The sequence below is a fragment of the Pezoporus occidentalis genome, unplaced genomic scaffold (genome assembly GCF_034315485.1).
Source record: "Pezoporus occidentalis ecotype Australia unplaced genomic scaffold, CSIRO_AGI_Poc_V1 ctg89, whole genome shotgun sequence".
Classification (NCBI taxonomy): Eukaryota; Metazoa; Chordata; class Aves; order Psittaciformes; family Psittacidae; genus Pezoporus; species Pezoporus occidentalis.
Genome location: NW_026916253.1, coordinates 1,777,483 through 1,849,571, shown reverse-complemented (window position 1 = coordinate 1,849,571; position 72,089 = coordinate 1,777,483).

The following is a 72,089-nucleotide window of genomic DNA, read 5'->3' as shown; positions in this document are numbered from 1 at the left end:
GCAGATTTTGTAACAGAAAGAGTCCACTGGAGATGTGAAACAAAGATACAGGAATATCTGACATCAGTTTTGGCCAGAGCATCCAGTTCTGTTTTTAACTGCACTAGGCTGTTGCTAGTTACAGCAAAATCTATCAGTACAAAATTATATGCTACATAGTAGGATGCAAAGCTCTCATCTGGGCAGTGCTGGTACATGGTTCTTGCCACCATACTCCAGGTGCATCCTTAGCTAACATCCCTGTGCTGATCTCAATGCCTTGGCTTGCTTTTCTTTCTAGTGGTACTTTGAGGACTATTGGTGGAATGCAAGGAAGAGGAGGCATCACACACATTCGTCTCTACTTCTCATGTCAGAATAACTGATTTTATCATTGGGTGTCTTGGTTTACTGCTGAAGCTAATAGCACTGATACGAATCCCCTGCAGCTCTCTTCAGTGATTACATCTGCCTGGCACCCAGGGGTCTTTGAAAGTCTTTTTGTGCTGCTTTCCAACAGAGGAAATGTGTGAAAGGAAAAACTTCCTGCTGCCAAGGGGCGGCAGGGCAAATTTAGCTTCGCAGCATACCTTAATTGAGTCTGCTGGTGCCTGCCATACATTAAAACTTCAAATTTGGTCTGGTCAGCATGTCTATGTGCTGCACAGGTGTTTTGAGTTTGGGTTTATCCTGTCACAGGAACTGTCTCCACCAACAAAAGAAACAGCCTATGAGCCTAGTGGTCTGTGACAGCCTGGAACTCCAAATTGAAATGGGTGTGCTAGCAAGCAGAGAGCAGCTGAATCCTCAGGGCAGCTAAATCTGCTTCTGCTGCCTCTCTTTCTCCACACTGTTGTTTCATTGGTTGTGTACAAGTCTATACAGGGAGTAGAAAGTGATCTAGGTCTCTCTATCTCCCCTCTACATTTATTTTTGTCTTACCTAATAAGCCACACTACCCTCTTTTATTTTTGTGGTCAACTTCCAAAGTTGATCACCAGCCATTCTCACTGGCTGTACAAGCAAGATGTGAATTTTTGAAGTTCAATGCTGTGATGTGATTTAACTGTACCTGTCTAAACCACTCATGCCAGTATCAGAATATGACATATCCTCATCAGGATGATGTGTGAAGCCTGGGAAACTTCAAGAGTGCTGTTTAACCAGACTAGAACATTTAGTCTTAAAATGTTACTTGAATTTTTTTTTGTTTTGGTACCTTGGTCTAGTCTAAGACCAGCATGTAGCTTTTTACCTTAGGTGATGGTGTCCAGAAACAGGTGGGATTGGTGTATGAATATTTTAAAGCAGGAAGGAACGACCCCTGAGATGGGTAGGTTTGAACATGTTCACCCGTTCTCTGGATGCTCAGGTTTGATGGGCAAATGTTAGTGTGCAGTTCGCTTGTCAGTCCCATGTGGAAAGGCCTAGAAGTCTGAATCTAAAGACCAATGTTCTCTAATGTCCTCCCCGCCCCCTTTCCCCTTTTAAACAGTTCTTTTCAAGCAAAGGGAAGAAACCTGTCTTTTCCCTTGTTTTCATCTCTGTGAAAATAATCTTAAGCAATCAAGCCATGCCAGTGGTGTAGGATATTATATGATAATATGTGGTACCGTAGGCTAGCAATGGCCTTTTCCTTAGATGTCCAGTCTTGCTGGGAATAGTTTCACATAGGAACTGCAGAAATGAGTCTGTCATCAGGAGATGTTTGCAGCCAGATTTTATTGCCCAAAACCGAGATGTTTAATTTCTGAACCGATTTGTCTTTTGCTTCACCCTAAACATTTTAAGACCTTTCTGCAGGACTTGAAGCCCAATCTCATGCCAAACAAGGGGGCATCTTCATTTGTTTCTATTCTCCCCTAAGGTCTCCTTCATTAACTTCAGCTGCCTGGGAGAATTGCTTTTGTGTTGGGGCTAGAAAATGATAATTTTTCAAGACTGTTTTAAAACATCAGATGGGAACAGAAGTTCACAAAAAGTATTTCTGCTTTTTTTTTTTTCTTTTTAACAAACTGTTTCATAGCATATGCACCACTTAATATGGCATATGTTAACTTCAGTGTTTTAATTGATTAACAAAGTAAATAGACATATATAATGGGAATAATCTGTCAGTGGCATCACGAGGCTCTACCAAGGTGCATTCTTTCTTAAGCATGTACTTGTTTAGTAGTTTGGTTTTTTTTTGTTGTGTGTGATTTTAAGGAAGTTGATACATTATCTACTGTACATTTTGTTTTCACCCTTCAAGATGTACTGTCTGGCAGCATGCAAATGAAAGATGGCTTTGCATACAGTGGGGGAGAGGAAGGAATTAGGTGGAGTACTGAATACACAGTGTGGAATATTGTCAATGTTCTCTAGTGACCTCGGGAACAGACTTTACCAAGAAGAAAATAGATTATAATTAATAACTAAAAAAAACCCAGTCAACTGGGCTAGATTGCAAAAGGCATGGGATGGTGAGGAGCAGTCGCCAGGCTTATGTTGCTGTGAAGCAGAGTTTGGATTTATATCAATCTTTGTGTGTATATTAGCCCTTGTTTTTCCAAGTAAGAGAAGGAAATTCTTGCTACTAAACAGAATTTTTTTCAGTTTTCTTAAGGGGTGTGTTGCAAAAGCTGACTTCTATGAACTCTTCTGTAAACTGTCATCTGCTTCTTTGTCTTAGTAGAAATTTTGGTCTTTGATAGGCTCATGGTGAGCAAAGGTATGAAAGCACTAAGGTTAAAGCAAGGATTGAGAACTGTTACTTGCCCACTTGCATAAGCTGAATTTCAGGTTATTAAATGTCTTTGTCATGTGGACTATTGAGTAGTCAAAAACAGGCTATAGCATGAGAACATTTCTTGCAGGACTTGAATTGCTCCTGTTAACATTCTTATTAACTCTAACTTCATACTGAATTTTCTAAGTTCATCGGGTTTGAACAACTTGCTTTACTGTGGGGTTTGCTTTACTGTAACTGATTTTTATGAAAAATCTCAGCTCAGACAGCAATGTCAAATTCTCCTTTCCAGCTCTAAGCAATCCCATTTTCTGTAGGTGAGCTTGAGGACTTTGAGAGGCTCTGCAGGTGGGCCTCTCAAATCTGGGCATAACTCTTAAAACACAACTGTTATTCTTAGTTGCTGCTTTATGGACAGCTTTCCTGAGAGACACAGTCTAAACAACTTCTCTAAAATCAATCATTCCATCTAAAGTATTGCAAAAACATCTGTGACAGCCTTAGATTATTTTAGATGCAGTAGATAAGCACAGTTGTTTTTTAACTTGTACATAGGATGTAGTTTTTTCCACAGTTTTGATAACCTTCATGCACATAGCAGTTAACAGCTGAAAAACATTTTTTTCATTAAAGCATATCAGCAAAATACAAAAGCGTACATCCAGTAGGACAAAGGCTTTGGGGACCAGGACTCCTTGTTGCTACTCTCTGCATGAAGCTGACCTTGTCTGTATTCTATAATGGAAGTTACTTCATCATCCAGCCTTGGGCCTCTCCTGAACAAATACTGTCAATCACACGGAACTGTGCCAAAAGGCATAGCAGCCCTGTCATGCAGATAACTGTCCACTGTAGACTCAAATGAGACCACCAACCTTTAACCCTAACAGAAGTGAGAATTTGTTTTGTTTCAAAGTAGAGACAAGTACATAAGTCTACAGAATGCTTTTGTTTTTCACTTTAGCTGTTGGCATGTTTTCTAGGGATTACATACACTACTAAAAACAAAGGGAAAAACGGAGGTTTTATTGGTTCTCTCTGTATTATGCAAGCCCCAGTCACACTCAAGACTTGATATTTAACTGACATATAATACAAGTGTCAAAAAAATTGCCTGTTATTTTTGCTTAGTTATTCTGACGTCATATGTAGTTTCATTTTGCATGCTGTACTTAAAAATATGAGGGATATTTGTTACAGAAGTGAGATACCCCAAAGGCTATATGAGATACAAAGCTCTTCAGAGTTCAAGTTGCAGAGTAGGTATTGTCCCCAGATTAATGTGGGAAGTTTGCAAAGACCTTGTTGCATAATGGTTTAGGATTTTGTTAATTTTTGCAGCAATTGTTTAGACTCAAATTGCCATTTTAATGTTTTCCCTTAACTACCTTCATCAGCCACAGATCATAGGACACTGAAAATCCTGGCTAACAAAGCTAGGAAAAAAGTATTTAGCAGACAATGATTATAAGCAAATTTCAAAGACCCAGGCCAATTACAAGTCATATTCTCCCTCATTCAAAAATCAAAGCAGTATTTTACCTCTTCCAGGGCCTTCCTGAGCCTCCATTAGCATTCTAGATTTGCTGCAGCAAAAAAGCTCGTTTGAACCCACAGGAAAAATACAGATTGATTTCTCAAAGTATGGTCCATTATCTTCCTTGTGCCCTCAAAGCCACATTTGGACAACAATTAGAGAGCTCTGCTGAGCTAGCTGAGCTTTTGTCCTGACCATTAATCCTTGGTTGTTGTATGGTATAAACAGTAGGTTTACTCATTACTAGAAATCATCCTTAGCCTGTGCATCATCTGACTCGGCCTGGTGAAGGATTTCATGCCCTCTGTATACTGACACTGTTGCCAAATAGAAGGCCCAGCTGGGGGATTGGACTAGATGATCTTTCGAGGTCCCTTCCAATCTCTAGCATACTGTGATACTGTGACTTTCAATATTGAAAGTTTATACAAAAAATTAGGGAGATCTAAGCGCAGGTATTTTATGGGGCCAGATTGTACTCCTTAAATTCCAGAGAAACCTCAGTCTTTTATCCTAAGGTATAATTTCATATGATGATTTTTCTTGTCAAAATTGAGTTCACTTTACTGCAGTGAAACGTAAAATACAAATGACTATTTTAAGAAAGTCATAACAAAAATGTTCCAAAAACCTCCTATATTGTACTTCTAATGGTGGATTAAGAGCGTTTCTCATCAGAATCTCTGGCTCCTTTCAAAAGCCATGTTTCATAAAACTTATTTTTTAAATGTACTGGTTATGAGAATGGATGACAGTGACATGTCGCAAAGGCCAAATACAATGTAGGGCAGTGGGGCCACAATAGAACGGTGTCAGTGTATACTGGTGAAGATGTCAATTTATTGTACCACTGTAACAGCTAATAAATACTCTTCATTTTGATAGTTTCTCAACTTGTGAATGTTTTTCCAGTTTTCATATATCACACCCGAGTCCCTTTTCTAAAAGGCTTTTACTGCGTAGAACTGTATTTTGCTATTGAAAGATTTCAATGTAATTGAACTGATTGCTGAAAAAGGCATAATTCTTCTTTTAATAAGGCAATTTACATATTCAATAACTTTAGGCTTGTTTGCTAAAAGACAGTTTTAAAGTTTATTTATATGTTCTTTCCCTCACGTTTTGAGATTCTCTCATCTTGTTTCCATTAACAATCCAATAAACTGAACCAAAAGATAAGGCAATTTCTGTATTTTTCTTATTTAGCAGATAGATTATGGTAAAGACCTTTATTTAAACTTCAGGACCTTAAAGGTATTTTGTCATTGATTTTTGATGGGTTTTGGTCCTAAGAAAGCATTATGTGATTTGCCCTCCCAGAAATCTAGAGTGAATGTGCAGCAAGAGTAATCAAGAAAGTGTAGTTTAATAATTGGTAAGAGTAAACAATACTCAAAGAAATATTAAATTTTAACAATCATCACTTGGACTTGCACCTCAAGTTTAATTTCAAAACATAGACTTTAACTTGATTTCTTGTAAACATTTTAATTAAATGTTAGCAGGTATATTTCCTATCACCAATAAACTTTGACTTCTAGTTGTTTGCAATACATAAAAGTACCATAATGAGATATCCTTTTATCTTTTTATGCAGTTCTGCAGATCTTCTGATCATTTTTGTGAGTATTATGCACAATTTAGTTCAAACTTGGTTTGCAAATGAGCCACAAAGAAAGATTGATTTTTACAGATGTTTGCTATTCAATATTGGTTGATAAATGTTTTAGATGTCGTGAAGAGCTCATAATTAAGGCTTTACATTCCACAGACCAAAACTTCTTCACATTAAATATTTATTAGCTAATACATACCACAGTTGATGGCAGGTGTACTGCTATTGGTAACTTCCTATGTATGTGTTGATCACTGAGATCAAGTTACTGTTTCTGCTTCCCTAGATCCTTGAATAAAAGGCTTGTGTGCAGGAGGAAGGTCTGTGTAAACTATTTGCTTGTTACAGGAGATTGAACTTTAGTACAAATTCTCTATTGTATATGGATGGCTTGCAGGAGAACTGACATGGCTATGGCCTTTGGTTTTTCATTTTGATTGTTCCTGCTAGTTTCCTCCTTTTGTATAGAGCTAACAGAAGGCTCATGCTTCAGCTCATGAGATTAAAAGAGATTTAAGTGGAGTAAAGGCTTCATAGCCCTTGGCTAAGTGACCACTTAGAAATACTTCCTAAATGCAAGATGAAATCATACAAAATCAGTCATGTGAAATCTTCTTTCAGTGAAATCATATCAGCTTAAAAATCAGATGCTAATAAATTTTAACAGAAAAAGGATGAAAGAAGTTCTATCTGATGAACTGAATGCACGCTATGAAGCCATTTTTAAAGATATTGCAATAAAAAGAGAAGACAAAAATGATAGAGTTCTATTTTCCTCCCTGTTTTACTTGCCTGACCCCTAGTTAGCTATGTCTTCATTAAAAGAACAAAACTCAGAATTTCACACTCATTTAGCACCAAGTTAAGTATCACTTAACCCCTTGGTACTGACCAAATATATCCCCATTAAGCAGAGTTTTTGTTAGTACCATCCCAATTAAACAGCAGTCACAGCTATTCACTAACATTATACCAAATTAGTTTCCTGGGAGGTATCTTAATAAAGCAACCATCCCAATTAAGCCTGTCCTCATTAGATAGAGGATACTGTATAACTATTTTATTGTAATTGAAGAAAGGCTCATGGTCCCATTTCATATAGTTTAGCTACAGAATTATTAATAAACAACAGTCCCGACTAATATATTAGTGCTAACTCAGAATATAATAACATTGACCTATTAAATATGGCATTAGCATGTAGTCAGTGGCTTCTTGCTATAGTTCTCAGAGCCACTGGAAAACAGAAGGATTTTGTCTTCTTGTGATGTCCTTGTTCTTCTTTGTTGACATCATCACATTTCGTCTGTACAAAAGAAGTGTTGAAAAACATCGAAATTGCTGACTTAGGCTCCTTGGAGCTTTTGGAGGTGATGACTGTGATAAGCTGGAAATCTTCTGAGCTTACGGTGTTTGCAGTTTCCCAAATGTAATTCAGATACTTTGCTAGCTCAAATTTTTAGCTTTAGCTCCAGTTGGTTTCTAATACAATCCTGAAAGGGTGAATTTGGACAACCTCATCTTGGCCATTTTGAGCACATATGCTAGAACTAAGTCTTTTTGGCTCAGCTGTAGCTTGAATCTAATGAAAATGACAGATAATGCAGAGCGCTGTTTGCCTGCCAAAAAAGAGGATATTTCCCATGAGATAGCACCTGGTGATGCAGAAATAGACACTATAGATTTGTGATTGGCTGGTACTTACCAGTATTCATATCTAGTCAGTATTATCAACCACACAAGATCACATCTAGGATAATAACAGCAACAATGGCATGCATAAAAAATTACTGCAGCAAAAAAGGGAAAAAATAGATCAATTATGTCAATTATATGGTAGCATTTTTTTTCCCCTCACAGTTTCAACACTGAGAAAAGGTGGCATCTCTCTCTGATCTAATTATTCACATGCTTATTCATTTTTTTATTTTACTTTTCTCCTTTTTTACACATATAAAGGATCTTCCCTTTAAAAAACACAGTGTAGAATCAAACGCACACATTCTGTATGTGACTTACATTTTAGCAGCTGAATAGTTGGCTTCTTGAAAATAAAAAAGCATAAAAAGATTCTTGTGTTTGCTTTCTCTAAAGGGATATATATTGAGATGACCTTACCTGAGAGCAAAAATGCCATCAGCCAGAAAACTGCCATAAATTAAACTGCTATTTAAGCCCTGTTTCTAGTAAAAGGGTCCAAATTTCCAAGGTGCTCCTAATGTGTCTCTGTTTGATGATAATGGAGCTTTTCTCTGAGGGAGTATATTCACAGAAAAAAAAAAAAATCACAAACACAATGTTAGAGGAAAAATGAACCTCCTTTTATAAGGAACTGTTATATACAAACACGAATGGTTATGGAAACTACAGCTCTGTTGAATTTAGCTTACCTAAGGTGTGATAATGAACAAGGTGATTCTGAAAAAGAAATACAGAATCATTAAGCAGATCTGTAAATTTTATAATGAATCATTTCAATTAGATTCAGGCAGCAGCAGATGTTAACTCATTTTGGCACGCCCAAGCTTTGAGGTTCTTAGGCTGCATTACATTTCTTTCTTTTTTTTTTTTGTGGAAACTTGATAAATCTCACATTTAGAACAGTGCATGAAAAAAATATGTTATGTAAAAACAGAGCAAATGGTCCCTTCAATTGCTGATTAATGGGTCAAGCCCCTCTTCTTATACCACAAGGGGGTTTTAATGTGAGAAAATGATAATAGGTTCACAGAGACAACAAGCTGGGGCTTAATGCTGCTGGTGAACCCAACAGAAGTTCTCTGTTTTTTCTTGAGATTTCCTTACAGTAGCTCAGCTGTGCCATGGAGAAGAAGGCATTCCCATGTGTGGCACAGTCTTAGTATTTTTGCAAGAGTGGTACAGCATGTACTGCTTTCCATGGATGCAGTTGCTGGACAGTTGCATTCATGCGGTATGCTGAGAAGTTTTTTCTGTTAATGGAAAAGAGGGATCATGTGCAATGTCCATCCACATGAGCACAGAATTTTTAGTGTTACTATTTTAAAAGTCCTTGTATTAACCTAAACAGAGACTGTGTCACTAAATAGGATTTAACAGTCTTCTCTCGTACCACTTTGCTTTCTGCCTAGACCACCTGAATGGTCTAAGCTGTCTGATTTCTGTCTTGCCCGCTTTTCACCTTGTCTGCTATCATGAGAAGGGTGGTGTTTGGTTTACACTGAGCAGCTAAGCAGATGTCTCTGTGATGGCACTGTCTGCCTTTGTACTGGAAGGGAATTTCTGCTGGCTCATAGCGCGTCTTGAAAGAGCTGTCTCTTTAAGGAGTTATCTCATATTTTCAGAAATTGACTGTGAAAATTCTAAGTAATGGTGTGACATGATCACACTCACTTTCCGTAGTTAATCCTTCACTAGGGGTCAGGCGCTTTCCCTGCTCAATGAGTCATTTGATTGTCATCTACCTTGCACAAAAAACCTACGAACCCCCAAGCACTGTCTGGTAAGGATGACAGGCAGTCACAGTGCTGAGCTCTGTGCAGGAATAACTGAGTTAGAAAAAAGCTGCTGGCACTGTAATAAAGCGTTTAATGGACAGACAGCCTCTTTTACCTTCCTTGGGGTAACACTAAATCCCTTTTTATTGTAGTTTGCACAGATGTTAGTGAGTTATCCATTTCTCTAATCATACTAGAAGTTGGCACATCCATCTTAAGTAAGAAGACCAGCCCACTCTGTTTTTGAGAGTCCTTTTTCTAATAAACTTGTGTCAGTTTCAGGTCAGTTTCACCAATACAAATAAAATTCAAACAAATAAAAAGTATATTGTCTCATGATGAGATGTATGTAATTATGTCCCTTAGGTCAGTTTAAATTTACAGAGGGAGTTGCACTGTGTATAACCCTTACTGCAATCTAGATTTTCCTCCTGCTTTAAAAAGTAAACCAAAACCACTGCAATATTTAGCCAATATATTGCAGTTGAATGTTCCATATGATTCATTTTACTTTGCAATTATTTGTGCATAAATGCATCATTTTATTCCATGAACAATATCTCCCCTCCTCTCTCTGATAAATTTGTGAATTGAATCCACTTGTTTTGTTTATTTCCTCTACAAAGTGATACTAACTGGTTCTGCAAATGCAGAGTATTTGTATTCTTTCTATCCTTTTGCATGGTGCAAAAGCAACTGCCTTCTCTCTTGAAGACTTTATTTCCCTTCAAGTGAACGTTCCTAAATGCAACACTTTTATTAATGAAAAGGAATAAAAGGTTTGGTTTGGGGCTGAGTGGAGAGAGAGAAAACCCCACAGCCTAGATCATACACGACAAGGTGCTACATGCTTCAACTGCTAGCGTGCTTACAAAGGTCAGCTAAAGTTCAGGAAGGGATAAATGATTGCTACTTTGAGGGGGTCCGTGGTAAGCCTTGTTCTTTTTTGCGCTGAGTTGATGGGTTCACAGCGGTAGCTGAATTTTGATAGATTGGCAGACACTGAAAGGAAATGCTAAATCTACCACAGGGACTCTGACTAACTTCATTTTCTGGGGGCAAAGGGTAAAAGACAAGGGGTACTGTTCAAGGGCAGGACATCATATGACCTGGTCAACAAAGCTACCAGTGTTGTTTGTTTGGATCCCTGCCTTGTTGTACCTGGCTTCGTAACAAAAGGCCCTACCAGCAGGGTGGGCTATCAAAATAAACATTAAAGGTTCAGGAGTTGATGCTGATCCTTTGTGTATGTAAATTTACTGCTCTCTAGGGTCTCACTGTAAATGAGAAGGCCTGTCTCTGTTGTGTTTTCTGGTAAAATACTTTTAATAAATAAATCAAAGACTATGGAATATTAACTATTTCTAACCAAAATGGAAAAAGTATGCAGTTATTTCTTTTTAAAGCAGCTCCCATACTTGACTATGAAAAAGAAACCCTCTCTCAGCTTCCAAGTACATAGGGCAAGTTATACTGTAACTAAAACAAAAACAAAAACTGAACCTCCCAGGCTGGCTGTTGAATTTTGCAACAAGCTGATGCGCTGAATATATGTGTCTTTATACATGCCTCAACACAGATAAAGTAATTGAGTAAGTTGAAGACCACATATAAGTGAGGTCAGTTTTAGGATGGGGTATGAACAATCTAGGCACATTTGACATCTGGATAATACACACAATTGTAAAGACTTTATTCACGAACTGGGTAATTGTGCACACAAATGCTTAATTAAGTGCATTTGTCTGGGTCATTAAGCTGCTTGTATACACAGTTGTGAAAACTGTATGTTTCTATTTTTTTTTAATTCTTTTTCGTCATTGTGTTGATGTAACAGTCTAGAATGAATGAAAGAATTTCATTGCTTTAAGAGAATAGGGACTTTGAAATGTTTGCAGGGGAATCTGAGACCATGTGAAACCAGCTAACATTTCAGATTTCGTCAGAAACTCTAAACGCATCAATGATCCCCCAGGTTTGCAAACCATATGGTGAACCTGAACCTAACTTTTAATGACCACAATCTGATTTATAGTTTTCCACGCATTCAGTCAAAACTGTTATTTCCCCCCCCCCCTCCCCCCCCAGCCCAGGCTTCAAAGGATACTAGACAACCCTAAGTGATTTGACTGAGAGTTGGGTTTAGTCTGAAGTCACAACTCAGAAGTTGATGAAGGCTGATATTTCCATAGCTTCTAAACTGCCCAACCATGGCACCAATACACTAACATTAAAATGGGCTGATTTACTGGCCAAATATGATTAAAACCATGGGCTTCATCTTTATTTATCTTCTAAGACCACTTGGGGAAGACTAGACTAATTTTTATTTTCTTCTTGTTGGTTAACAAAAGCAGAACTCACAAGACCTCCAGGAATTTATTTCTGGACCAGTGTGGGTTAATTAATTTTTTCTCAATTCCTGGGAACTGGATATCATGCATTGCAGGGATATCTTTTTTTTTTTCCTTTTTCTAACAAGAAGCAGGTCCCAAAGCACTTTATCTCACCCGAAACAGATCTGAGAGAGCTTTCTTCAAATACCACACCCATTTGGAGTTAAGCAACCCATGTCAGGACACACAAGAGGCAGTATCTGTTTATTGGGGTAAATGAGAGCTGGAAAAGATTAGTGGTGAGTCAGACTGAGTTCTACAAGAAGGACATAAATGACTCCATGAGGCTTGAAAGCAGGTTGCTTTTTCCTATTTCTTTCCAAGAGAAGAGCAAGAAGGGTTTTTTAGTTGTTTCTTGTTAGCTTGCTTGTTTGCTTGTTCTGTTGTGTTTTTGTTGTTTTTTTTTTTAACCTTTTTGAGATTTTATATATAACACTGGAGTAAAATACCAAACCTAAATGAAACAAGGAAAGTGACTTTACTCATCTGTATATCATCATACGCTGCAGGTTGAATTTCTGCTCCAAGCTAGTGATTGTAATGAATTTTAGATGGAAATTTTAAATAAATTATATAGGTGGAATTTCAGAGGTTATTCTAATTTGGCATATTTTGGTTTGTATTAATTTAAAATTAGAAACTGGGATGGAGTTGAATTGAACAAGCCTTTTGTACTGCCAGTTCAGCTGTTGTATTTATTAAGGTTGTTGACATGTGTGTGTTTGATTTCTGTACTATGGTAATGTACTATGATCTCCCATCTCAGTTTTATTTTTTTATCAAGAAGGCACATCAAGATTGACATATTTAATTGAAAGATGCTATACAGGATATAAACCCTGTCTTGTGCAATGTAATCAGATGTTAAAATCTCCCATCATTACAAAATCAGCTTTCTTTAGTGAAAAGTGTGATAAATAAATGATAGGTAGCACTGGATTCATCAAAGGCAATGGGTATTCTTGTCCAACTGAGTTCTTCACAGTCTTGTAGCTTAAGATGTGGTCTTGAATGATCGCTGGTTTGCTGCAGCATCCTGGAATGCATTTTCACAGCTGTTTCTACCCCAGATAAGCACATCTTTCTTTTGATAAATACATCAGTCATTAATTGCATGCCTTTGTGGAGGTGTATGTGATCTTTCCACAGGCAGTTGTGAGGAAGGTCTGTCTGCACTGTGAGCTAAGAACAGTGAATGTGAGTAGCATTGAGGTCAGGTTGAGGTGTCTTGTTCAGTATTGTTGTTGTGCCTGACTCCTTGCAGCCTCTGGGCAAGGAGAGGTGAATGGGAGCTGACTGGGGGCTTGCAAAACACCATGCAGACCTATCTTCAAAGAAGGGGTTGAACCTCTAATTCTTTAATGGCCAAAAGCATTAATTCAATAGATGTAAGGGCAAACATCACTATCAGAGCAACACAGGGATGGCTGTGACCTTCAAAGCCTGTTGGAAAAATTATGCAAGTGGTCAACCCTTAGGACCCAAGAATAGATATTTCTGTGTCTCAAGATGAGCCACAGAGGAATGCAAGAGGAGCATGCAGGTTTCAGACCACACAGTATACACACAAAATGACAGAGGTGCTGCTGTTTTCTCCTCAAGATGTACTCAGTGGCACTGAATGTCTTTTTCCTCATACTCTCCACTTCCACTCCTCCTGAGATTTTCCTTCAAATTCCTTTTCTCTGAAGGCCAAAGAGGAAAGGAGCTGATGCTTGGTATCATGGCAGTCTTTTAGTTTATTTAAAATAGCTCATCTTTTAAACTATCATTCAGCACCTCCCAATAAACATCACTTGCAAAGCAGTGAATTTTGTCTTGTCCTCAGAATTTTATAGAAAGTCACAAAGCACTGAGCTTGATATTGCAAAAAGCAGCAACATTTTTAACATAAAGAAACAGATGTTTGGCTTCAGAACATGGGCACCACCTTCTAACAAAGGTACTTCTCTAACCACAGGTCCAAAGGTCAGGGTGTCTCCTTGCTTCCGATGCACTGATGGACAAGCATATCCTGACGTAGTCATGTTTTCAGGCTCTATTATACCCAGAGTATTTGTTCATTTCAAGAAGATTCAATACCGAATTGTGTGACTTCGGTAAGCTTGAAAAAAAGAAAGGTCTTGTGTTTGCTGGAAGAACAAATAGCAAGACTTTCATAGCAATATGAATCCAAGCAGAAGAAAAAGACACCGTCAATTATGTTTGAGACTATTCAGAGACAGGAATGTAACATCTCCCACCATTGTTACAGTGCAGCCACTATAAACTTGAGGGGGCTTCCCAAGAGCACCCACAGGCATGTGGGACTCCAAAATGTGTGTGTCAGTTATCCATGCTTAAGTCAAGCAAGTAGCTTGGCCCCGGTACTTTCAGCTGACCTTCCTTAGAAACAAATCTGCAAAACAGGAAAGTTTTTGCAAATGGATATATTCTTCATAGTCTTCACCTTCCTGCTATCTCCACTGCATTTTTCATGGGTATAAGAGTGTGCATCTGCCTTGACTCTTTTTTTTTTTCTTTTCCTTTCTCTTTATTTGAAGAGAGGAACACTTTGAAAATAGAGACCCTCATAGCTTGTCATGGTGTAGGACTCTATGAAATCTTTAATTAGTCTTGAATCTATCTTTTAAAATGTGGTCTTATCAGAGAGAAAGAACAGCCTGGGCCAATGGATCAGGCTGCCATCGCACTATCCCTGTAGTTTTTCAGGTACAGTGTTGGAAGAAACTGTAAATCAAGAAGTCAGCTGAAAATAGATATGGCATACTCCTACTGAGCTCTAATTCTCTGTGTGACAGACATTTTGAGTAATAACTGAGGAACATCTCCACATTCCCAATCAGGAAACCTAGTCTAAAATTACTGACTATTTGGTTGCCCAGGTTTGTTCATTGCAATGAGAGCAAAATGTAAAAAATGCAGTGTTGAAACAGATGAATTGATTGAGCAGATTGAACCATTATTTCATTGTTGCTTACTTAATAAGTGGTTCTTTTGGATGATTTAATATTAAAATGTATTACAATTACAATTTCCCTGGGTACTCTCAGTCTTTTGAGTCAAACTGATATCCCTATTTATTGTTCTATTAAAAACACTAGAAACATCTTCTTTACAAAAGGCTGTTGACTCTAGTCTAGATTTTGTCTAGGATATTGATGGTCTCAAGACATTCAAATGCACTCAGAAGCTGATGTTCAAATAGGTTTTGAGCATCATTTTCCAGCTCATCATAAGCTGTATTTTTATTCTCTGCCTACAGTATTTTCTGTAATTCAACAAAGGCCTTTATGGAAGGTTTGGAAATAGCTTAGGCAATCTTGAGGTCCATTGTTTGAGGACTCTGACCTCAATTTTTAACCTAATGGGCCCAGTGCTATCGCTACTAAATCCTGTTCTCCTCTCGAACAGAAAAAAAAAATTAAAGCTGAGAATTCCTTCCCTGCCTTACTGCCAGAGGAGACTTCTGTAGCAAATTGACTTGTATCCACAAAAACAGTGTGGCAAGATATCGTATGTGGTAATTGTATGCACTGTTCAAAATATTTTAAATGAACTTGTTCTTACAAAGAAATAAGTTATGAAGTTAACTTTTATGTGTGTGTGAATAATTAAACTATTGTCACTACTCTAAATTATCATCTATTGTTAACTTACATCATTAAATCTTGCTTCTTTACTAAAGAATAATGAAAAATACACTTAATTAACAGTTATTGCAAGCTTGAGGCCATTGATAACACAGTTCTCAAACTGAATTTCACAAGTGTGTTTTGTACTTGACTTGAAATTGCTGCTTTATTCTAAAGCCCTGCACAGTGATGTGGGCATAACAAATTTTGTATCACAAGAACGAACTCCCTTAGTAAATTATGTCACTACTGGTTAAGATTAGGTTGCTACAAGCAAACAACTCAAGTGTTATTTATTTTCTTTCCAGTGCGGAAGGCGGAGTTATGGTTTGAGCCTGCTGGTTTAGTTGCTTTTAACAAATTTATGAAAGGCTTTTGCTGTGTGCCAAATCTGACAAAATCCCACCCCGTTTTCCTTGCAGCCTCCCTGTGCCAATCAATCAGGAGATTTGGGGGCTCTGTAACCATTCCCCAAGGAAAGTGACTCTGGTTAATTTCCTTGTTGTTTCGATTACAGAGGTGATCGGGCTTTTTTTCCTTGGATATTGTTAAAGAGGCTTGCCAGCCCTGTAAAGAATGTGCTGCATTCTTCAGATGAAATAAGGCCAATCAGTGGAATAATGAGGAAAGTAATATCTCCCTAGAGAGTCTGATTGGGTTTTCATCAAATCAGCCAACCTTTTCCAGTCATTTACACCAACGTTCCCTCCATGCAGGGTGTTATGCTGTCTCAGATTCCTTCCTCTTTTAAAATCCCTTGTGATTATTACTGATAACTAAATAATTGGGATGAGGCAAATTTATGTATATTGTATATATTCTCCTTTTGAAAATTAATTATTTTGCTCTTCTTTTTTTCACATATATATATTAAATGAGACTCCCACCCTGGAAGCTATTCCAAAGAAGAGAGGGATATGCAAGAGCTGGAAGATTTATTCCTTTGTGACACTGAATGTCCTTTTATTTTTAATATGTGGGGTAGTCTGTCCTGAATGGAAGGTTACCTACTGCTAAGACTACAATTCCATGACAAGATGCCCAATTCTTGTTGTTAATTAGAGCTTGACACATTTATTTTTATTTATTCATTAATTTGCCTTTCCAAGATAAACCTCTAAAATGAGCCATTTAATTTATTGGGGAGAGAAGAGAACAATAGTTACCATGATTTCCCCTTATTTCATGCTCTTTTCTCTGTCAAAAACACAACATTAAATGCACGAAGAACATTGAATTGCTGAAACAGGAACATGCTCTTTCTTTCATTTGCCTAGAATTCAAACTAAGAAAATGGTCATTTCAGGTTTGCCAGTAGCTTATGCAGGTGTTTTTTTGCCTTACCTATGTACCTCAATAATCTGTTCTAAAAAAATTTAAGTATTGCATTGTTGGGACAGATCTTCCCATGGTGTAAACCAGCTTGGTTCTGCTGACACCAGTAGCTGTGCTGACTTAAGCTTTCTGAGCATTTCACCCAGCGTGAGTCCCTTCAGGTACACAGGAACACTGGGCAAATTATTGGCTCACTGAGGCCACTGTTCATACATCACTAACTAGCCCTTTCCTATAAATCCAGGACCTCTTGGTCATTGAATGAGAAATAAGCAGGAGCACAAAAGCTGCAAGATACTGCAGAGCTGTGCTATTTAAGTGCATTTGCAGACTAAACGTTGCAGTCAGCCTGTGGCTGGCAGCTGCCTACATGGCTATGCAGTACCTAACATAAGGGGGATATTTGTTTTCCTTCTGTGCTGGGTGGTGCTCTGTTTTGGAGCACAGACTAAAAGAAAGCTGGTATCCTACCCAAGTCATCTTCCTTCTATGGCTGGGAGAAGCTTCGTTACACACAAACACATTTATGGCATCTTTGACAAGCTCCTGGACCACATCAGGCATGATCTGATTACATCACTAAAATTAATGTGGTCTTTGGATGTTTTACACAGCAAGCTGGGAGGCATTTATTTCCTGCAGCTGGGGGGGTGGGGGGGACATGTTTAGCATGTGAAAGTTTTCAAAATTAACTGAGTTCCATTCACACCAGTCCTCCCACACTGCTCAGCAAATGATTCAAAGCCTTCAGCGTGATTTCATCTGTGCAGACTCTAATCCACTTACTTAATGAAATACATAATTAACATATTATAATTGCAGTAAAGATGGTTTTGACAGAAATCATTTCCCGTATCTAATACCGTGGTAATTTAATCTGTTCCCCACTCCCTAACACGACCCTCCGTGATTAAGTTTCATAAGAATTTTTTTGATTGATTGATTCATCTGACGTGCCTGGGCCCTGCTAAAGGAGTGTCTGTCAGTTTACAGAGCTACGTGATGATGTGGCAGATGGTTGTGAAGAGGCTCTTTGCGTTGTCTCCCTGTGTGGTCTTTTTTTTTCTCTTTTTTTCCCCTAAATGCCCTGATAATCCAAATGCAGCAACCCTGATCCACTAAATCGCTACATGTTTTTATGTGCTGTCTTTTAGTTGTGTGTACAGTTATTAAACCAGGGAAGCCAGGATGTGTTGAACTAGGAGGTCTAAATCCTAATGCTGTCATTCTCTTCCACAATAAAACAACCCACACAGATACTTTTTATTTGATTTTTCTTTCTGTTTGTTTTCAACACAATCTCTCTAGTCTGTCATTCACTCTCAGGCAGCTACTTGAGTTAAAAGGGCCGGTAAGCGAAGTTATACAGACCTTCTCATCTAAATATCACTTGTTACCTGCAGGAATATATGGGGAACACTGTCAACCACTGGCTTTTCAAGTCAGACTCGAACGGCTGCTCTCTTGATATGGGTCATGACTCATGAGATAATATCCAGCAAAAGGTCTGTGGCAACTGATTACTTCCTTTTCATAGACTGAACCCCCACCCACACTTTTTTTTTCTTTTCTTTTCCAGTGCTGTCAGTCTCCAGGAAACAGTCCCAGTGACATTGCCAGATCCCAAAGTGGAGTGATTCTGGATGTCTTCTACCTAGACAAATCAAACCATTTGGCAACATAAAGCATCCTTCTCTTACATTCATTCCTGTCCCTTAAACTATGCTGTGCTCTAATATACCTTTATCTATTTCTGGTTTCCTTCTCTTATTGTAGGAGTTCAACAAATACTGCTCATCTCTGCTCTGCATTTTCCTCTTGGACAGTGGCTTGTATGCAGCTAGCCAGTTCCCCAGCAGATCTGCTAAAAAGCAGGTAACTGTCTGTTTGGGATAGATGACATAAAGTCAAAGATTTCATAGAATGATAGGATGGTTTGGGTTGGAAGGGACCTTAAAACTCACCCAGTTTCAACTGCCTGCCATGGGCAGGGACACCATCCACTAGACCAGGTTGCTCCAAGCCCTATCCAAGCTAGCCTTGATTTGCCACTGTCAAGGCAGCCAGCCACTGTCAGAGCTGAGATTAGAGCTGATTGCTCAGCTTGCTAAAACAGACCATCCTGTTACAGGCTTGGGTATTGGTGCATGCAAATTTTGCTATACACAGTTAGGAGGTTCAAGTCTATCTCATGATGTGAGGCATGAGATAATGGCAGTGGAAATTCAAGCTTCTCTTCATAGAACAAGGTGCACCAATACTGCCATCCAAGCTGCGGGGCTATCCTTTGGGGTCACATTTTGCTTTGCAGTGATACCAGTTTTGACACGAGTTGGTGCCAGACAATGTGGCACTAAGAGCAGCATTGCAGGTCAATTCCCTGGCAGTGTCTGGCAGCGTGTGGGATGCTGACATTCATGGTTTATAGCTTGTAAGAGCTGAGGTACACTGCAGGCACAGAGACCATGGTCAGCTTCTGTGTGCTGTCATGCCCCAGCTGCTGCAAATGTTTTGAGTAGCAGTCCCTTGGCTCTGTTAGTCAAAAGGTGGATAAAGGTGGTGAAGTTGTGAACAGTGAGCAAATCCTCACTTCCTGTCATCCTGAGTCTTAATTTTCTGCTTTCCCATAACTGAAAATAGTCTCAGAGGGTCTGGTGGACAATGTTGCTCATGTGTCACAGGGCAGAGACCTTGGTCTTAAAAAACTGCTGGACACAGTTGCAAATTGCAGCATTCATTCTGTTTTACACCTGGAATGTCCAAGTGGGTGTATTCACTGCCAAGGAGGGTAGAGACAGTAAAAAAATAACAGAAGATAATTTATTGCCTGTCTTTGCTTTTTGTTGTTGCACTTGATAATAAGTCAAAGGTGACTCAGGCTCCAGCCTCTGTGATGGTCGTAATGCACCAAAGGGACTAGAGGTAGAGCTGACCCACCTGTCCCGCTGCCCCACATCCTTCTGAACATTAGATCTTGGGCAAGTGCTTCTGACAGAAGCCTCCATTCTCGAAAGGCTTAGTTATCTTCCTAGTAGGAGGGTACATGAATCATTTTTGATGATGTAAAGTTGCATTTAATTGTGTCGTCTTTCATAAACTGAGTACCAGTACTTGGCAATGTACTAGGTTTGTGGGGTTTTGTTAGATGATGTAAAATGCAGCATATTCCCTCATTTCAGAGGTGTTTTTAATGCTAATAAGGATTTAGATGCCTAATTTTTGTTGGTGAGCTGATGCATTAATTATGGTTTATTTGTCTACCAGTTGTCACTGATCAATATAGTACTAGTGTGTTTGCATAAAAACTTATACCAAGATTATCTTGTAGTAAGTGAAGGCTTCCTGTGGTGCACCTAAGTCTGCCTCCCCTGCCACTGACAGACTGTAAGTGCACTGATCAACAAAAGCTCTGCTTTTCACTTCGAACTGTGATACACTTACCTGGGAACAGCTTGAGTACAAAATGTGAGATGAATTCAGAGGCTTTTATGTAAAAGAAAACCAGAGATTTTGAAACAAACGAACAAACAAACAAACCCCAATACAAATAGTCAGTTTGTTAACACCCTGGCAAAAACCCAGAAGTGTGGATGATATATCCACCCACCCCAGCCCCATAGCCAAACCTATACTGAGTTCAAGGAAGCCACGCAAAATGATGCACACCAGCTCCTACATCCCAGTCAGTGAACTCATTGAACTTGACTGAAATTCCTGTCAGAGCATTTTCTTTTTCCTATGAGTGTGAAGGGAGGGGGAGGCTCCTTTGTGAGTGGCAAGTGTACATGAACACCACCACATCAACTGCCAATATGTTATGAGGCCTTGGTAACAATCTGGAGTCTCTGGGGAGCTCTGCTGCAGTTCAAGTGAGTATCAGACAGAGAGAAAACAATTTCTGGTGCCAATAATGCAGCACAGATGAAAAATGTTTTAATATTTGAAGCTGCTTTATGGCAGAAGCAATGACAGTGATGGAGTCAATGTCAGCTTTTTTCCTTTAAATGTCATCTTTCGTCTATGAGTTTTTTCTGCTCTGGAGGCATGCAAGCCTGATGCTGACTGTTTGCAACCATTGATCATTGATTTTATTCTAAATGGAAAGCTTGCCAGAAGACTAGAAATTCTGGAATTTATTAGGATTTCTTTAAGAGGCACTTTAGCTCAACAGTTCTCATTACTGTCTTTACAATGTTACTTATTTTTCTTTTTATGTCATATGATTTGTAAAGGGTTAGTACTCAGAGAACAATATATGATTAAACCATTGTGCATGCTGGAGTTGCAAGCTTAGAGGGAAAAAAAGGATTCTAAGGAGGGCTAAGCACATAGCTGAGTGTTAAACAACTAATGCCTCTTCAGAACTAAAAGCTCTATTTTGAAAACTGTGGACATGATTTTTATTAAACAGCAGTTTTGATTAAATAAGGTCACTCTTAAATTAATAACTCTTAAATATATAAATAAAAGGGCTAAACCATCTTTATATTCTGACATTTAGTGCATAAACAACGTACTGTATGCACCAAATGTCAGAATATAATGAAAGTTTGTCTGGTTAAACTAATACTACTGATGGCAAAAATGCCTTGGACTCTAATAGCTCTTCAATGTATTTATTTACAGTGACATTACTCTGAACATGCCAACCACGAGTGGTTTAAGGCTTTATTACACATTAACATTTAGCATATTTGTGTGTTTGTGTATAAGTGATTATTCTTCATTTGGTTAAAAAGAATCCATTTATGATTATACAGTGGGTTAAACGTTTTCAGTTTGTTATATGTTTCCATTGGCACAAGACTAGTTCAAACAGGTATGTTAACTCTTGGCTGACATGCCTGACATTCAAGCTTTATTACAGAGCAGTGTACCTAGGGAATGTGAATTATAGTGAGTATCAGCCGAGGCCTGCTGAAAGCATCATTCAGCCTAGTTGATTATGGAATTTACTCTGAAGTTTCGGTCTGAAGATCCATCTACTGAAGTAATGCTGTTTATTTGTTTAGCCACAAATATGTTGCAGACCAGACAAAAGGAAAATCACAGTGGAAAACTGACTGGTGGAATAGCAATGACCAGCGAAAAGCAAAATCTTTCAGGGTAAAGAGCCAGTAGTAAAGTTTATTACCACTGTTTAGACAAAACTTATTCTGGCAAACCCTTTAATAAGACATTGAGTGCAGCACTTGACATGGAAAAGAAAACTTTACAGAAAATAAAATTACCATCTGCAATGTTACCTTAGATGCTGTACATGGAGTTTCTGGTGGTAGTGGGGTCTATTGTACCCCATTGATCAAGTTGCTTTTAATGTTCATAGTAATGAAATGTCTTGATTTACAATGTCACATATAATACAACAGTTGTATGGCAACTGGGGTGGAGGGACAGGAGAATATTGTCTGCTTACATCAACACAGTCTATTACACAGTATCACAGTATCACAGTATGCTAGAGATTGGAAGGGACCTCGAAAGATCATCTAGTCCAATCCCCCTGCCGGAACAGGAACACCTAGATAATGTTACACAGGAATGTGACCAGGCGGGTTTTGAATGTCTCCAGGGAAGGAGACTCCACAACCTCCCTGGGCAGCCTGTTCCAGTGTTCCGTCACCCTCACTGAGAAGAAGTTTCTGCACAGTCCGTATCCCCACATACTCATTCTCATGTTTGTTACAGGTGTGTTTCTGTGTTTGCAGCAGTGAAGCTCAGGTAATAAAAATGACATATTTTCTCTTTAGTGCTGGATAACCTGTGTTTACTTCTACATAGATTGCCACCAAAAGGGCTTGTTTAGAGTTGTTCTACATCCAATAATCTGTTATTTCTGGCAAGGTTTTAAGCATTCTCTGATGAGATCAGACTCTTTGGCTAAGCACAATAATTGGGACATACTGAATACTATCCAGCAGCCATTTCTTGGGAATACCACTTAAAAGTCTGCTACTAGGAGTATCTATATCCATAAAGTGAATCACCATTTCCATGAACCATTTGTGTGCTTCTGGAAGGCGAATCTTCAGCAATGTTCCATCAAGTCTCCTTACAGCTTAAAATCCTAATGAATATTTGCAAAATAACCATGAATTTGACCTAACAGGAACAGCTGGAAGCTCATCTGACAGTTTTAGTATCTCTTTGTGAATCCTAAAAATAATATTTAAATAAGAAGTTGTGCTCCCATGGCATAGAGATCCTCCTTATCATTATTAATCTGTGTTGCAGCAGAATCTTAAGGCTGCGTTGTATTTAAGGGTTCCATTGTGTTAGTAGTACACATATATATTACAGATATTTCTTGCACTTAGGAAACTCAGTTTCAAAAGAAAAAGTGGATTGCTGGTAAGTGGCAGTGGCAAGGGTGTTGAAAACACTGATATTAAGAAGCAAAGAATTCTGAGGGAACCCTGAAATTTTCTAGAGACAATAATTTCAACTGAAAATCATTAAGTAGCTGTAGTAAGGATGTTATTCACTTAACACTGGGAATCAGTGACTTTAGCATTCCTGTGCTCAGCAACCCACAGCTTTGTGAATTTGTCCATTTTTCTTTACAAATATCCACCTACCATCAGTGAAATTAATTGGTTCCTTCACTGTGAAGATCTTAGCCTTGCAAGAACCATCCTCCTGACAATCCCTGTTCAGGGAGCCCTAAGGGTACTTTCAAGACTATTTTGAGGGTAAATCACCCATGCAGGAAAGGATTACAGGATCCTGGACCTGCTCAAAATCCTCAGGTAGATTAACACATCAGTGTTTGGCAATAGTGTGTTCAATGCGCTGATGCTGTCAGGACCATTCCTTAGAGCCCTTTTTGCTGAGATACTGAAGAGCAGAGACTGTATTTTGACGTCAGAGAGCAAAATGGTCATTGGTGACTTCCAATAGGGTAGCATCAAGTCTCCATCACTTTTTTGAGTGACCACATTAGCAGAAATAGAGGGCAGTAGATAAGGGTATGTGCACAAGTTTGCTCCATGAGGTCAGTCAAGATGCTGGTACTATGCCGTACATCATCTTTCTTGTCTTCCAGACGATGAAGAGATAGCTGGGGGTGCTGCCAGGCTTTTCATTTCTGATGGCACCAGGCTAAGACACAGCTTGTGATCACCCTGTCGCATTCTGCATCTATGTGACTAAAGTTCAACTGCCAAGATATTAGATATGGAACTCCTCATTAAAAAAAAAAAAGAAAAAGAAAAAGGAAAAAGAAAGAGCCATTAGACATTACATTTTTAATAAATGGCCTATATATTATAACATAATTTAATGCTCAACATGTATTATGGCTGCTATAAGTTTTACATTTATAGGTTTTATAGTTTTGCTTCTATAAGATAGCTAGAATCTGTACCCTTTCCAGATAATTACAATAAAATGCTTCCTTTCACATTTACAAGGTAAACTAAGGGTAGAGGCAAGTGAATTCTGACTCAGGTTTACAGCTTCACAGGCTGCTGAGATATTGTTTAATTTTAGCATCCCATGATTAAGGTGTCTTATGGGGTTGTCCATTGCTAGGAGATCCAAGGGATTGCTGTTGAGGGATCATGTGTATGGGGATGGTTGAAGGGATAGTGAGAAAATGGAAGTTTTGAGAGTAAATATTCCTTTAGGCTGACCTGTATAAAAAAGAGTACCAACCTGAGTATGACAGAACTTGTTGGAAAACAGGAGAGGAAATCAACTGTAAGGGATACAGATTGAGTGAGCAGGATCCAGCGAAATGCAGCTTTGCAACTTAAATGACAGGTTCAAAAAGCGCGTGTATGTCTGAGAAAATGCAAAATAAGGTGAGAGAACAACAGACATGTTAGAATGGGATTCATTTTCCTGTTGTTGTAACATATTTATTCAAAAGCTGTTTGTGTGCAAAAGTCCTGGTAGAAGCAATGCTTATTTTATTTTTTTAAATTAAATCATAAACACAAAGGTCCCCAGTGCCTGTGGGAAAAGTTAACAAAGTCTTGTCTCATTTCAATATCCTGAAACTTAAAACAACCTTGTGACAGTAAAAGCAAGTTTCCCGTTTTAACAGAAATGGAACAGGATGCTTAATGGACTTTCTCTGCATATTAATTAACAAATTTCCCATATCTGCACAAATCAGTTAAAAATGAACTACCATCTACCTTTGATACAATGTTTGTTTAAAGTTTCCCCAACATGTATATAAACTTGGATTGTAAGATTTTGAGGAGAGGCCAACAGCAAGTACTTGTGTTCCAGTAGAAATCCTTACTCTGGAACCCGCATTCATAATGACTACACTGGAGAGGAGTCATTCCTGATTTTCAGTCAACCCCAAGTGCAACAAAAAGTAATCTTTATTGAGCTTATAGTCCTTCTTACACAGTAATCAAAAATGCCTTAAAGAGCACAGATGTTTTCTGGGGTGCAGCTTGGTCAAATATTTTTATGATCCCTTCCTAAATTTTCTGATTTTGTGAGGGTCTCTTTTTTTTGAGGAGAGAAAATGTTACCTTTGCATGGATCAGACGTGACCAGTCCTTGTAGCAGCACCGCCACTGTGGTTCCAAAGAGGCAAACATACATGTGAGTTTCTATGTGCACATACAATAAAACTGGGTCTGATTCCACATCCACATGGCAGCCAAAGTATATCTGACAACCTGATTTTCAATGCCTTACAATGTGGTCCCAGGTCTGATAACCTTCTTCTGCAGATGCTGTCTTTGGATGTTTTTAATCGCAAATCATTCCTTCTCTATTAACCAATCATATTTGCTAACTGGATTGCTTATGAAGACCTCTTATTGTAATTAGCATGCTTCAGCTGAAGAGTAAACAAATATTCTAACAAACTACTACAGCATAAGTTGATTTTCTATTCTCAATCACTACCATTGTGGATACAGCAAATTTTGAATTAAACATCTCTCCAAGATTTAATAATCTCAGTCAAGAACATTCTAATTAAATTAAGGGATTGAAACTTTTATTTTTTGACAGAGAATGAATAAATCAATGAAAGGTGAATCTGGTTCAATGGAAAACTTTATCTAGAGAAATAGTCTGGGAAATAATTAAAATTGCGTTGACTAACTGTGCTCAAAATGAAGAGTAAATATTTTGTCAAGAGATACTAAGCCATAATGTACTACACTACATTCAAACTATTGGAATAGGAAGATGTACCTTTCACCAGCACCAGACCTCTGTTCTGTCATTCCAGTGTTGAGCTGACAGATGTGAACATTGGGTTATTTCAGGAACTACATTAGCAGCATTTTGGGAGGTCTAGATATTCTGGGGGATCTGGCTGCTGTGACCAGTGTACTGAGTTGGTGGTCTGCAGTTTTCTGACTCTCCTATTAGTTACTCATCCACAATTACTGAAGCTGCAGTATACTACATTTACTATTGCCTTTTGTTTTACTAGCAGAATAAATAGAACTGAACATGAATCCAGAGTGACAGATTTATGCGCATAAAAACTGTATGACTAACATACTCAGATTACCTAAACAACATCTGTCTGGCTCCTTTATTTTAAATTTATACCATGTTTTGAAACACACATGCACACACATGTATCTCTGTATATCTAATTAATCAAACTATCTGGGAAGTAGGTTTTGTGTCGTGAATATATTATAAAGAAATGTAAGTTTATTGAAAATATCTATGTGACATCTGTAAAAACATTTCTAGGTTAAAGTGGCTCAATAATCCAATCTGCAGAAACTCACTCATACACTAGACAATATCTCTTTTCATATTCTTTAATCCACTGCATGCAGGTCTCCTAACCTTGATAGTGCTCTGGAGAGTGTGGAATGGCCAAAACATGGAACAGAATAAACCAAATATACAGGAAATTGTTGGATTTCCATTGCAAAACACTGTTTTGTATTTGAAAATAATGGAATGATAGTTTGTCCTCTAAACAATGTCCAGCCTCCTTAACCTTTAAGTGTCATCTGCCTATGATGAAAATTTGGTCCATAGGACTTAGGATACATCAGGTAACTGCACTTGTTCCCAAAAGAGTAGATTAAAAAAAAAAACCCTAAACCAAAATAAAAGAGGTCTGATTTAGAAATGATTTTATTTGGCTACAATGAAACATGAATGATACAGGAAGGAGAGAAAAAAGAGTATAACCTGAGGGATGGAACAAAAGGCTAACAAAGATGAGCACTTGCCTGAAGCATGCTATGGAAATCTTTTCTTGGTCATGTCTAGGTGGAGGTAAATGGGAGAATGTTCTTCCAAACTCCATTCACATTCATTTTACCTCTGTGTCTATCACTGGTAAGATCTGCAGAATATGTGAAAACTTTCATATCTCCTTATCTTTTCCTGGCCTGCTTTCTCTTCCTCCAGGAAAGCAGTCAGCTATGTGATAACTGCTTTCAGACATCCACCTTTCAGATTGAATGCAGCATGAGAAATGCAGAATTCTTAATTTTTCCTCATTTTAGTAAGAGGAAACTTTTTTTTTTTCATAGAATCATAGAATAGTTAGTGTTGGAAAGGACCTTAAGATCATCTAGTTCCAACCCCCTGCCGTGGGCAGGGACAGCTTACGCTAAACCATATCACCCAAGGCCTTGTCCAACCTGGCCTTGAACACTGCCAGGGATGGGGCATTCACAACCTGCCTGGGCAACCCATTACAGTGCCTCACCACCCTAACAGGAAAGAATTTCCTTCTTATATCCAATCTAAACTTCCCCTGTTTCAGTTTTAACCCGTTACCCCCTGTCCTATCACTACAGTCTCTAATGAAGAGTCCCTCCCCAGCATCCCTATAGGCCCCCTTCAGATACTGGAAGGCTGCTATGACGTCTCCACACAGCCTTCTGTTCTCCGGGCTGAACAGCCCCAACTTTCTCAGCCTGCCTTCATATGAGAGGTGCTCCAGTCCCCTGATCATCCTCGTGGCCCTCCTCTGGACTTGTTCCAACAGTTCCATGTCCTTTTTATGTTGAGGACACCAGAACTGCACACAATACTCCAGGTGAGGTCTCACGAGAGCAGAGTAAAGGGGCAGGATCACCTCCTTCGACCTCCTGGTCACGCTCCTTTTAATGCAGCCCAGGATACGGTTGGCTTTCTGGGCTGCAAGTGCACACTGAAGCTGGCTCATGTTCATTATGTTCATTTCCTCATCAACCAACACCCCCAAGTCCTTCTCCTCAGGGCTGCTCTGAATCTCTTCTTTGCCCAACCTGTAGCTGTGCCTGGGATTGCTCCAACCCAGGTGTAGGACCTTGCACTTGGCATGGTTAAACTTCATAAGGTTGGCATCAGCCCACCTCACAAACGTGTCGAGGTCCCTCTGGATGGCATTCCTTCCCTCCAGCGTATCAACCGAACCACACAGCTCGGTGTCATCGGCAAACTTGCTGAGGGCGCATTCAATCCCACTGTCCATGTCAGCGACAAAGATGTTAAACAGGACCGGTCCCAACACCGATCCCTGAGGGACACCACTCCTTACTGGTCTCCAGCCGGACATTGAGCCATTGACCGCAACTCTTTGCGTGCGGCCATCCAGCCAGTTCTTTATGCACTGAGTGGTCCATCCATCAAATTGATGTCTCTCCAATTTAGAGACAAGGATGTTGTGTGGGACCGTGCCGAATGCTTTACACAAGTCCAGGTAGATGACATCAACTGCTCTGCCCCTGTCCATCAGTTCTGTAGCCGCATCATAGAAGGCCACCAAATTGGTCAGGCAGGATTTCCCCTTAGTGAAGCCATGCTGGCTGTCACCAAGCACCTTGTTGTTTTTCATGTGCCTTAGCATGCCTTCCAGGAGAATCTGCTCCAAGATTTTGCCAGGCACAGAGGTGAGACTGACTGGTATATAATTCCCTGGGTCATCCATTTTCCCCTTCTTGAAAATGGGGGTTATATTTCCCTTTTTCCAGTCATCGGGAACTTCACCTGACTACCATGATTTCTCAAATATGATGGCCAGCGACTTTGCAACTTCATTTGCCAGCTCCTTCAGGACCCATGGATGGATTTCATCAGGACCCATGGACTTGTGCACCTTCAGATTTTTAAGATGGTCTCGTACCAGATCCTCTCCTACAGTGGGCGCAAGGTCTTCATTCTCACAGTCCCTGCGTCTGCCTTCCAAGACTTAGGTGGTGTGGTCAGAACCTTTGCCAGTGAAGACTGAAGCAAAGAAGTCATTCAGAACCTCAGCCTTCTCCAAATCCTGTGTAGCCAGTTCTCCCGAGAGCTTCCTGAGGGGTCCTACGTTCTCCGTAGTCTGGTTTTTATTTGCTATGTACCTGTAGAATCGCTTCCTGTTATCTTTAATATCCCTAGCTAAGTTTAATTCTAACTGAGCCTTAGTTTTCCTAACCTGGTCCCTAGCTTCTCGGTCAACATCCCTGTACTCTTCCCATGCCACCTGTCCTTGCTTCCACTTATTATAAGCCTCTTTTTTTAATTGAATTTTCCTCAGGAGCTCCTTATCCATCCAAGGAGGTCTCCTGGCCCTCCTGCTGCACTTCCTTCTGGTTGGGTTTGGATTTCTTCTCACTATGACTCCACTTACAGGTCAGATTTAATTTCTGATGTTTATTGCCTCAGCCTCTTTTAAGTCCAAGATTTAATTTTAATTCTTGCAGCTAAATCTCTTTGTGAAGCCATCACAGTTTTATGTCACAAGTGCTGCAAGCTCCTCTGTAGCCCATTTAACTCCCTTCACCCTCCAAGAAATCAAATGACACCAAAAGGAAGGTCTAAACAGGGGTTTCGAGATGTCATGTCATAAAAAGTGTCAATTTTAGTTTATAAAATGACACTATAGTGAAAGGAGAGGTTATTCTTATGGTCTTTGTCCAAGGTTTTTTCAATGGTCAGCATTGTCCATGGAAATAATTTTGCATCTTCATGGCAGAAAGATGTCTTTGTTTTCTTGATAAAATCTGTGAAAAATTCAGCTTTCTCTCCTAGAACTGGTTTCACTGGCTTTGATTTCTCTGCTCATAGGATGGAAGGAAAATTACAACAGGAAACAGAGACAATAATATTCAGTGTGCAAAGGAAAAAATGCTATAAATATTTTGGTTGAAACAGCGGAGACATTAAAGATAAAAGTTAAATGGAAATAAAGGCAGTCAGATGGTTATTATATGTTGCTATAAAATTCAAGTGCTGTTAGAAAAGGTAGATCAGGATTTGCTTTTAAAAAAATGACAGGCCTGTAAGAAGGCAATATCTTTGATTGATAGAGATTTTAATTGCTCTGATATTTATTGGAATGACAGCTATTAGGAACTGAAGCAGTGATAAGGGATTCTCTGAAGCTTGAGGGTATTTGTATAAACACCTCAAATTTGAATGCATATCGGAAACTTATTAAAATTATTAAAACCTTGAATTTTTCATTTGGGCTCAAAGTCTTTGAGAAAAGGCTTGCTTGGAGAATTTCTTATGAAATGCTATAGATTCTGTTAGTGCCTACTTTTTCTTTCCTCTTGAGAAGTATATGCAAGTTAGAATAGGCAGGAACTGCTAACATGTATATCTGCAGACATTATAGTGTTAAGGACAAAATTCATGTGGGTAAAACATGTTCCAGAAAAATGTGTAGCGTTGGAATTAACAAATGGTGTTACTTCCCCTAGCAATTCAGGTTTTATTTTTAAGAGATCTAATCTGCACATGTGTTATTTTCCATCTATGGCAACTCTAGTTTTCATAAAGTTAATTACTTGCTTTGGATATGTAATTGGAAAATTTAGTCCTGAATTATTAACAGTTCTGTTATGGATTCCTGACTTTTCTGTGGTCCAAAATGATTTTCAGAACTGCTGAGCATCGGCAAGCTGAACTGAAGAAAAGTCTGTTTCAGAGACTGGGGGATGTGAATGCTCCAAGTGTGGTCATCACATTACAGCTTTGCAGATCTATGTGTCTTTTATTACCCTACTGAAATGAAACACAAATGGCAAAGTTAGTAAAATAGCCATTCATTATCTTCTATGCATATTTCCTCTTTTTTAATGTTTTATTTAGTAATTTCCTCATTAAAAAGCAAGACGGTAGATATCTAGTACTACTTAACCTCATAACACTGGTCATACAAAGGTAGGATTTTTCTTTCTTTCTCTCCCCCTGCAAATGCTATCCCAGTTATGGGATAGTCATGACCATTTGTTATCATTAACTGAACCAGTTCCCTGGGAGATGTGCTAATAAAATGCCTAAGTTATACATTGATTAAGTGCATATGTTATATACTGATGGTTAGATATAAAGTCTAAGTACAGGTACATTTGGCAAGAAACGTTTATATGAGTGCTTTTGAATTAGTGGGATGGTGTAACTTGAACTGTTTTTTCCAAGAGTACTGGAAAAGTGTGATGTGAGGAAGCTGTGTCTGGAGTGATATGGTCTAGGATTGGATCAGATCACAAATGAAATGCAACTGTACAAAAGCAACACCCTGCTGCTTTGTGGAACAGAGTTTACATGGCTAAGGATTTTTGAGAAGATGTGGTGAAATCCTTGGGGGTGGATCCTTCCATCGTATGTATGGGTTGTGAATCAACAGTGCCATAAACTCACAGAAAAAAAAGCATAAGAATCAAGGAAGTAGGACAGGTGGCTGTTGCTTGAGTTTTGGAAGGAAATTGAGATTTTGGGGGAAAGAAAGGTGTGCACTATATTCTAGGTGTAGATAGAAACATGATGGAATTAGCTGGGAGGTACTGAGAAGGGTAGATTGAAAAAGTAAGCATTGACAAAAAGGCAGATTCCACAGAGTTTCAAATATGCATATCTGCTTTGGAGATATTTGCAACATGCTTCAATTCTTTCACATGTTGTTTTCTCTTTGTCAGTTTTTATCCAGTCAGCTCTCTTCTCTACTGTACCCCCTGATGATTTCTCAGTATCTTTTCCTCATTCCCAATCTTTTCTTCTTCCTGTCCTCTTCCATTTAGTCCTTTCCTGTGGCACTCAATTCGTTAATGCTTGCAGTGAAATGTTTCTGAAATGCTGCAGTAGAATATCAGAGTATGTCTACTAAACACTGTGGTACAGAGCAGATGTCACCCAATGTATTGCATATATATTATACTATTTCAGTCTCCTTGATATTTGGGAAATTATGTTATTTGGATTTTAATGCTAAACTCAGAACTGTAGCAGGCACCACAAGGATATATCAGCCAATAATTAAGAATAAGAAAACAAGCTGCAGTGGAGAGTCAGTCTAAATGCTTCTGTATATCACACATCCTCTGGATTGTTAGCAAATTTCCCTTTGATAACAACATGCTTTGCTTCCCACTGGCAATATTTTATGACATTTAAGGAGAATCTTTGCGGGGGGGAGAGTTGCCTTTTCTTTGTTTTTTTTTTTTTCAGACGGATTAGTTCAGGTAAGCAAATTTGATTCAAATATTTAACAGATTGCCCATAAATCTGATATTCATGGGAAGTTGCTAATTCTGAAGCTATCATAAACACTTCACAAATTCAGAGACTTCAGTTAGTGCGTAACTCACTGAAGAGTAGAAAGTGAGACAGTTGCTTCTGACAAATCTTTCATTGATGTGTGTTTAACCATCAAAAGACGAACAAAGAGTCAGCATATTTCATATAATACTATCCTTATTTATTTTAATTCTTCTGGAAAAGTACTTGACATCTTTTTAGATTATTTCTTGGATTTACTTTTTGTTGCAATCAATCTTTATTCAACAAAATGTTCTCACCAAAACATTTTTAATAATGAAACAATTACAGCAGTAAATTTACATAACCAATGAATTTTTTCATTGTTTCTTTTTACTTTAGTATTCTTCTTTATTTCAGAGTAGCAACTGCTACTCAGTGTGGACCAAAGAAAACAGTTTAGTTGAAACTGACTGAATTTCTTCATTAAGGCTTAAAGTTGAAACAGTTTATTGGATAATTCTTCATAATTGCAGTGACTGTAGTTCTGGGTTAAAGCACTGCACTAGTTAGACTGTTCCATCAAAAATTCCACACCAGCTTTGGAGGAGTAAAAGTCAGGCTGTCTGCACAATAGTCATCGTTCTTACCAACCACAAATGTGGTGCACCGCTTGATTTTTCAGGCCTATGTGACCATCCTAGAAGGAACAGGGGGCACTTAGTGTCAAATGTCTCTGTGAGGATGGACCTCCTTGGTAATCCTTGCTGTGTCCACTGAGAAAATTCTCTTTATTGGAGTAAATAAAGGACCAAAGCTCCCAAAGATGAGCTATATTTTGTTCTGAGATTTAACTGCAGAGAACAGGACATGGGTGCTCTGACAGCAAAAAGAGCTTTTTCAAATACATGGCAGACAAAACTAACACCAGAGGCAATGTAGGCCCACTGATGAACGGGATGGGTACCCTGGTGACAGAAGATGCAGAGATGGCAGAGTTACTGAATGCCTTCTTTGTCTCTGTCTACTCTGCTGCAGGCAGTCCTGAAGAGCCCTGTACCCCTGAGACCTTAGATGAAGTCAGGTCGACGGAGCGGTTTGCCTTAGTCGATGAGGAATGGGTTAGAGATCAGTTGAGCAATCTGGACATCCATAAATCCATGGGTCCAGATGGGATGCACCCGCGGGTGCTGAGGGAACTGGCGGAAGTCATTGCTAGACCACTCTCCATCATCTTTACCAAGTCTTGGGAAACGGGAGAGGTGCCTGAGGACTGGAGGAAAGCAAATGTCACTCCAGTCTTCAAAAAGGGCAAGAAGGAGGACCCGGGTAGCTATAGACCGGTCAGCCTCACCTCCATCCCTGGGAAAGTGATGGAACACCTTGCCCTTGGTGCCATCTTAAGGCATATTAAGGATAAGAGGGTTATGAGGGGCAGTCAACAGGGCTTCACCAAGGGGAAATCATGTTTGACCAATCTCTTAGCCTTTTATGAGGAAATAACACGGTGGATGGATGATGGCAGAGCGGTGGATGTGGTCTACCTTGACTTCAGCAAAGCATTTGACACAGTCTCCCACAGCATCCTCACGGCTAAATTGAGGAAGTGTGGACTGGATGACCAGGTAGTGAGGTGGACTGCGAACTGGCTGAAGGAGAGAAGCCAGAGAGTTGTAGTCTATGGGGCTGAGTCTAGTTGGAGGCCTGGAACTAGTGGAGTGCCTCAAGGGTCAGTACTGGGACCGGTATTATTTAATATATTCATCAACGATTTAGATGAGGGAATCGAGTGTACTATCAGCAAGTTTGCTGATGACACTAAGCTGGGAGGAGTGGCTGACACGCCAGAAGGCTGTGCTGCCATCCAGCGAGACCTGGACAGGCTGGAGAGTTGGGCAGGGAATAACTTGGTGAAATATAACAAGGGAAAGTGTAGAGTCCTGCATCTGGGCAGGAACAACCCCAGGTTCCAGTATAGGTTGGGAAATGGCCTGTTAGAGAGCAGTGTAGGGGAGAGGGACCTGGGGGTCCTAGTGGACAACAGGATGACCATGAGCCAACACTGTGCCCTTGCGGCTAAGAAGGCCAATGGCATCCTGGGGTGTATTAGAAGGGGGGTGGTTAGTAGGTCGAGAGAGGTCCTCCTTCCCCTCTACTCTGCCCTGGTGAGACCCCATCTGGAATATTGTGTCCAGTTCTGGGCCCCTCAGTTCAAGAAGGACAGGGAGCTGGTGGACAGAGTCCAGCGAAAGGCAACGAAGATGATTAAGGGAGTGGAGCATCTCCCTTATGAGGAAAGACTGAGGGAGCTGGGTCTCTATAGTTTGGAGAAGAGGAGACTGAGGGGTGACCTTATAAACGTCTATAAATATATAAAGGGGGAGTGTCACGAGGATGGAGCCAGGCTCTACTCAGTGGCAAACAATGATAGGACAAGGGGTAATGGGTACAAACTGGAACACAAGAGGTTCCACTTAAACTTGAGAAGAAACTTCTTCTCAGTGAGGGTGACGGAACACTGGAACAGGCTGCCCAGGAAGGTTGTGGAGTCTCCTTCCCTGGAGACATTCAAAACCCACCTGGACACATTCCTGTGTAAACTTATCTAGGTGTTCCTGCTCCGGCAGGGGGATTGGACTAGATGATCTTTCGAGGTCCCTTCCAATCTCTAGCATACTGTGATACTGTGATACTGTGATACTGTGACCAAAGCCCATCTCTGGGGCTGTTGTGCAGGCTGGCCCCTTGTGCTTGTGCTGTCCAAAACACTTTGCATCTCAGTGAACTCTAGGTAGCCATGAAGGATCTCTGGAAAGCATAGAGAACACCATGTTGGGCCATGTAAACATGACCTCCGATGAAAGCCTAAATAAGGCCTCCTTGCTGGGTAGGTGGACCTTTAGCTTGTGAGCTCTACCCAGATGGGTGTATTAAATCATTCTGGTATTGCTTTTCTGCATTGTTTGGGGACCTAACCTAGTCTCCTTCCAAATGAGTGGCACTTGTTTGTGATGCCAACAAGATTAAACAACTCTTGTAACAAATTGCAGACACAAGGGCTATGTTTGGTGGTGTTCGCCAGCTTTCCTAACTCCTATTTCAAACATACTAAATGGTTACAATAGATTTTCCCCAAACTTTCTCATCTTTATTCTAATCAGAAGACCTGAAAGGAGGCTGGTCGTGCACAGGTGTGGGCTGCCCCACATATTTTGCAGCTGTCAGGATAAATTCCTGCTCATATTCTTTTAGATAGTTTTAGCTCTGATTCTTCTATTGAAGTGACTAGCAGCTTCCTTCATGTTGTCCAAAATACTGGCATTTTGAAATAATCCAGATATGTGGGTGCAACTAATGAGGAGAGTAAAACAGAAAAGGCAAACTTCAGAGCAAGATTAGAAATATACTATGGAAATAACCTGTCTAGGTTTTGACAGGTGAAATTTGAAGACAAATGATTTGTCTTTCAAGCAAAGGCATTTTTAAAAGAAAATTTAAATTTAATGCAGGAGGAAGAATTGTGCTGATCTGAAAGGAGGATTAACTGGTATGATCTTGATTGTAGGGTCATTATATTGCTACCTTGGAAAAAATAAAACAAAAAACGCTAGGAGGAGGTCGGGGCAGTGGTTTTTAGCAGCTTAGCCCATGGAGGTAAAATGCGTAATACAGAGAACTGCAGAATGTAGGAATCACCTGTTTGTGGGAGACTTATGGGCTCTGTGGGGAACAGACAGCCATGTTGTGTTTCCACCACAGCCCTGCCATCCACAGGCCTGGGGAACGGAGAGCAGCCAGAAGCAGCATTCCCCCGAACTGTTTCCTGAAACGAGGGCTGCAGTGAAAACTATGTGGTCTCTGGTTTGACTTAGCAATCAGGTCATGCTGGGGCTGTGACATTCCAGTCACTTCTGTAGCAAAAATCTATGTATGGAGAAAAAAAAGAAAAATGGAAGTGTTGCTAGATTGATAAAATGTGCTCATCACATAATCTTGTAGCGCTGCTCCGACAGAAAAATGTATAACAATATGTGCAATTTATTGATAAATGTCAGCCTAAATAGTCTGCTAGAGAAGGAGGGGAGAAGAAAGCTATACATTTCCCACAAGCACCCCCTCAGGCAACAGCTTGAGCAAATACAATACATGCGATGCAATAAACTAAGATTATGGGACTTCACTGCAGACAAGTGTGGCCTTCACCGTAGGCTAAGTAGGCAGTCACCTCAGCACTATATTTAAAGGGGCACTGGAATAACAGAGATAACATGGTCATTCTCCAGCATTTCAGTTCAGACCAACTCTTCTATGACTGTTTCAGTAACACTTGTCTTTTTGTCTGATAGGATCTGTCATTTTTATGTAGAAACTAAGGACTTGCACATCTTTGGCATTGCTCACGTGCATGATTTTCATCAATGCAAGGGTAAGCGCTAGTGTAAGCTTGATTTACAGTAGAGCTGCTTCCTCTACTTTCAAGCCCCTTCAGGTCTGGTGGCCTGCTCTGGACTCTTCCTGTGGGGCTTGACCCTGGGCAGACACAAAGTTGGCTGCAGTTTTATGTACCCAAATCAAGATGTGTGGATGGACTCATGGACAGCCCCACTAGAGTCAGTGTGGACCATTTTCATTATAAGGGTGTTGAAGCCCTGGTACATGTTGCCCAGAGAAGCTGTGGTTGCTCCATCCCTTGCAGTGTTCAAGGCCAGGTTGGATGGGTCTTGGAGCAAACTGGTCTAGTGGAAGGTGTCCCTGCCCATGTCAAGGGCCTGGAACTGGATGAACTTTAAAGTCCCTTCCAACCTAAAATATTAATTCTTTCTGTGATTTTGTCACAATGCTGCAGACCAAAGAGATTCACTACAGGGAATGGAACATTAAGAAATCTTTCTGTCTTTCAGCAATGACAGAAGAAAACATATGACAGAAGATGGGCTGAGGGAGTTTTCAGACAAAGAAAACAGCTGCAGTCTGAGGGTACAAATACCATTTTTATGGTGGGGATGACAGAGTTTATGCTATTATCTCAGACCAGTTCAATTCTTTCCTGTTGCAAACTCTATTTCAGTAAGTAACAAAGTGACTGTGATCAGACTCTCCTTTCTGCAAGAAAACGTAATTTTAAGGTGACAAAATGACGACATCTGGCCTGAATAGCAATTTGAAGAGGATACTCTAAGCTTACATTGTCAATATAGTCTGAAATAGAGACTTGCATACTGGTGGCACACATAAGCAACCAAATACTAAACAAATATTTTCTTCTGTGTACATGAGAATTCTTGTCCTGTAAGTGAAAGACCCTTCCAAACACTGCGTGAAATGGAGACCCGTCAAAGAGTTAAAAAAACATGTAGTTATTGTTATTTACAAGGCAGATTAGATTTGGAAAATAATCAGAACATTTAGTCTTCATTAATCTTAACATTTTATTTTCAAATAAATACTCTTACCTGTTCATGTGAGATTTGGGGTGATCTGTAATAAGACAGGCAATAAATCCCTGAAATAATGAAAAAAATATGAATAAGTTTTTCTCCCATACTACCAGAACCTAAGGAGACTTTATCCATGGAGGTCTGCTAAAATACATATAAGCTGAGGTACTGTTTTTGATACTAAGCTGAGTAAACAGAGAAGCATAAATCACTTTTTTCCTCTTCACTGCTGTTTTCCTCAGTCAGTTTCCCCATAATGCCTCCACAGAAGCTGACAGTTGGATGCAGCACAAGACCCTGCTGGACAACTGTCAGGTTTGTTGAAGGATATTAAAGAGAACTTGATCATGTGTCAGCTCTCTTCAAAATACACTCACACTGGAAAAGTGATATATCTGTCAAAGCAAGGACTTCAGCATTTGGCAGAACAGGCCATTTTCACAAACAAAACTGTCCAATTACATTAGGGGGCATGAACTTCAGGTGTGTATGCCAGGGACAGAAAGATCTGCAGCCACACATCACACAGACTGTCTCCTTAAGCCATATGGTTTGATGTGGGCTGCATCTCAAGCATAGTTTCTTCATGCTTCATAGATTAGGAATTAATTTAAAATTATCAGAAACATAAATTGCTGCTTTGAACTTCTACATGAACTTTTTTTTTTTTATATGTACTTCACTGAAGGCTGCCAAGAATTCATTTTAGCAGAGAAGGAGAGAGAGTGGAAAATTTATCAAGTTTGATTAGAAGATTAAGAACTAAGCTACAGAACAGAAATGTATCTTTCTTGTTTTGTTTTTTAAATGCTTTTAGGAAGACTAGTGTGAGTTTTGATTAAACAGCTTCATTGGTTAGGAAACAAATTGTGCCTGAGAGAATAACAGGAAAGCTTTTTTCTTGGAAATATGTTATAGTTGAGTTTAGGTCTTTCTTGGCTCTCACAAAAAAATGCAGACATTTGGTGGGAGTGAGCTTTCAAGTTAAAACTGCTTGTATCACACACAATATCCTGTGTGTGGGGAACTGTTATATCTAAGTTCAAGAAAACCATCAAGATTCAGTGATGAGGATGGAAACTGTCTTGATCACATCATTTATGCCAAAATGCTCATTTTTGTGTACAAGAAATTGCAGACTTCATCTGTGCATGGAGGTAAAACATTGCAGTAGAGCACAGTCAGAGAGAGTCTTTGACAGGCATAGTTTATGAAAGATGAGCTCAGTTTTAGGAGTAGTATTAGGGGTCATAAGGTGAATTTAGCTTTTTCAGGTTGCTTACAATTCTCTTACACAACTGTAAACGTTTATACAACCTTTTCATGTAATTAATATTCAGATTTCAGAATGGAAGAGTGAAAAACGTGACACAGTTTCTTGCTCCAATGAAACATCTGGGCTAAATTTGATGCTGACTTTTACCTTGTGCAATCCCACAAAAGGCTGTTAATTAAAGTGACAGCTCTCAATATATTTTTTTTTCTTTCCCAATTCACAGAAGTACAATCCCACTTTGATTAGGTAACTGGTTTCTTTTGAATGAAAAGGGCAATTCTTCTTTCTTCTCTGGGATAGAGAATTCCAAATATACGTTCTCAGTTCCAGGAGAGGAGGATACATCTTTGCCCCCTGATTATTTTCTGCTTGCTTAGCCAAGTCCACACTCAGGAACAGGAAAACTGATAGATAATTATAGTTCCTTATGTTGTCAAATAGTGAGATTTATGTGTACATACACAGGCAAACACACACATATATATTTATGCATCTACATGCACCTGTGACAGGGGGATAGGAACTTTAAGGAGTAGGAATGTTTAAGGTCCCTTCCAACCCAAACTATTCTGTGATTTTTTATGATTCTGTGTTCTCCCAGCTTACTTCAAGCTGGTAGGTCTTTCTCTATTAGGAAAAAATATCCTTTTATTTCACTTTGCTTTCTCTTGCAAAAAAGATGTATTTTTACAGCAAGGTAATACACAGCTATGAATCTGTCTGCCTTTAAATCTTTGCGGAGACAAGTCTCAGACAGGATTTCCATGAGTCATTTGGGCAAGATTGACGGTGTGCCTTTAACAGCTGAGGGTTTGGGCTTACCAGCTACCTTGTAGTAACTACTAGAGGTTGTGAATTAGCCATGCTGTGTGCTTACAGTGTATGAGCCATAGAAGTTTTTTGGTATCCTGGGCCATGCACGCTGAGCTAGATGAATGGCTCTATACCTTCTTTTTGAGTTTCTCTGCAAACTCATATATTTCTGCCTTTGCAGGATTAATTCTGCATTTTCAAAAGATTGTTTTTATTCACAGCTAGATTTGCCTTTTTTTTTTTTTTTTTGTGAGATCTCTGGCAAACAATAGAAGGAGCCCTCCCTTGTCTCCACCTATTCTTTTGTGTCATTGCCCTGATGAATGTAAGCCACATTGTGAGAAATAAGCACTATTCTGTGTTATTACATTTGTTTCAAAATCCTCATCTAAAAGTAGCTTAATTTCTGTAGAGTTGACATTATGATTGATAGGAATTTCCACATCACAGTCAGTAATCCTTAAGAAACTAAGTACCTAAGTGAAAACAGTTGTAGCTAGGTCTTTTAACTGTATGTCCATGATAGTTGCACAGTAATGTGGTGACATGTCACCATGACAATGATGTGACATGTCACCTCATACAATGACATGTGACAGCCACAGAGCAACTCTGGCAGTACAGGATAAATCATACTTTGTGCGTAACTGTGATCAGCTCTCTAGCTCCTGATCCAATTTTGGTACAGATATAACACTTCAGATTTCTAATTAGCTCCAAATCTCACTGTAAGGAACAGTCTTCATGGACAAACACAAGCAGTCATGTTCAGCTGTAAGCCAGAATTACAGCAGAATTTATTACAGTGTATTCAGTGTCCAAGTAAACACATTGTGAGTCTCAGCTGCAAGTGTGGGTGTAACAGTGGGCCAATTCAGCTTTTTGAATTTTAGGGAGGCACTGGCTTTTGCCTGCCTGGCTTGTAGAGTGGGTGAAGCCATTTTGTGGCTATTAGCACTCATCTCTACAGTAACATGGTGTTCATGAAAATGGGTTTAAAGGTTGCTGATCCACTGTAGGAAAGGGATTCCACTCTACAGGAGATGGAAAGCCAACCTGAATATGCCCATATCTGAAATGAGAAAAGAAGAACAACTCTTCATTCTGATGTAAAAAACTCACTTATATGCTATCAATGTAGGTCATACTGCATGTATGAATAGCCCTATCAAGCTCTGGCATGCACATTTTGTTGGCATTAATGATACCATTTGCTATTCATAAATAGCAGAGCATACTTAAACTTGGCTGGTAAACTTTTATGCCTCTTTTACATTTTTCCTCCTCATCTTTCTATCAGTATAGGAATCCTGACAATAGAGAACTCCACTGCCAGTACAATTTCAACTTCACAGTAACCTCAATTGACATAACGATTTGAGATATTCACCGGTTATAGCTATGTCAGGCTCTTCACAAGCTTCAGTTAGTGGAGTAACTCCTCCAGTTGACAGGTGACTTCTGTAAAACACAAGGGGATCTTAAATTTTAGTTCTCCCTCTACTTTGTTCCATAATTTAATCTCCTAATTGGCATGCAGATTATGTCCCCTTATTTAATGAGATGTGTGGTGACCTACACTGGGTTTTAGGGAAGAGCTTAACAGATGTGATGTTCAGCTTCCAGCTCTAAAGGCTCACTGGAAGGGAGCTCAAGTGCTGAGAAAAGACAAAAAAAATTAAAGTTAAAAGCAGTATGATGTCGTTAACAAACCTGTGGTATAGACTTGCTTTCTTAGTCATGTAAAAAGCCTTAAAGACCTTTAAGTATACCCAGCCTTATACCCTAGCTGGGGTGGGCTGAGAGGATAAGCTGGTCTGTCATCTGCAAAAGCTGAAAGTTCAAATCTTTCTGTTTCTTTCCACTGCATTCTGGGATTGCTTCCCAATAGAGCTGGTACGAATTTCCTTCAGACTGGTATCTCCACTAGAACTGGAATTTTATTTTTAAAGCAGTGCCTAGGAATATCAGAACATGGGAGTCATTTTGGTCTCCTGGTTGAAAATTGGCCACTGGATTCAAAGTGGAAGGTGAGGGGATGTCTGCAAACAGCTATGATGGTCCCATGCTAAGGGGAAAAGGGCTTTCATGCTTCATGCTCTCTCCAGACCCAAGGGATCCCAATAAGGGTGTGGAATCCATGTATTATGTGCAAACTCTGTATTTGAAAACAAAGGGGTAACCTGAACATCCAGGTGTGAACCTACAAAGCCAGGAACTAACTACCTCCTAAAATATAGGTAATGATCACTGCTGTGGAAGCTGAGAAAAATCTGCTTGGTAAGCAAGTGCTCTAAAAAAGTCAAAGCATTAAGATGGTTTAATTGGCTTAATTTATTTTCTGTTACTTTAAAATATGCCTGTTTGAGCCTTGACATTACAGCACTTCAGGATGTTCCCTCTCTGATACTGCATCAAAGCAGTGTTGAAGCAGTAGTTTAAAGTGGCAGCTCTGAAAATTACGGTTCTCCTCTTGCCCTCCTTAACTCCCAGCAACGAAGTCCCAGCCCGATTAGCAGACTGATTTATTTTACATAAAAATAGTAATCTCCCTTTTTGTTCATCTCCTCCCAGTTAGAGAATTCCATTACTGACATCTGCAATTACATCTGGATACTGTTCTATTTTCTCTCCGTACCCCACCTTTAATGTGTAGCGAATTGCTGGGCGCCATTAAGTATCTGTTGCATTTCACTTCAGAAGTGGGATGATGAATATTTCCTATATATGAATAATATTCAATATCCTGCTTATATCCTTTGGGGTAAAACACATTATGGGTCACATTTTAAAAATATTTATGTGCTTTTCTCAAAACAGGCATTTAAATAACTTCAAAAATCTCTTCTTCTGATATTGACTTTTATTTATTATTACATTGTCAGTTTCTAATTAGATTAATTTTTTTTATTCAGCAGAATAAAAATTCAGAGACCCAATTTGAACGAAGCCTTCTACCCCTCAGTACATCCAAGATGAAGGCCATCTCAGGCATGTTGGCATGACTAAGGAAGTGTAGATCCAGCCCTGATGGCAGCAATCAGAAGAACAGCATACTGTGGGATATCACTGAAATGGTAGGAGGTCAATAATTTCCTCTTTGCATTCCTGTGGTTTTATTGAGTGAAGGAAATTGCTTTGCCATGCTTCCCATCTTCCAAAGCTCATGAAAAAACTTAGACATTTCAAAATTATTTTGCAAAACCCTCCAATTTTTGGCTTTTTAATGAAATGAGGGAATTTGCTTGCTGCTGTCTTCACGAGCTCTTGATCATCAGTACATCCTTGTGTCTGTAACTGGGCCCTCTGTGTATCTAGTCTGTGATGGCAGGGGCAGAGGTCTGCCACCCCACAGGAGTACATAGGGAGAGGACAGGGACAAGACCAGCCCTGGTTTTGTGCTAGGTGCTGACTGAGAGACTGAGGCCTGAATGTGTCTTATGAAGAGAACATGCGTTGCCAGGACAATGTTTTCTTGTTCTCCTCCCATAAAGTCCAAGTAGTTTCCCACCTTTGTTTATATTAAAGCATAGCTGGACCTTAGACTAAAGCAGGGGTGAAACCTTTTTTCTTGTCGTGGTTTCTAATAAGCTCAGGTCAGCTTGAGAAAAACTCCCTTGAAGACCCTATAGACTAGAAAAACATCACATTTCATGTTTGCTGAAAAACTCTGTCACACCCTTATGATCAAAACGACATTGAAGATATGAATGGGATCATCCAACTTGCCAAATATTTTGGAAGACAGAGTGAAAAAGCCTTTCCTTTCAGAGGATACTTAGAGGTGAAAAGGTAGAGAGCAGCAACTTCTGGAATCACTTTAGTGTGGAGGTGGTGTTTTAGGAACATGAGATGAGGGATCCAGAGCTGCAGAAATACTGGTTGAAATGATTTTGCATCCCCAGAGAGAGAGGAGGGATAGAGGGAGAGAGAGAGAAAGGGAAAGAGTCATTATATCAAAACCATGTGATCTTTGTGTAGTACTGCTGAAAGTTTTGCTCAGCATTAATCATACTAGAAACAGATTTTAATCCCCTTGTATTGCAGATTTCAGGAAAAAGGGCATTGGAAAAGAAGAAAAATGCAAAGAAACTTGACTGAGGTATTTAATGCTGTGAGTATGTAGTGAAAACCCATCAGTTCATCCTTCTCATTTTAAGTTCTAATATAGCAACAACTTGTCATTCACTCAAATTAATGGCAGATACATTTGGAACAAATGAGAGGATATCTTTCTTCAGCCAGCATGTCCCCAGCCTCTGAAATCTACCACACCAGGTCATAAGGACCCCTAACATAACTGGAAAAGCTACAGAAGTTTATGCCCAAATACCATCACCTATAGGTATACTTGCTAAAATGATGCAATCGCAGCTTCCATTCAGAGTCTGCAGAGATCTCTGAACCAACTGGGAAATATTTTGGTTCTCTGCTTGCTTTGGAACACTCAAAGATACTAAGGGAACGTCTGAGAGCAGTAAGACTGTGTGCCATCCCAAGATGTCCAAGATGGCAAACGGTCTTACTGTTCTCAAATGTTCCCATAGTTTGGTTATTTTTGTGGCTTATTGAGTTTCATCTTTTTATACATATTTTCCTTTTATAAACCATTTAAAAAAAAAAAAAAAGCATGAGATTTGCTGTTAAACTTCCATGTGCCAGAAAGTTTTTTTGCCCCATGCTGCAAACAGCTGCATGAAAATTGAACATAAGATGCTAAAGATCGATGGGCACAACTGATTGCTGTTCCAAATGAAAGCATCAAGCACTAAAACACTGAGAAATCAAACTGATGACCTGTAAAAAATAAGTTCCAATTAAGAAATATCAGGTTGAGAGAAATTCCTGAAAGCAAAGAGAAAAGGGAAGATGAAATTCTTTTGAGAGTGAATGATAAAGTTGTTGGTTATGGGTAATTTTTAATTCATTTTACAGTCTGTTATAGCATATCAGATCTATGGAGGATAAGATAAAGGTCTGTACGGTGGTCAGGGATGTATCATTGCTTAGGTGATTAGTGAAAATTTGTGTTTGTACTATGGCTTTTCTGTATAGGCAGGTATTGAACATTTATGCATTCTCCTTCCCCAGCTGCACCCCAGCAAAGGAATATCTTTGGGCATGCATGGAAATCATTCTGTGTGTTCTTATAGAAAACATTACATTCATATCTACTTCAGTAGCAGTTTAGTTTATCTAGGACATCTGGTTGGGATACTGTACAATTGAGAGTACTGTTTTATACAGAATCTCTGAGGGGAATTTATGGACCTGTTTTGGTGTCTTGTTTCAAGAACCTGACCTTGCAGGCACTTATTGACATAAATGGTAAGTATTTAAGTAGAGCCATTAAGGACTTTTTGCATGACTAAAGCTCCAGTAAGGAATTATTTGAAGGGCTGAGCCCTCAGTTTGTTAAGTCTTTAGTAGATAAGACTCATACCTCTTCTTTATTCTAGGCATGATGCAGGCCTTCTAAAAGCCAGACTATGGTCCACATTTTCAAAACCAGGGGCTGTGTCAGTGCGCACTCAAGACTTTTTCTCTTCATGTGCTTATAAGAATTGCAGGAGCAAAAACCTGAGGGTGTAGAGATAAGTAAGCAAACCTGGCTTTCCTTTGATACTTCTCTGGTTTTTTGCTTGCCTTTGCTTCTGGTGCACTTCTTGTCCTGCCAGGTGTACCACTACAGCAGATAGACTGTGCTAAATCAGACCTTGATGACTTCTGGAGAAGATGTGTATCTGAATTTTAGTCTCAAAAATGGCTTAAGAGGAATACAAATTGAAGACAAATTGTTTTATTCCAATATGGATTTTCATTTGATTTTTACTGTATGTTTTCAAAAGAACTGTCAGTGTGTTTGTTCAACTGAGTATATATAATGTTATAATTGTTTTGTTTAGTACTATAAATATTATGTGTGATTAATCTTGTTCATGCTGAAAAGGTATTTGAGTTTCTTACCAGACAGTATATGTTTAAGGTTTGCTTTATTTATGTGGAGAAAATGACAAATACCATAGCTGAGGGAACATTAAAAAATGAAAGCAATGCACTAAAAAAACTCTAGGTGGGAAAATGGGGACTGGTGCTGCTGTGCTTTGGGTTGGGGTGACACTGTGTTGTGGAGGGTCAGAGCTGAAGATTGCTGGAAACTGTCACATCCAACCTATGATAACAGAGAAACTGGAAAGAGCCAGATGAGCAGGATGTGACCCTAAAGGCTAAGGAGAATAAGCCAGAGAGCCTGGAGGAGGTGTCTTCCCCAGAGTTTAAATCCTTTGTAAATAGCTTGTTCCATCACAAGTACTGATATCATGACCCTGAGCTATTGAAGTTGCTGCTTTCAATAGATCCTGGAGGCTCCATTAATACTGCTAGATCATTCACACAGGATGACATGATATTCCTTTCCTTTCCTTTTTTCTTGTACTTCCTGAGCAGTGTGCACTTAGAAAAAAAAAACACCAAAAAAACCCCACCCAACCAGCCTTCTCCAAGAGTGCATCTTTTTAAAATGTAATAATAAATTGCACCCATTAGGGTTAAAATAAACACAGCTACAGTTCTGCCATACTTTTGGGAAACACCACTGTTCTATTTTATTTTAATATAGCAGGACTGTTTTGCTCTCACTCCACACCAGCCTCACAAATCACTAGTGCAGTGCTCTCACTAACTTGTCTGTATTATGTTCATTTTCTGGGTGGCAATAAATATTAGAATAAAATAAACTAAAGACTGCTGGCTGGGGCTCTGTTAGCTATCTTTATGGTTTCCACGGCAGCTGAATGACAGCTCAGGCTGGAAGCAAGCAGCCCCTTTTCACCAAGTAAATTTAGCCTTGGGAAGGATGAACATCTTCTAACTCTTGAGCTGTGATGGTTGATGCCAGTCAGTAAATCAGTCAGATTTTAATTATCGGACACATGACAGGGAGCAGTGACAGGCGGCAGTCCACTGGAGAGCATTCCTTCAAAGCAGCTTTAAAACAGAAAAGCACTTCAAGAGGAAAACCAAGTGAACAGAACACAGTCACAGATGAATTGCAGGACATTAATAGCATGATGGAATTCCCTTCCTAATAATTTTAACTGCTTCATGGCCACAGCCTTCTAGACCCTATATATCTAATGCAGCTTTATTGGGAACTTATTTTTTCTAAGCCCCCTTTATGCAGACCTGTGGTTTTTAATAGAATTTCACACAGTTACTTACATAAGCAGCTGTTTGGTGCAAAGAAAGCAGTGACAGATTTATAATGCAGCAAAACCTGCTAATTGGATAGATGAAATTGCATTTCTGACAGTGGCCCCTCTATGAAAATTGGTAACATACCTCACAATGATTTGCATATGTAAGAACTTGATTATTTATTATATTTTGCCTTTTATGTTAATCCTATGATTAATTCTTGGGTAATTACCTACAAACACCTCCCTGGAAGCCTCTTTAGATAATAAGGGCTTGGTGGTTAGTGAAAGGTTATGGGAATGTTGCAAAATCTATTTAGAGAATTCTCAGGATATTTAGAAACACTTTATAATTTCAATGTGTATTTGGGGGAAACTGGGGAATTACTAAATATTAGCTAGATTTTTTTTTTTTTTTTTAAAGTGCTATTAAAGGAATGAAAGTCATCTTTGAAAATTATCACTGTGTTAATAAAAAGCTTAAGAGAAAATGCAGTAGTCATAATAAAAATAACAATATCAACAACAACAACAACAAAGCTTTTAGCTATTCGAAATATATTAATGTGCTACCTTTCCAAGTGAGAAAATTGCCACTATTTGTTAATTGCAATACGTGAAAAGGAAGCTGAAGTGTAGCCTTAAACTGTTCTGCTGCTTCTCTTGCACTGGTTTAAGTTAATTGTTTAGACTCCCATACTGGAATCAAGGGGAAGCCTTTGATGAAGCTCGGTTGCATGGGATGCTGAACAACCTTTCATATTACAGCCATGTTGCTGTAGTGCTCAGGGCACCACACATGCAGGACTTAGGCTCTGCTTAGAATACAGGACAGGAAGTTGTGAAAACAAAAATAATGTTTGACCTAATCTTAGTGAAGACCAATAATTTCTCAATCAGTAAGCCCCAATAAGATATAAATAGGCCATGTTTTAGAATTGGACCTGTCTCTTCTGTGAAAATTAATGTCTTTCCTACTGTCACAGAAATCACCCAGCATCTGTAAATGAATCCCTTTTCCGAATGGGAATCATACTGTGCGCTTGAACTCTGATTTGTTTTTGATGTTCTAGGCTTGGCTTCAAAAATAATTTTAATTTAAAGGCTTCTATGGGAAGAGTTTTATAATAGGAATGCAGGTTTCCAACAAGTACATAACTGGACAGCATTGTTGGAGTTTCTTGGTAATCATCTTCACAAAGTTAAAAAGCTTCATTTTTATTATTTGTTTTATAAAGAGAAATATGTACATTGTCAAATGTTCAGGTTTCCTTGTTTTGTTTCTGAAAGAAACAGAGGAAAGGAAAAGTACCTTTTCTTTTCTTTTTTTTTTTTTGATGTTTTTATTTTCCAATCAGGTAATTCAAACATCCTCCCCAGCTGACAGGAACAGAGACTTAACCAGTACCTGCCCAAAACAGGCTTCTCAAGTACTTGTCAGCTTCTGGTTGTCCATAGTTGTTAAAGCATGGAATGTGCAATTAGTATTGTTTAAATAAATCATGGCCAAGGATTGCAGCCTGCTGGGCAGGACATTGTCTTGCGTGTTCTGGTCATAAGAGAATAACTCAGCATTCATGGGAGTGCTGTTTTCCCATTCAAAGTTGCTGAAAAAAAACCATGAAGTGCAGTAACACAGGATAAACCCTTTGCTCTGGCTCTGTACCTGACTTCCAGCTGCTAAACTGCGCTGGAAAACAGTTAGAAATACATTAAATACTACTTAAATGCTCCTTTCCCAGGAAAAGAATTACTGCAATTGCTGCAGTGCCCTTTTTCTTTTTCTGGCTGTAGCTGGGAAGGGATGAAGATGTGCGTGCTTGGGAAGAGCAAGTCGTCCTGCTGATGGGGAATGGGGAGACACTGTTCCCGAGACAAAACCTGGGAAGTATGGCTTATTGTAAGGGCATTTGTGAACATGTAGAGAATGACTCATGCCTCATTTTATGCCATATGTACATAAGGATGTAGTATTTAAGACTGATGCTAGTAAAACATAGAGCAGAATTTGGCCCTTGTGTGTTCAGTTCACTAGAGGATATTCATCTAATCAGGATGAGTTCTTTTACTATGTTGTTCAGGTGTATAAAGCGGCTTATTCAGGTGACTTAAACAGTAAGCTGTCATTTCTGCAAAAAAACAAATTTGTAAGTAGACAGCAATATATGTCAGTGTTTCACTGTGATTATTAAATGTTACAGGAAATGCATCGCATACTCTATACCTTTTGTGGTTTTTTATTTCTGTGTGAACAAGAAGATGTTATGGCTGCAAAGAAAGAAATCATCCAGAGCTGAGTTTGGTGTAAAAACACCACCCTTTTTAGAAGGCAACACCTTCTGGCTAGGGCACAAATAACTCAAAAAAAAAGAAGTAGCCCTTTTAGAAGGTGGGAAGGTAATGAAACAATGGAAAACAGATGAACTGCCTTTTGCTAGTGTAAGTCTGTATAGCTTCACTGGGATGTAAACAAGTAGAGATATTTTTTTCAGAATTTTGCAGATTTGGAGAAAGAAAAAATAGTGGAAGTATGAGAAGGTTCCATATATTATTGGAAGTTTATGACATCCAGAAAAGATAGCTTGCTTTACCTAAGATTTAATATTAAGGAAAGTTCATGCGGATTTCTAAGGGAACACACTACAGTGAAAGGCAAAGTGATATTATTCACTAATACCAGATAAAAGATAAATTATGTCTTACCAAATGTGACAACCAAGTCCTCTCATTACAGGCAGTATTTTCACAGTAATATTTTCCTGTTCCTGTGGTTTTACTTGACAGTGAAATATATAATCATACACTTGAGCATTCAAAGAACCTGCTTATGATTTGCTGCTCCTCATCTGTGCAAAAAGAAGGGTTTCTGGGAGTCTTCTCCTCTTGCAGTATTTCGCGCTAGATAAGGAGAGAGAAACATGGGAAATCTAAGATTAAGCCTCTAATTTAAATTTAGTGTGCCTAACTGCCAAATTTGAAATACAGTCTGAGATTTCCAGGCAAGGTTTGGTTTAGAAATAGGGTCCAGGAACAATATCTGAATACAGATTTAGATCTGAGCCTCTTTCAGATATCAATCCTCTTATTGATCTGCTTGAATGTGTGCTGGACAGGGAAGAGGAGATTTTCACAGTGGCTCTGAACTGGCCTATTGCCTATTGGAAAGCACAGTGTGACAGCCCCTGCCTGTGACAGGGATCTCAAGCTGGTTATCCTGATCTTCATCCATCCCATTGGCCAATGCAGACTGGGCACAAATGCTACCAGTTTCATAATGATTTGCAGCTACTTTGTACTGTGCAAGAAAATACTCAAGGCTCATAGTCAAGGAGATCAGAAGCCATGTCTGGTTAACAAAATATTTCCAGTGCTGTCATTCAGGCTGTTTACCTTATCCTTGTCCCCTGTAGTTCTTAAAATATGTTATTGGGCTTAAAGTGTGTATGTAAGTTTTAATTAACTGAGTCTAATTACAGTCTTTGAAAGGCAGAATCCCTCTTCACCCACCACTAACATGCACCTGCTCTTTTAGTAGTGAACAGCAATGCTACTAAACAGTTTTGGGCAGGAAATAAACATTGTCCCAGGCAGATGAAAGTGTAGGTAGACAGAGAGGAGCTGGAAAGTGTCCAGAAGGCTGCTGCACAGAAAAAAAAACAGCTGGGAACTCTGGTTTATATCTTATCTGAAGGCTTAGTCTGTTACCATCAAAGTTCTTCCCTTCACACCATGCTTAGTCTTATTGGTCCATGAAAGAAACCGGAGACATCTTGAATCACTCTCCCCATTTCCTGTGGCACCCCAGTGGTTTTTGGAGATATTTTCTTCAGATATAGTCTTGACATGACCCTGCTTCAGTCTGAATTCTTATGAAGTCTTAAGATTTTAAAAATCATCTTGGCAGACAAGAAAAAAAAAAAAAAGTGCAACTGAAACTGAAAATTTCAAGTCTCATTGCCATCCTCAGCCACACCAGTTCCAAAAGTTTCTCCTAACTCTAGGCTTATCAAGTCAAAACCTTTTTGTTACCAGGGTACTCTACAGAGTTGGAAAGGATGAATTATCTGTGAGGTCACATTTAGTTGGGGGACCTTCTTAACAAATCTGAGCTCAGCATTAGTTCCTTTGAAAAGCTTTTCTGGTTCTTAACAGGACAGATACCACCCTTGTTAATCCAGATGCTCTAAAACTTTTGAGAAGCTTAGATTTAGAGTGTGAACATGTAAATGTGCAGTGGTAACCCCACTTTTTTTTTGATTGATCTCATGAAGACTGCAGAAGTCTTCTGCCCTCTGTAACCTGTGCATGGTCACACTTCAGTGCAGGAGGAGGAGGAGGTGGTGGCAGACCCACAATAGGAAAATATCCACTCTATTCCATTCAAAAGAAAATTATTTAAACTTGTTTGTGGCTATTATTAAAGCAAAGCTTTGCAGAAGCAAGTACTATGGCATGCTGCAGAACTGTAGGTATACCTGAGCATTTAGAGTGCTTCTGAGACAGGAACTGGTGCCAGAAGCTGTCTGATTTTGATTTATTTTTTTCCTTTTTTTTTAAATTTTGGTAGCATTAAATTAGCTTTACTTGCAAAAAAAAAAAAAAAAAATTTTTTGGTAAACTGTATCCATCAGTGGAAAAGAAGTGGTCAGATGGGAAAGTATAGTATGCCTGGCTTAGGCAAAAGGTCTTTTTTTTCCCTGATTACAATTAATTTCAGTGGACGTGGGCCTACAAACCCCTGGTCTTGGGCACTTTTCACATCATAACACTTGTGGGGTGGGATAATGCAGAGATTAAATGCAGCCATTCAAAAGTAGCCCAAAGCTGTTCTAGCAAATAGACAGACTTTTCTCATTTTCCTGAAACCATTCAATATATGAATTTCACTGGATTCACTTTCTCGTGCCAAAGAAGCCAACGTAGTTCATCCTGGCATGTTAGAAATTGAAAGGATCTGATTGACAGAAGAGGGAGAGAGCAGATTCAGAATACTCAGATCTTACTATTGCACAGTTCACTGCAGTACTAAAGATTCACATACAAAGCAACAGTGCTGACAGTCCACCCATTGCACTCTGCCACACATACCGGCTTTACATTCCCTTAAAATAATTTTTGTGTTTTTCTGTTTTACTGCCTCATAATTATCTTTTAAACTTCATATTACATTTTCACATTTTAAGCTATACTTGTCATCAGTCATTTTTTTAAAATCAGAGCCATGCAGTGTTTTTCTTCTTTTAGGGAACATATCTAACTGTATTCTCTCTCAATAAGTTTTAATTTCAGGTTTTGGACTAAGTGTGTCCAGAAATAAAACTTAAATCAAGAGTATTTCTTGACAAAATGTGGGATTTTAACTTGGAGCCAACAGGGAGCAAACATATGAAGCCCAAGTAAGGAGCCTTTGACCAAAAAGCACACTTACACTGTGCACTGAAACATGGTATCCAGATACCCAAATTATCCTTCACAAAGCAGGGCAGTTAATGGAAGTAGTCCCCCACTGCCCATGGTGATGTGATTCTTCATACAGGTACTTCACCCTACTTCTCTACAGAATAAATGCCCCAGGACTCACCACAATCCAGAGAATGGGCTGAGCCCTGAAAACTCAGCCAAGCTTTTTATAAGACTAGACAAAGCAGTGCTATTCAAGGTGAGAGAGATGGTGATATGCCTGGTATCACTGCTGATACCCTGGGTAGCTTGTGTAGCTCCAGTCTCTGCAGCCTCCTACCCCATGCAGCTCGGCTCCCTTCAGTAGCAAATGAAGGAATGGGGCAAACATCTGGTTTCTGTTTGTTCTTTTTACTTCTCCAGTGCATCTGCTGAGGGCCTGTTTTGCTTTGAAACCTTTTAATAATATATGGGTACATCGCTACGTGTTTATGTCAGAGAGGGCAGAGCCAAAGCCAATGCCTTACTGCAGAGAGGTTGGTGTCAATCCTCAGCTCCTGTGGGATTTCACAGTCACAGAGCAGTCCCCAAGAGAAGGTGGTAGGAATAGTTTTTTCTGCTTTTCTTCTTTGTTCAGATGACATGGAGACCTTCCACAGGTACTCCCCTGAGGAGGAAGCCCTGACCTGCCCAGGAAGGCCACCGCAAAAAGGAGGGCAGCTGGGGAATGAGAATTTGGTCACGAATTTCATCCCAGTGGAGGCAGTCCAAGCAAATGAAGTCTTAGGAGGGCATGTGTATAGATGTATTCCTTCGAGGTTCCCTTCCTCTGACCATAGGCAGGTCCCTAAAATGAGAAGACATGGTCAGTAAAGTTTGCAGGTATGTTACGAAATGAGGGTCTCCATTCTCACATTTCTGAGTCTGAGGCACTCCCCAAGTCACTTGAGCCATAGCAGCGTGGGTCCTCAAAGCTCAGTTCAGTAGTAAAACATTGTAAGATGATGAATGAATCCTGTCTGAAAGCCAGCTTTGCAAGGAATGCAGGTAAGTCCTGTCTGGTCCTGAGTTCAGCTACAAACACTTCAAATAAATAGTGCCAGCTAATATGTCTTCCCATCTCCTGCTTTATTTGCCATTAAACAATCCTTCCTCAGGCTTTCTTGTGTTCTACATAGTCATTCATTTGAACTGCCATTCTCTTTGGCAAGTTGCAGGATTTTCAAACACATGCTAAAGCAGGTATTTCCCAAAGCAGATAGTGCACATACTTCTGGGAGTTCTTTGTAGCATGTACTCTACTAAGGTCTAGCAGCCCCAGTTTGCTGTTTGTCTCATTTCAATCTTATGATTAAACATTTTATCTTGATCCATCAAAAAAACCCTGTCTTGGAACATGAAACAGAACACTTCACATTAAAACTTCCCTATGAAAAGGTTTCTGGATATGAGACATACAGTAATTAATGCTGCTTGATAGAATCTATAAATGTACACTGTAGCAATGCTGTTTGCTTTAAGTACTACTTTAAGCAGGAAAAGGCAATGAATCCCCCTTCCACTGTCTGATTTTATGTTTAAGAGCTAATGAACTGAATTCTTCATAAACATTGGCAAAAGATGCAAATGAACAGACAGATTCTCCAAATGCAAAGGGACACGTGAGAAAGAGCTAATTTTACACAATTGACACTCTAACCTTTTTGGATCACTGGAATTAGAGACTGATTAATCTGCCATGATTAGCATTTATTGAAGTTTTTGACACTGCTGCATTGTTTTTCTTCTCCTTTTCTTTTGTGTCTCTGAGAGTTAAGAGTTTATAATACATTTAACTACCAGTCCATCACCCTGACAGGGTCATAGCTTTCCTTTATGGACTTTTAAAATTAATAACAGACCGTTCTATTTTGACATGCCCTTGCTTCTGCTGCAGAACTCGGCTGTTTAATTGTAGAGCTGGCCTCTTGTGGCCAAATGCTCCCAATGTTTAGTAAGGGTTGAAAATATGGATGTTAGGAGAAAAACTGGCAGATGGCTGACAAGGCATTTTTACTCATAACACACCAGTAAAACTTTAACTCAGAAGATTTAGTGCTAGAGCTTTGCAGTCAGCAAGCTGCAGCCATATGCAGATTTTTTTTTCAAACTTCTAAACTGATGGTTTTGCAAAGTGTGCATAAGCAGCCTTTATTGATTATGATGTTAAAAATTGAAAGCGTCAGTATCATTTAGCTTGAGACACTTTTAAAGAAAAAATGAACATTCATTTTCATTATGAATTCCTGATAGACCAGACACTGGTAAGGGCTATGCTCTTTATTTTTAAAACTAAAGCAAGGAACACTCTTACTATGCTTTAAAAAAAAAAAAAAAAAAAAAAAAAGTTGCATATATGAATCAAATAGAACCTAACACATATACTGTAACTGTTGGTTCTTACACATTCATAAACTCCAGATGATGTCCCGACCCATGAAAGTGACTTGTTAGCTGGATATAAAATCACAGACACCATAAGCCTTGGTGATAGCTTCACAGCCTAACTTTCAGACACAAGTTAGTATTTATAACACTCTCAGTACCTATCTATCACTGCAAAAAGCGTGTTAAATAACTTTAAAGGCCTGACAAACCCACAAAACTAGGAAATGAAGATTTATGGGTGCACAGTCCATGAATTCATTCTATCGTGCCCAGGTGTTACGGCACACACAGCAATGACATAAGTTTGCTTTAGTTTAACTGTGAAGTGATGCAAGTACGTTACCCCAGGTATTCTGCAGTGGCCAAGCAACACTCCCCACCATTTTTTCCATTAAATGCAGCCAAAAATCGCGCATGGTCATGAGACAAGGTGTAAAGTAGCTGGTTACCTACATCCTTTCCCTGTGCTTCTGTACTACCAGACATTAATTTATATATATCAGCTAATTATCAGCATAATTTATACTAAAAAAATAGAAAATATGTTTTCTTTAGAAGCTCAGAAAAAATGATCTTCTTTAGTCTTTGCTCAAAATGAACTAAGATAATTTTTCAGCAAGGGAAATAAAAAGAAAGAATAAAAAAATATGTTTTCCTGGGCCTCAAATTTCTCTATGCAAACCAATATTTGTAGGGAAAAGAGGAATAATTATGTAACTAAATATCTTTGCTGAAATGGCAAATGGGTCTACAGTTAAACAGGTGATATGCAGGTTGGTATGTCATTTGCAGACTTACCCTTTGCACTGCCTCTCCTGACAAAATTTTACCTGAAATCTCTTTTAGGGAGTAATACTAAAATCCCCTGAAAACCTCAAGTACAGTTGTGCAATTATATTGTAAATCAAATTAATGAAACAGTGTTTTTACATCTGTCAGGGCCTCCAAGAACTCTGATAATTTTGCCCTGTCTACAAGTCAAAAGGGAAGCTAAATGGTATGCAAAGAGGCACCTCACAGCCATCACTAATCAGAGGATTCCCTTGTTATGGGCTCCACTTAGGCCAGGTAGGATGGGGCTTGGAGCAACCTGGTCTAGTGGAAGCTGTCCTTGCTCGTGGCATGGGGGTGGGAACCAGATGATCTTTAAGGTCCCTTCCAACCCAAACCATTCTATGGTTGTGTTGTGCGGTTGCATTAGACCTCGAGTTTTTTAAGTAGTGGGGCTGGAGACTGTCTCCAACAACTCACCTAGGTTGCCTTATTTTCCAGTCTTTTCTATCTGGTGGAAGGCTGCTCCTCCTCTCTCCCTGCATCCCATTCTGGTTTCCTCCTGGAGTCAGTTTTGGAGCTTTGTCGCTGCCTCTAACTCACAGAGTGGTTCCTCAGCAGGAACGGCCTGTGTCCTGCTACCAGGTGTTGAGCATCCAAACATGTCCCTCTCTACTTAATGCACATATTCTCCTAATTGCACTCCCAGTTTCAGTTCTCGTGACCCTGCCTATTTTGAGTATCTGGTACATCCATCCCAAAGAGCTGCCCTATCTCTGGATTGGACAGCAGTGTGCTCTGCAGATGTTCTGCCAAAAGGGAGAGGGGTATTGGACCTGCTGCAAACACACGTCTGCTTCTGAAAGAGATCAGTGACCTTTCCCAAGCCCAAACATCATCTTTGCAGGACATTTCTGAGAAGGATATGTAGCTGTCCTACTATGTTTCTGGGAGCCAGTGGATCTGTGCTGGAGCCTTCCTGGCCTCTTCACACCCCCAAGGAGTGGAAGAGGAACCCCATGCACTAAGGAGGGCTGAAACCCAGCCTTATAGTTGGAGATTGTAATGGGGAGAAAGGTGGGAGTAAGTGGGGTTGTGTGGGAGAAAAGAATTCTTTGTGTAAAGGAATCTCAAAAACTGAAGGAAAGCCTCCTTTGGTAGATGTCAGAATGACATCAGGGCAGGATTTTGCAAACCCCTTTGGTTGCAACAGTAGTGCTGATGATAGCACCACCAGATCACCTGACTCCATAACTTCATGTTACCAATTACTGCCGTCGAATTGGTTACACATGGCTGTAGATCCATGTGTACTACCTGAGCCTGTAGGCCCTGGTGTTTCAAACACTTACGCTATAATTCTTGTTAACAGTCATTGCAGTCCATCTATTGCTCATCTACAATCTCCTGAAGATATAACAGGAATCATTACCATGAGGAACAATGGCGAAAACAACGTCTAACACTGTGACTGAGGCTGAATTATACCAGAGCCTGCATTAGTCAAGCTTTGACTGAGGAATGCCTGAAAAATTTCAAGTCAGTCAAACCTGATGAAAACCTGGCTGAGTCCCCTCCTTTATGAAAATTTTCCACAGAATTACCCTACTTTTTGCCATAGAGTTATTTCCTCTGATGAAGATACTGCAAGGGAAGGAGTTAATTTTGCCAGATAAATATTATCCAACACTAGGAAAGTACTGGCATTTCCAAACCTGATTCAACCAAATCCATTTAATACCAGGAACAAGGATTTCTTGCTCCCTTAGTACCCTGCCAGCTCCAGGCTGTGCCAAAACCACTATTGCCAAGGGGATAATGAGGTAATGTGCCTGATGATAAAATCCTGGTTTCCTGGCTTGTTGCCTGGGATACAAGATGGCACACACCTATGCTCATATGAAAAGGCAGTGTGGGATCTTTGAGGAGGCTTTCCAGCTTAAAAATAATGCATCAGAGAAAGAAAAGAGCCAAAAATTAGACAGATAAAAATGTCCTTTAACTGCTTATAAACTGAAAGGAAACTGGTTGCAGAATACTGGTCCATACCTAATCGAAAGCCTGCATTAACTAATGCTTGTTGGATGTTGAATTACAACAGAAAGCCTATGTTAATGCGTGTGAGAGCCACATGAATATCAAACAAATTCATTACAATCAGTGCTATTACAGTGAATACCAAATGAGTTCATAATGATGGAACAATGAAACTGTTACTGATAGATTTTATTTCTGCAACAAATCCTCTGAATAAGGGTCCACTCCTGTAGTATTAATTCTAATATAAAACTGCATCTGAATATTAGCATCATCAGATAAATTATACCTTTCACTATTCTGAACTATACAGTTCAACCTTTTTATCCCACCAGTACATGGGAAATATTTTTTTTAATCTCAATTTGTTCTTAAAGTTTGATGAGTATTGTAAAGGGGTAAGACTTTATTTTAAGTATCCAGTCATTAAGAATTCATTTAGTATTCACTGCAATAACATTAATACAATAGAATCAAATGAAAAAGAAATTCATTTAGTATTCATATAGATGTGATATGTACTTCTAAAATAGAGTTCCACTCTAATTCAGCATTAGTTTAACATTATTTAATGGACATTTTATTTTAAGTGTCCTGGTAAAGATTATTTAATTTCTACACTCAGATATTTAGATTTTATTTTTTTTTTTTTTACAGAAAGGTTTAATATATGTGGCAAATTAATAGAATATGATGTGAGCATTTCAAATCTTTGCAAGAGCATCACTTTTATGAATAAGTTTAAAAGAAAATCTGAATATCTTTTTTTTTTCCTGATTAGTATTAACATATTTACAGAACATGCTGGTTTCAGGGGTGGCCATAATATAAGGCATACCTACTGTTGAAAGGACTGATTTGCTATCGAAAATTAGGGTAGAATATTTTTTATTATTATTAGCACAAAGGACTCGTAGTGTATAGATTGTATTTGTAAGAACAAAGGCAAGTCAACCATTCCTTAAGATTATGATCTTCAAAGACAGAAAAGAGCTACATCCATGCTCAACTGTTCCATACAGTGTAAGTAAATTGAAGAAATGCCCCTATCCAGTGAGGGCAAAGCCTTACAGATAACCTTTCCTGCCTCTTTAAGCTTGTTCCCTACCATCCATTAGCTGTGGTTACCAGAAAACTGCAAACACATCACTGAATCTGACAAAGTTACTCTTAACCCAGAGGCATTATGATGACTTGTCTATAATTTCTGGACTTCAGCAAACACAGAAATGCATTTATGAAGTACCAACTATCCTTTTGGCTAACTCATCATTAAAATGTATTTAGATGTCCTTCAAAAAAAAAAAAAATTAAAATCATCTTACAGTGAAACTCAAACTGGCTGATTCCCAGGCTTACAGTTACTTTCCTATCAAGAATTAATGCAATATCATGCACACACCATTACTGAAAAATTCTACGCTGTTTTTTGCCAAGTGTTCCTATATAACAGTTTTATCACAAGTCTGACAGCCGCCATAAAAATTCCAGGCATTCTATATCAACAGCCCTCTTTGTACTAAGTTATTAAACATTAAATTTTTATTCGTCATTTGTATTCTGTTATGCAAAATAAGCTCCTTGATAAGATGTGTCTTCTTAATTGGGCCCTTGATGCTTCTTGGATCGGAGTTGTCAGATTAGCTGGAAGAAGAGGCTCTGCATTGAGCCAGCTCGCTACCAGGAGACCAATAGCTTTGTAACAACGATATTAAGTTAGAGGGGCCAAATGGAGGGCAGCACTAGGCTCAGGTGAGACTCTACATCTGTGCATGTCTTATGCTCAGGCACTTTTCTCATAGCATCAGCAGGGCTGATGGAAATAGATTTGTTTGTTGTTTACAGCATGCAGCTGTGGATGCTGCTGCATGGGAGTTGTATAAGATTGAAGCAAATTTGTACTGAGACTAAAATATTGAGCTTTTCTCCAGTCAGCAGTCTCTGGAATCTTATTGTTGAAAACTTTATCTAGTTGTAACCCTCCCCAGGGTGATTTTCATTTGCAGCTGCCCTGTTCTGTCTCTCCCTGCCTGTCCCAAGCTGCCTCTGCACCAGCCAGTGAAGGAGCAGGCTCCTGGTGTATGAGGTAGTGGCTGGGCCAGGCAAAAGTGATGACAACTGGGTCAAGCCTTTAGTACAGCAGGTTTTCCAGAAAGCTTTCCGATTCCCACAAATCCCTCCAACAGCTGTCATTATGAGACATCATTATTTGCTTCCCTTTTAGCTACAACCTGAATAAAGGGCTCAATATTTAGTGTGGTGCTTGGTGGCAAAGCATAATAGGAAATTTCTAAGCGCATGGAGGAAAAAAAAAGAAAACCCTCATGAACATGTAGGATTTATTATTTTCATAAGGTAGACCAATTCTAACAGAAGTATAGTACATTTCCAGGCTCCTGCTAGAAATTTAATTGATTAATGCTTCTGGTATTTGTTTGACTGAGTTCTCCTGTAATTCTGAAAAAAAGATTTCCCCATTCTGTTAGTTCTTTTCTGTGTTACAGCCAGACTTGGAGACCTTCCTATCGCTGGGGTCTGCCATGCTATGTGCAGAAGGAACACACTCACTGTCTCCTTAGGGTAGCTGGGACAAGAGTCGCATTACCAGTTTGCAGATGGGAAATGGAGGGTAAACTATAGTACCAAAGTCTTGCCTGGAAGCTGCGGTGGAGCAACTCATTGAACTGAAACTTCTTCCATTTCAACCACCGCACTTTCCATTCATAACTAAAGGCTTATTTAGTATTTAACAAAATATGACATCTCAGGCTGTTTGATCTGTTGGAGCACATTGATTTTATTTCTTGAACATTATACACCTTACTGCAGTTCTTATCTAGGACATTTCGTGATTTTTTTTTAATTTATTTTTTTTCCCCCAGATTTTTGGCACAAAAATAACTTGGAAATACTAGCATGCAACATTAAGTGGATTTAATAACCTATTGCTGTGATACTCTTTTGAATTGTTATCTAGGAAAGGTTTTGAGGTTTTAGTATGAACTTTTTTGTAAGAAATCTTCAAAATGAATACAAACCCTAATCCAACGTACATTTTCATTTCAGTACATCTGCTGCAGTTTAGATTATGGGTGATGCCAAGGAATAGAGATCAGTCTCAGCTCTTCTTCTAACTTCTCTTTAGGTATGGTGAATTTTTTTAAGGATTTCATTTCTACAGGGCATTAGACTGAAGTTTTGATATCTAGCTGGAGAAACAATTCCTCCGTGAGGAAGGCGTAGCAATGAAAGCTGTGTATTCAACCTACACATACTCTGTCTAGTTTTGAATTAAGGCCTTCTGCAAATCTCCCTGTGTTTGCTCAGTGGCATCCCCACGCAGGCTGTATGACTGTAAGGCTGTTGTGGATTATTAGGTATTGCAGCAGCAGGAGTGAGAATATTAGTTTGCACCTAACATGTTTTGGATTTTAGCTGAAATAAGGGTCAAACAGCAGAAGCGTGGTAGGGGAAAGAAGCATCTGTCATGTCCAGAGACATTACAGAGATGCGTAGAGACATCCTTTTTTCTGTTATATGTGTGAAGATCTGCTTACTTTCTTTCAGGCTAAGGACAACTGTTCCTCCTAAGGAGATTCTGTGCTTGCTTCCTATTCTAAGGCCACCTATGCCAGACCTTGGTTAAAAGACTAATAAAGGCATGGGAATCTTTCTGAGGCAACGAAAACATTCAGTGGCAATGGGAAAGATGTAGGTGGTTAAGTCCCATGTGTCCCAGCATTAGCATCTTGCACAGTTCAAGTGTAAGGGAGGAGTTGACACTGATAATGCCCTTTCCATCTTTATAGTCAGTAGCAAAGGGAGGGAGCAAAGAATGGAAGACAATGTGCATTTCCAGAATTGGTCCACTGATGTTTGGTGTAAGCTTGTTATCTATTGAGAGCACTTCCACTTGCGCAGGGTGGAACATCTTGCTTGCTCAGTGCCCTGTGCTGGAGACCCAGCAGATGTCCCCATCAGGCAACACTGCCCTCACAGCGGGAGCAGCCCTGGTGGTGGTGGCAGTGCACAGTTTCCTAGACGTGACCTCCGTGCCTCCTGGGATCAGAATTTTAAAAGAATTTTTGTGTCTCATTTCCCGATTTCAAACGTTGTTTCTCACCTTACCATGTTTAGGAGTGGAACCTGTAGTCACCACCTGCAGTTCAGTCACAGGCATGCACACATGGAATCATAGAATGGTTTGGGTTGGAAAGATCATCTAGTTCCAACCCCCCGTGCCATGGGCAGGGACACCTTCCACTAGACCAGGTTGCTCCAAGCCGTCATTATTTATTAGTTATTTTTATTATTATTCATGTCCAACGTGGCCTTGCACGTTGTGTATGAGTGATATCTGTCTGCCTGTCCTCACTCAAGGGGAAGATGCTTGGCTTGGAGACTGGCAGCTAACTAGACGACATGACCCAGTGGCAGGAGAGCATTGCTGTGGCAAAGTCACATGCCAAAGGTCACAATCCGTAGATTAGTGACAGAGTTAGCCCTGAAGCATCAGCTGCAAGACCATCTCAGCTGACTGAGACTGCATGTTGTTTGCAACCTTCCCTCAGAATGAGTTTAGTTGCCATTTAGCTTAGAAACATAAGTCTCCTTCCTTGACTCAAAATGTTCTTCCTCACAGAACTTGAGACAGTTTCAGAGACATTTTTATAGAAAATTATAAGGATTTCAAGAGGATGAAGAGAAGAGATTTTTGGGGGAGCCTACTCTTATCTGCAGAATTAAAACCCACAATCCTGACTGGCTGAATAGATACCCTACATCCATAACAATTCTTCCAAGAGACACCAGCTAACCGATGTGATTTCAGCAGCCATTGCTCCAGCATCTGGCTATGTTTTGACGTTTCTAAGATGTAGATGTATTGTGTGGAATTGCAATGTTTTTGCTCAAACGACAGTGATAATATTCCTGGCATGCTCATGCAGTGGATATTCCTGTGCCTAGATACCTCATTATCTGCAGACGCCATAATGAGAATATGAATGCTGTCAATCACTTTGAGACACTTGTAAAATCAGTAACATAGGAAAGCTTTCCTTGATGTTTCTCTTAGGCTGTGTGTTGGTTGGCTGGTAGAATCACGGGGATGTGAGGGACTGGGACTTTGGATTGTTCTTTACAAACTTGAATCTGTCAAGTCTTGAGTCACTCTCCTTAAATACCTCCAATTCGTCTTCCCTTCAGAGAGGGGTAGTGGCACATGGAGAACTCTCCAGGAGTCTCTCAGACAACTGTTACCTGTAAGACAAATTGTGGGGCATTTGCAGTGGCTCATCCCAGATACGACACCTCTGGTGCCAGATAATTCTCAATTACACCACTAAGGTTTATGGACTCTCCCACTCTGTCTCCTTCAAGACTACATAAAGAGCTCAGGTTCAAAGCAGAAAAATCATACTTTCCAACTGAAAAAGTATTAGAAAAGCTTGATGAGAACAGGCTATCCCTGGAAACCAACTTTTCATTCAGAAGGGCTTTCCCAAGCTACGTGTGTGAAGGTTTTTAATAAGTGTTATGAAATCCCTACAGATGTAGATACAAAACATCTGCAATAGTTGACAGCTTCACAGATTTATTTAAGTTTTTCCTGAAAGGCATATTCTGTAAGTAAACATCTTACAGTTCCTAATTATCAAAAGGAGAAATAGTTTGACTAGACTCACCTTATTTTTTGCTCATTTCAGTTTGTCATCCATGGAATATTGGGTAGATAATATTAATCTTCCTTGACTTTGATGTCTAAAAGTTAGACAATTAAGTCTGAGCTACTTACCCTTTAAAGTCAGTGGAGTGAAACAAGGCGGTTTGTGTTAAGACAGAGTCTTAGCATTGGTCAAATGAATTGGATTTCTAGTCTCCACTGATTATAAAAAAAGTTGTAGCTTAGCCACTAGTGCAGGCTAGATCCCCTACTTCAATTATTTAATGCTGGGTGAGATTGATTTCACCTGCCACCGGCCAAAATATTGAACTGTGAATGTGCGTTTCTTTCCTACCCATCTGACAAAGAGTACCCAGGAGCCACTATGCCCTTCAGGGATTCTGGCGTTGCTGAGGCTTCGCAGTCAGCCTGGAGCCCACTTCACACATCCATGCTGCAAGTCAGCCCAGCAACATCTCCTTTTGCCTCAGCAGTGCTCCGGTGTCCCTGTCAATTTACTGTAGTGTTGGTGGCCCACTGGTAGCTGTGTTAAAGCAGGACAAAAATGTAAATTGAGGTAGGGAAGCATCTCTCTTTCCCTGAGGAAAGATCCTGCATCCTTGACCAAAGTCACAAAATAGGGCTTCAAGATTTGGGTCTGTTCTGCTCATGCAGAAATAGATGATGACCAAAGAGTTTTATGGAGAGTACAATTCTGCATGACCATTCAGGAGGCTGCTCTCCTCTCTTTTAATTAATAAATTAATGAATTCAGTGCTGATTTTGCATTGCTCTTTTGAGTGCTGGAAAGCATGATAAACAGTAATCATTAATGTGTTGATGGAAGGCTTAAAATGGCTTAGGATAAGGGCTCTTCACAGATACTGGGGAAGGTGCCTTGGGTGGCCACCAACAGGAAGATGACATGTCAGGGTAACAACAGAGGTGTTGGGCTCCATCACTGGATGAGTACCTAGCCTGCTGGGCAGCTTCTGGCATATCAGGATTAGCACTACATCCCTCTTAAGAATCACCACAGGATCAAATCTCTCAGGCTTTTTTTCTGCAAACTGGTTGGACTTTCATTCTGGACGTACTGGAGCATCTTTGTATTTTACAGCACTCTTGGCTACACGCCTTTTGAGCACAGCTCCTCCCATCTTATCCTCGCATCTCACATAAGCATAATGTAACATAAAGGTGAACTTGATTCTATCATTTCATCAGGGCTCCACACTGAAGTTCAAACACAGTGTGTGTTTTCACTGAATTCATTTTACCTGTATAATCTCACATTATAATGGTATTGCCTTCCAGAGGGTCACTGCAGACTTGCATTTAGATCATTTTGTCATTGCAAGCTTGTGTGATAATAGGATTACCATAGGCAGGTTTTAAAATTATTCTAAGATTGTAGTGAGAACATGAGGTCTCTATTTAAGAGCCTGTATCACTAAGAGCAGCACAAACCAAGCTACAAGACTTGAGGAATGCAAATGTGTTACAAAAGGGATGACTTGACATAGCTTGCTGGTGGGAGAAAACCATTTGTTTTCCTAGAAGTTTTGCAACAGGCATGAAAGTAAATCAGAAAAGCTTGAAAGAAATTAAATAGTTATTGCATGTCAAATTTACATATATACATGAAAGTACATACACAAAAATAAAAATGGACTTGGTATCAGTGCCTGTAGAGGCAAAAGACTCTATCAATACGTAATTAACCAGCTGCATATGACACTGTGTTTTATCAGGGCAGTAGTAGCGACTGTCTGCTAGAGCTGCCCAATCCTGTCAGCTTTTATATTCTGAAGTAAAAATGTTCCATTACTGGTATTGCCACTGCAATAGTGAGTATCCCAGTTTATACAATCATATATGTGATTTCTTGTTGAAATGCTGGTAACTATTATATGCAGAAGTTCTGATCAAATAGAAAGTGAACAAGCCCAAAAAATTAGTGTCATGGAAATAAAGAGTTATTACAATGTACTAAAATTTTAAATAAGTAGTGGGAAGTATTTCATTTCTGCTTATCATTCTTGATGCTGTTTGTGTTCTCAAGGCCTATTTAATTAATGAAGAGCTTGTGGCTGCTTTTGGGAAAATAAAATAACTTCACCCAGAGAGGCAGGTGTATTGTATTGTATTCTAATTCTGTCAGCTCCTTGCTTTTTTCCCCTTTTGATTACAGGGCATATTTGCTATGTGATGTACTTTAGCAGTCTTATTTAAAATATGGCTATCAAGCTTACCTACTGTTCTGAAAGCTAGGCAAATCTTAGATCATCCTGAATGCTTGCCCATCCAAACATCAGTCAGTGACAGATTAACTTAGCGAAAGGTCTTGCCTGGCTGTCCTAGCTAGATTCTATGCTCATTTCAAAAATACGTTTTCATCAAAAGCTCTTCAGCTGACAGCTGGGTTGGGGGCACATAAAATAGAAAAACTCCTGGCAATTCAATTTTTCAATGAAAGATTTGACAAAAAAAAAAAAAAAAGTTTTTTCTTTTCATTATTAAATCCTACTCATCTTCAGCATTATTTTCTGAGTAACTTTTAAATGAACCACTAGCTTTTACCACCAGTTCCAGCTTGGAAACCTCCAGTCTTTCAGAAAGCTCAAGGGAATTTTCAGCCATCCCTAAGGAGACTCCAGTCTACAAGTGGCTGGTTAGAGTATGTCACCACAGCAGGAGGTACGCTGGTGGCGTACATGTACATGGGTGGGGAGCTTGTGACTGGAGTTGTGGGAAAACGGCTCTGAGTGGCAGGCGTTTTAAAACCAATGCTGCCAAAGACTACAGTCATTTAATCAGAGAATAGAAAAGAAAATAATTTAGGTCGGATGGGACCTCTGGATCTCATCTACTACAACCCCTTGCTCAAAGCTGGATTAAACTTGTGAAATACCTTCATCTCTGTATTTGTTGTCTGGTCTCATTTCAAAATTACCTCACCTTTCATTCAAGGGTATAAATGTGCTTGAAAATGAAGTTTATACTCATTTTGCAAAAGGGCAAGTTGAGGTAAACTACTGCAAAGCCACTGGCTGAGGCAGATGAATGGTTTTCCCATCCCATCTCCCAGTTTTCTGCTTTCCCTGTTAGGCATGTTGCCTGTTTCCGATACAATTGGTTATTATTTACACAGAGGCACAAGAACCTTGTGATAAAATGCCTATCAAAGCATTAAAATGGTCATCAGTGTGGACTCATTTTTTCTCTTGGTATCATTCAGCATTGTATATGTGTTTCCCATGGGCAGAATTTGACCCTTACTGCACAAATTAGAAGAAGTTGGTTTATTAAGGCAGTGTGGTTTGAAATTGCTTTGGTAGTTGCTAAGCACATCTATGATCATGTCAATTTAGGTTTATCTAAAAATATAAAGCTTCAAGTGAAATGTTAGAGAAGCAAGTAAAAGTAATTCTTTCCCATGTAAAAGACGTGCTGGACAATTAAAATCTAAAACCTGCATATGGTTAAATTCTGGACTTCCTTTTATTTTGCAGCTCTGAATATACTGGATTGAGGTCTACTGTTGCTGACCACTGCTTTGATTATCTCACTGTAGCACATAATGCTTCGTACCCGTAGAATGTATTCTAGCAAGCTCCTAAATTGTATTTGGACAAAGAATAATTGAACACTGGACAGAATAACAAATGCTATGGTCAAGTTTGCTTCATGGGTTTATCGTGTTGTATTAACATGATAGAAATATGAATACTTAAATCTTATCTCAGGTATAGTTTATAACTGCATTAATCATTTACTGTATTATATATTTTTCATGTCACTAAGATTGTGAGGAAAAGATTCAATTTTCCCAGTGCAGTCAGTTGAATGTAGTTTAGATAAGTTAAAGGCATTGCATTAAACTGTTTCAACATGGTTTTCTCTTACAGATCCTATAAAGGATGGAGAACATATATCAAACAGTAATAACTGGTATATTTTACTTTTTTCTTTTTAAAGTAATATAGCAGTGCATTTTCCATTTTCATTAAAATCAGATAAATGAAGTTACTAAGTTTGCCACTTACAGGTAAGTGTATTCAAATTGACACAGGCGTTTTTACCTACTATATTTGCTTAAAATTGTTAAGGGGAAATGTTCTCCTAGCAATTAAAGTAGCAGTTTGATAGACACTGAAATTATCCAGAGATACTATAAAGTACAACAACAAATGCCTCTGATACACCCAACAGTGTTTCGCTTTCCTTATAGTTACTGGTGAGGTGGAATATGAACCTTCCAAAATAGAGAGTGACTTACTGGCATGCATCTCTGAGATTTCAGTACACCACAAAGCACTCCCATTTTACTCCACATAAAAAAGGAATATATACCAGCATACGCATTATGCACTGCTAACTGCCTTTTTAGATCATTATATGAACATTGCACATTCATTGGCCATGAATTATATGTAGATTCTAATTTTCAAGAGAGATACTGATTAATTTCCTCAAAATCAAGATGTGGCCAAAGGAAAAACAGTAGATGATAAGGCAAGGGTTGCCAAGATGAAGCTGTAAGTGGAGTATGTAGCAGTATTTAAGTGTCTGGAGGAGTGCTTCATTAGTCTGAAGGAGACTGGGACAAATGGGTGAATATTGAGTATCTTTTATTGCCATGCTGGTATATGGCTACTGGGGCTCACACCATGAGCAGCTGCTTCTGCTCCATGGGAAGAGGTGCAGGGGATTATATATAGCTGGGCTTGGGTCTGCCAGGGTCTGGGGATAGTGGATGACTGGATACTGGGGCTGGCACTATGCCTGGGGCTGACTGGAAAGCCATGTTTTGGAAAGTCCTATTTAATACCAAAACCAAAATAAAATTACAATGGCACAGCTATAGCTGTCATTCTCTGCCATCATACATTATTATTGCTTCTCAAACATTTTGCATCCAGGAAGCCAATTGAAATACTAGGCTCCTTACTCTGTGAACACTCTTGTACTACAAAATTCCCTCTATCTATCTGTTGCACTTCAAAATCATGCTCCGTTTGCTTTATGACTGTAAAAATAAATAGGATATTTTAAATATATTGTACAATAATAACTTCTTTTCTGGTCAGATTTCCTCTAATTAAGATCAGCTGAAATAATCTTAATGAAGTTGCACAATCTGGAAGATTCCCTGCCCTGGAGAATTTATATGCCTAGACTGTACATGGTGAGTGAAGTGTTTGCCAGCACTCAATTAGTTCCTATGTCATTACTGGATTTTTAGAGGGTTTTTCTTAAACTGCTTTAAATTACAGTGTCACAAAATGCTAAATCAATCACATATGCATCCTTGTATCTACCCCATAAGGATACCTGCCATGATTTTTTTATGGTCTTTTAGACTTCTTGTTTACTTCTATGAAGTGAAGTAAAGGTCATAACACAGTGCAACTTATTTCTTAAAGTTTAGAAAAAAATCAAAACAGCAGGCCATAGAATAGAAAGGTGAGATTCAAAGACACAAATCACTTCACAGTCACAAAAATTGCCAAAAAATAGCAGCTTGCAGCTGTGCACAGCAGGGACAGAAAACATTAAACACATGTTAAATAACAAATAGGAGACTTAAATATAGCTAAAAGTGGACCTTATTCTGAATAAATCATGTAAACTGCATCTTAATGGTTCTAAGGAATGTAATGGATCATGTGAAATACGCTAAATTTATATTGTTAACAAATCAATATTTAACCCTCTCCCTTTAAAAATGGACTACCGAGGCCATGAGTAAATATTTCGTCTTTCATTTTCTTTCTCTATGTACAGCTGGATTTGTGAAATTTCATTTCAGTTAAGGACAAAGCAGGACTTGCATTCAAAGCAGTTTGGGTTTGGGGTATGAAACTATTTAGCATTCTCTTTATAGAGACTGGACTTTTAATGAAATTGTCCTTTTTCCTTTTCTTCTGTTACAAATGCAAAGGACACAGATTATCCCATTTTTTAATATGTTCCTGGTAAAGTGTTGGAATTGGTCTATCCAACATCCTGCATTCATTTGTGGTGTCTGTGAAAGGGCAGCCATTGCTCAACAGGCACAGCCAGCCTCATCCCATCGTTCCTACTGCCTGGGAACGAGCGAGTGAGAGCAAGGAGGACAGGAGGGGAAGAAAAGGATCTCTTCTTTTTATGAGAAGCATGAAAAATAAATCATCAGTTTGAGTATTCAAATCAATCCTGCTGGCAACTATCTTTCCCCTGAAATGTCTGTTGCTTGTATATTTCTGTCTTCTGAATATTTCCAAGCGTTTTTGCTTGGCTTCTGCACCGAGGGTCATGTTTTAGTTTCCTTGTACATATCTTTTTTGAGATTAATGTACCTTAATGACATCACTGTGTGCGGTGATGGGTAGGTCCCCAAGTTTGCTTTTCTTCCCATTTCAGTTGCACTTCTGAACAAATCAGCTCTCAGGCTTTAATGTTTTTTCCTTTAGGGCTATCTTTCTTATAGGCAGTATAGCTTACCTATACATTTAGTGAGCCTGCAGCCTCTCATTAAATGCATTTTTGTCATCAATAATAAGTTCCCAAGGAGCCTAATGCAAGGAGTAACGGATACAGTGTGGAGTGGAGCCATTGTTTGATAATGCAATATCTCTCATAACAATGTAAATAAGAGGCTGAATACATTTCAGTGCTCCTTTGTGTTCCACGTTATTAGATGGTGCTCTATTTTCAATCTGAATATTCATAATGTGCTCCTAGAGTGCAGCATCGGAGTAAGTGGCTTTGAGGAAAAATTATTATTTTTTTTAAGTGGAAGTTAAAAAAAAAGAAAAAAGAAATGAGGAGTGTTCTAATGAGGAACAGTTGAGTACTATGATTTAACATACTTCTGAGGTTTCTATCAGCCTGGAGCCGTTCTTTCTTGGCTTGTATACAGTGCATTTACATGGAGCTCTGTTTGGATGAGTGCCTTCCAAAGTACTAAATGCTCTAATGTACTGAAAAGTGATAAATATGGAAAATGCACACATGCATAGGTGCAAACACACACAAAAAATACAGATACATATGCACACATACACACACCCCCTTGCAGACACACTCACCCTCTCCCATACAGATGTTTTCATGTCCTGTAAGGCTAGATGGGTGAAATTTTGAAGGGAAAAATAATAAAATCGTGCATAGTTTACTGATTTACTACCTGGCATTGCATAAATCTGAAATCCTGTTTAAGGGGTTGCGTGTGCACACCCCTTCGGTGCAGAGCCAAAGAATAAGAATAGAGACAGGGAAAGAAAATCAAGCAAAAAAAAAATAACCCATGGAATAAACCCCATGTGAATGTTGTCACTTCCTCTCTGACCTGCCTTTACCCTGTTAACCTGGAAATATGGGGAGGAAGGGTTTGGGTTTAACCAGCACAACAAACTGTGTTGCTGGAGATCAGATGCTGTAAATGCAAACAATAAGATCTGGAAAGCTTGTCACTGTTTACGAAAGGGCTCTCTGCGGTGACCTTAAGCGCTAACAACAGTGATGGAAGTGGGAATGGTAATTGGGATTTTTATAGCACAGCCTTTGCTAATTTGTTTCAGTTAATTCCTAAAAAAACTTATATTACAAAAAAAAAACAAACAAAAAACTCCAAAAAACCCAAAGATAAAATTGTGAATACAAAGCTGAATAGGTTAATGAAATGATAATAGAAAAGTGTCCTTAATGGGGATAAAATTGCTGCCTGAGATATTATTACTTACATTTATTTAGATCATTCATGAAAAAATATGTCTGTTTTCCTATACTTTGATTTTCACTCTGAAGTTTCGAGGAGTTTTTGTGCTTTTTCATCTAATATTCCTCCTCTAACTCTCCCAACGTGATTCATTTCTTTAAGATCTTGTTTTATTTTTAAGTCATCAATTACTCAAACTTTGTTGGCCTATCTATTCTCTGCCATCTGGACCCCATACCTTATTTTAAAGCATGTTCAAATAATGACAACCTTCTTTTCTCAATTAATTTATGGGCTGTGGGGACCATTTTTCATTTGTTATCATGCACTTCCATTTGATCTCTCATATCTTTCTTCTGCATCTGCAACCATAGTGTATAAATCTTCCTCTCAAGCATTGTCATGGTACCCAAGATATATAGGTGTAACTCCCTATTAGTTCCACAAAACTGACCTTAATTTCTAAAAATGGTATCAGATGCGAATAAAGTTTGGTAAGATGATTTGTTTTGATTTACTTTGTACCACTTATCTTGGAGTTTTCTTCCTACTTTTCTTTTATCTAATTTAGACAGTATAGTCTTGCAAGCCCAGTTGCATGTTTATCCATTACCTCCCTGCCAATGCTGCTCCTTGGAGAGATGGTGCTGTAAGATTTTTGGACGCTAAGAATAATAAAATGGCATTTTTCAGTAACCTGTAGTAAATACGCAATTTCCTTTTGCATTTAAAAATGGTAATTTTGTTTCAAATAAAATATGGGCATTTTGTACATCTGATGGAGGTGACATTAGTCTGGCAAAATGAACAGAAACAGACAAATCCAAATAGCTTTCATTTTATTCTGCTGTGTTGACAAATGATATGACTTAAAAATCCAATTCTCTCACTGAGCACTTAGAAGAAGCTGGTTTGGACTACTGAAAGGCAACAAAATCCTCTCTTTTTTTGTTATTGTGATGGAGGGGGTATGAGGGAGTGAGCGTGCATGTGCACGCATGTGTGTGTTTTGTTTTACATAAACAGACTTCAGTCCAGAGTAAGGATTGCTAATTAAGCAAAAACCATGACCAGATGTTTATTAATACCTCTCTCAGGTTCATGGGATTTGGATAGTGTGCAGTTTTCATGGACTAATTTGAGAAGGGAAACACCTTTATAATAATAATTAACACCTTTTGGAATAATGGCCAAATATTATTGCCTATTTTGCCTATTTTTCTTTTCTCTGATGTACGGGGGGAAAAAA